General features: G+C 44.1%; 1 protein-coding gene across 1 annotated transcript; it reads left to right on the forward strand.

The window, feature by feature from the left end:
* The first annotated feature begins 11,787 nt into the window (after positions 1-11,787).
* Positions 11,788-58,214, forward strand: e2f4 (E2F transcription factor 4). Its single transcript, XM_072279319.1, has 10 exons — positions 11,788-11,932; positions 29,573-29,682; positions 36,080-36,241; positions 37,144-37,187; positions 37,535-37,599; positions 37,725-38,007; positions 39,178-39,381; positions 40,730-40,777; positions 53,254-53,298; positions 53,523-58,214. Exons 1-10 carry the CDS (start codon positions 11,816-11,818, stop codon positions 53,636-53,638), a joined length of 1,194 nt encoding a protein of 397 aa, XP_072135420.1. The 5' UTR covers positions 11,788-11,815; the 3' UTR covers positions 53,639-58,214.
* Positions 58,215-60,948: the final 2,734 nt, after the last annotated feature.

Below are 60,948 nucleotides of genomic sequence, written 5' to 3' on the forward strand. Positions count from 1 at the left end.
CCATCATGGGAAACAACTTTGCCACATCCACTCTGTCCATGCCTTTTAACATTCGAAATGTTTCTATGAGGTCTCCCCTCATTCTTCTAAACTCCAAGGAATACAGTCCAAGAGCGGACAAATGTTCCTCATATGTTAACCCTCTCATTCCCGGAATCATTCTAGTGAATCTTCTCTGTACCCTCTCCAACGTCAGCACATCCTTTCTTAAATAAGGAGACCAAAACTGCCCACAGTACTCCAAGTGAGGTCTAACCAGCGCCTTATAGAGCCTCAACATCACATCCCTGCTCCTATACTCTATTCCTCTAGAAATGAATGCCAACATTGCATTCGCCTTCTTCACTACTGCCTCAACCTGGAGGTTAACTTTAAGGGTATACTGTACGAGGACTCCCAAGTCCCGTTGCACCTCAGAACTTTGAATTCTTTCCCCATTTAAATAATAGTCTGCCCGTTTATTTTTTCTGCCAAAGTGCATAACCATACACTTTCCAACATTGTACTTCATTTGCCACTTCTCTGCCCATTCTTCCAATCTATCCAAGTCTCTCTACAGACTCTCCGTTTCCTCAGCACTACCGGCCCCTCCACCTATCTTCGTATCGTCAGCAAACTTAGCCACAAAGCCAGCTATTCCATAATCCAAATCGTTGATGTACAATGTAAAAAGAAGCGGCCCCAACACTGATCCCTGTGGAACACCACTGGTAACCGGCAGCCAACCAGAGTAGGATCCCTTTATTCCCACTCTCTGTTTCCTGCCAATCAGCCAACGCTCTATCCACGTATGTAACTTCCCCGTAATTCCATGGGCTCTTATCTTGTTAAGTAGCCTCATGTGTGGCACCTTGTCAAAGGCTTTCTGAAGATCCAAATATACAACATCCACTGCATCTCCCTTGTCTAGCCTACTGGTAATTTCCTCAAAAAATTGTAATAGGTTTGTCAGGCAGGATTTTTCTTTAAGGAATCCATGCTGAGTTCTGCCTATCTTGTCATATGCCTCCAGGTACTCTGTAACTTCATCCTTGACAATCGACTCCAACAACTTCCCAACCACCGATGTCAAGTTATCAGGTCTATAATTTCCTTTTTGCTTCCTTGCCCCCTTCTTAAATAGCGGAGTGACATTTGCAATCTTCCAGTCTTCTGGAACCATGCCAGAATCTATCGACTTTTGAAAGATCATCGCTAATGCCTCCGCAATCTCCACAGCTACTTCCTTCAGAACACGAGGGTGCATTCCATCTGGTCCAGGAGATTTATCTACCTTTAACCTATTCATCTTCCTGAGTACTTTCTCTGTCGTAATTGTGACTGCGCACACTTCTCTTCCCTGCCACCCCTGAGTGTCCGGTATACTGCTGATGTCTTCCTCAGTGAAGACTGATGCAAAATACTCGTTCAGTTCCTCTGCCATCTCCTTATCTCCCATTACAATTTCTCCAGCATCATTTTCTATTGGTCCTATGTCTACTCTCACCTGTCTTTTACTCTTTATATACTTGAAAAAGCTTTTAGTATCCTCTTTGATATTATTTGCTAGCTTCCTTTCATAGTTAATCTTTTCTCTCTTAATGACCTTCTTGGTTTCCTTTTGTAAGGTTTTAAAAGCTTCCCAATCCTCTGTCTTCCCACTAATTTTTGGTTCCTTGCATGCCCTCTCCTTTGCTTTAACTTTGACTTTGACTTCTCTTGTCAACCATGGTTGCATCCTTTTTCCACTCGAAAATTTCTTCTTTTTTGGAATATATCTGTCTTGCACATTCCTCATTTCTCGCATAAACTCCAGCCACTGCTGTTCTGCTGTCTTTCCCGCCAGTGTCTCTTTCCAGTCAACTTTGGCCAGTTCCTCTCTCATGCCACTGTAATTTCCTTTACTCCACTGAAATACTGACACATCAGATTTTGGCTTCTCTTTTTCAAATTTCACAGTGAACTCAATCATGTTATGATCACTGCCTCCTAGTGGTTCCTTCACCTCAATCTCTCTAATCACCTCCAGTTCATTACACAATACCCAATCCATCTGCCACTTCTCAGCCCACTTCTGCATCCTATCAATATGTCTCTGCAATCTTCGACAATCCTCTACACTATCTACAACACCACCAACCTTTGTGTCATCTGCAAACTTGTCAACCCACCCTTCTACCCCCACATCCAGGTCGTTAATAAAAATCACGAAAAGTAGAGGTCCACACTCTTTTGAGAACCACACTCAATATTTTAGGAACAGATTTTACTACAATCAATACTATATTGATTGGCCTTATCTCAAATAATAATGAGGCAGCCGACAGAGAATAAGCCATCATCCTGACACAGTGGTGTCAAGAAATCAACCTTTCCTTCAATGTTGCTAAAACAAAGGAGCTGGTTGTGGACTACAGGAGGAATGGAGACAGGCTAACTCCTATTGACATCAATGGCTCTGGGATTGAGAGGGTGAGCAGCTTTAAGTTCCTCGGCATCCACATCACTAAGGGTCTCACGTGGTCTGAACATGCCAGCTGTGTGGTGAAAAAAGCACAACAGTGCCTCTTTTATCTCAGATAGTTGAAGAAGTTTGGCATCAGTATCCAAATCCTAAGGACTTCCTGCAGAGGACAATTGAGAGCATCCTAACTGGCTGCATCACTGCCTGATATGGAAACTGTACTTTCTTCAGTTACCGGACTCTGCAGAGAGTTGTGTGGACAGCCCAGCATATCAGTAGATGTGTACTTCCTGCTATTCAGGACATTTACAGAGACAGGTGTGTAAAAAGTGACTGAAGGATCATTGGGGACTCGAGTCACCCGCTCCTATCAGATTTCAGAATGGTCCGTGAACCTATGAACATGGCCTTGTTATCCCTTTATCTGCATTTATTTAATTTTGTAACTGATTGGAATTTTATATCTTTGCATGTACTGCTGCTGCAAAACAACAAACTTTGTGTCACTTATGTTAGTGAAATAGATCTGATTCTGATTCTGGTGAAAGAAAAAAACTTTACCCTGAAAATGGTGATTCTCTGGAGGGCTGTGAAGAGTCAGTCATTGAGAACATTTTTTAAAAAAGGATCTATAGATTTCTAGCTACTAGAGATATGTATATATCAAGGGATATGTGGATAGAACAGGCAAATGCATTTGAGGTGGATCTTGTTGAGTGGTAGAGCAAGTTCATAGGGTTGAACACTCTACTTATCACATTGTTATATTGTTTTTCCTAACATACCGGTGTTCACGTCTGGTTCAAGATAGCATTTAATAGATTGATGTTGTGTATGTGAGTGAAGGGATAAGAGACTAAGGTGAGAAAATGGAGTTAATCTAAATTCAAACATCTGGTACGGGTATGCTCCTCATTGCTGGGGTGTGACACAATCTGAGCACCCAGCCACTCTCTGCTGAAAATACGATAAACCCACAGGGCTAGGGAGTGGAAAGTACAGCCACCAAGTGTGCAAAGATTAAAGCCAGCTTTGGGTTAGAAGCTTTCATTAACGTCCACCATTGTTTCATATACGGTATAGGTTATGAAGTTTGAGATAAGACGGGGGTGGAAGGAAAAACATTGGCAGTGGATTTGTTTGGAATTTGGTGTATTTGTCATCCATGATGAAAAATAAACTGATTTAAATCCTATGATCCACTGTTTAGAGAGGGCTCTCATGAACCACTGTCAAAGCATGGGGTTTGTTCCTAGGCAGTTTCTCAAAGCCTACTCAATTCACACAATCTATGCCTGGGCAAACTAGTTTTTCTGCATTTTACACCTCTGCTTCAACTCACCCCGTAATGACATCCCTCAGATTGTAGTAATCATTCCTGTAAAGCGAAAATATATTGCACAGGTTCTCATTGAAACTAGTTCCCACAATCTGCCCACAATTCACAGTTTGATTTGCACTAAACAGATAATCTAACAAATACGCTTGTTGGGGGAAGTGGAGAAAGATCGTGAGGTCTCAATACGGTTCCCTCTCTTGAGGCTGCAGTCTTTTGTGACGAAGTGTAAGTTGCTCTCAGATTAACTGTACAACAGTACATTGGCAGGTGTTTTACAGCTAGTACCTAGAACTAAAGAGATGAAGGAGGGAATCAAAACAGGAAATGTTGGGAAAAGTAAGCAGCAGGCTCAGGTCAGGCAGCATCTGTGGAGACACAAACAGGTGTAATGTTTCATGTCAATGACCGTTCATCAGAACTAGGAAAGGTGTGTGTGAAGGAGAAAGGAAATGTTCAGAATCAGCTTTATTATCACTGACATGTCATAAAATTTGTTTTTATGTGGCAGCACTACAGTGCAATACATTAAATGTATTAGAAATGACAATAAGAGTTATACATAGAGAGAGAGAAAATCATAATAGTAATAACTTATTTATAGAGCACTTTCCCTACAGACAATGTAGTTCAAAGTGCTTTACAATGGAATAAAGAGTGAACATTAAAATAAGAAATAAACAAGAGTATATAAGAAATATTGTAAGTAGTGCCAAAAAGAGCTAATGGTGAGGTAGTGTTCATGGGTTCATGGTCAGTTCAGAAATCTGATGGCCCGGGGGAAGACATTGTTCCCAAACAAGGCTTCAGGCCCCTGTACTTCCTCCCTGACAGCATTGAGAAGAGGGCATGTCCTGGTGATGAGATCCATGACAATCGAAGCCATCCTTTTACTTTATACTTTATACTTTATTGTCGCCAAACGATTGAAGACATCCTTGATAGTGGGGAGACTAATGTCCATGATGGAGCTGGCTGAATTTGCAGCTCTCTGTGCAGAGGCCTCTCCATACCAGACAGTGATACAACCAGACAGTTTACTCTCCGTGGTCTATCTGTAGAAATTTGCTAGTCTTTGGTGACAGTCTCCTCAAGCTCCTAATGAAATATAGCCTCTGGTGTGCCTTCTTTGTAACTGCATCAACATATTGGACCCAGGGTAGATCCTCTGAGATGTTGAAACTGCTCACCCTTTCCACTGCTAACCCCTTGATGAGGACTGGTACGCGCTCCTGTGTCTGCCCCTACCTGAAGTCCGCAATCAGTTCCTTGGTCTAGCTGATGCTGAGTGTGTTCTTGTCCCGACACCACTCAACCAGCATTCTTTGTAATTGAATCAATATGTTGGGCCCAGAATAGATCTTCAGAGAAGTCGGCACCCAGGACCTTGAGGGTGAGCAGAGAAAGGAAAAATTTGAGATAAAGGCTAGGTTCCGTCCCAACTCTGGGCACTGGCTGTGTGCAGCTTGCATACTTCCCCTGTAACTGGATGGGATTTTCCCAGGAGCTCTTGTTTACCTCCCACATCTGAAAGATTGTAGATTAACTGACTTCTGTAACTTACCCCTCGTACTGGTTGGGGGCAAAAGAAGCAAAAACAACCACTGGCAGAATCGTGGTGGGAGAATGGGGCACAGGCATACAGGGAAGACACAGTACAAGCTCTGCCAAGCAAAAACAACCATTGGCAGAATCGTGTGGGAGAATGGGGCACAGGCATATAGGGAACACACAGTACAAGCTCTGCCAAGCATTGTGGACATGCTAAGTAGGCACTGGAATGTGCGACGACACTTGTGGGATGCCCCCAGCCCAGTCTTGGGTGTGTTGGTTGTTAATGAAACTAATGCATTTCACTTTATGTTTTGATGTACACGATACTTGAATTGTGATCTTGAAGAAAGGAGAGAGGACATGAGACTGATGTGATTGCTCTTTTGGGAACTAGCATTAACTCATCGGGCTATGGGCTTACTTACCTGTCTTAATAGGTCAATAGGTGAAAAATATGAGAGATGAATTAACAAGAAAGATGAAAGAGTTGGAATAAGGGATGTACAGTATATAGTCATCTCATGAATGACAAGAGAGAACCCTATCAATTGGAAAAGATAAATTAATCGGGAAATTGCCAGCAAAAGAAAAAAAAAAAAGAGGGGTATCTTCCGATGTAACACAAACAAAAAGCTGGAGGAAATCAGCAAGTCAGGTAGTATCAATGGAGAGGAATAAACCTTCAATGTTTTGAATTGTAACTCTTCATCAGGACTGGAAAAGAAGGGGAGAAAGGATGGTGATAGCTGAAGCTGTGTGAAGGGGAAGGTCAGTGAGTGGGGGAGTGGAGATGAAGTAAGAAGCTGGGAGATGACAGGTGGAAAATGTAAAATGCCGAAGAAGAAGAAATCTGGTAGGAAAGGAGAGCGGACCATGGGAGATACGGAAGGACGAGGTGATGAACAAGCAAGGCGAAGAGAAAGGATAAGAAGGGAGCCTGAACAAGGAAGAAAAGGGAGACAGGGAGGAGGGAGAAGTTACCAGAAGTTAGAGAAGTTGATGTTCATGCCATTTTGGTTAAGGCTATCTGGATGGAATATGAAGAATGGGAGAAAGCTGAGGATTGGATTGAATTGTGGGGATCAATGACTTGAACTCAGTGATAAGTTCATAAACCTTCAATAGTTCAGACAAAATAAGAAGTGTTGATCCTCGAGCTTGCTAGAGGAGGGAACCTGGAAAAGGGGCTGAAACCAATTATGAACAGTTACCCTTAAAGAAGATTTTGAAGATCAGGAGGAGATTCCGAGGAACAAAAATGATAAAGGAAAGGGGATATTTCAGACTCCTGCATTTGGACTGGGAGAGCCAGGCTCACAGTATGTATCATATTAGTCAGAGATGGAACTGTCTGAGGGTGAAGTAACAAGACTGGGACAGGATTGGAAACGAGTGATCTGAAGGATGGGAAACCAAAAGAAGTGGGAGAGTTTGCTGGCGCTGTGCATAAAGGCATGAATGAATATTTGAGCAACACACATACAAAATGCTGGTGAACACAGCAGGCCAGGCAGCAGCTATAGGAAGAGATACAGTCAATGTTTCAGGCCAAGACACTTCGTCAGGACTAACTGAAAGAAGAGATAGTAAGAGATTTGAAAGTGGGAGGGGGAGGAAGAGGGGGAGATCCAAAATGACAGGAGAAGACAGGAGGGGGAGGGATGGAGCCAAGAGCTGGAAAGTTGATAAGCAAAAGGGATACAAGGCTGGAGAAGGGAGAGGATCATGGGACGGGAGGCCCAGGGAGAAAGAAAGGGGGAGGGGAGCCTAGAGGGTGGGCAAGGAGTTATAGTGAGAGGGACAGAGGGAGGAAAAAAGGGGAAAAAAAATTAATAATAAATAAATAAGGGATGGGGTACGAAAGGGAAGTGGGGCATTAACAGAAGTTAGAGAAGTCAATGTTCATGCCATTAGGTTGGAGGCTACCGAGACGAAATATAAGGTGTTGTTCCTCCAAACTGAGTGTGGCTTCATCTTTACAGTAGAGGAGGCCGTGGATAGACATATCAGAATGGGAATGGGATGTGGAATTAAAATGTGTGGCCACTGGGAGATCCTGCTTTCTCTGGCGGACAGAGCGTAGGTGTTCAGCAAAGCGGACTCCCAGTCTGCGTCGGGTTTCGCCAATATATAGAAGGCCGCATCGGGAGCACCGGACGCAGTATATCACCCCAGCCGACTCACAGGTGAAGTGTCGCCTCACCGGGAAGGACTGTCTGGGGCCCTGAATGATGGTGAGGGAGGAGGTGTAAGGGCATGTGTAGCACTTGTTCTGCTTACAAGGATAAGTGCCAGGAGGGAGATCCATTCGTTTCCCCCCCCCCCCCCGCAATCCCTTCCTACCGATCTCCCTCCCAGCACTTATCCTTGTAAGCAGAACAAGTGCTACACAGGCACTCTAAAATCAGCAAACACAGCCTCAGAATAGAGAGACGCCCATTTAGAATGGAAATGAGGAGTAATTTCTTTAGCTAGAGAGTGGTGAATCTGTGGAATTTGTTGCCACAAGCAGCTGCAGAGGCCAAGTCGTGGGGTATATTTAAGGCAGAGGTTGATATATTCTTGATTAGTCAGGGCATGATGGGAGACAGGGAGAAGGCAGGAGATCGGGGCTGAGAGGGAAATGGATCAGCCATGATGAAATGGCAGAGCAGATGCGATGGGCCAAATGGCCTAATTCTTCTCCTACATCTTATGGTCTTATGTGAAGAAGGTATGCACACTGCATAGAATCATACAATACAGAAGCAGGTCCTTTGGTCCATTGAGTCTGTGGCAACCATTAAGAACCCATTAATGTTAATTCTATTTTATTCTCCCTATGTTCTGATCAACTCCCCGCAGACTCTCACACTCATCTACATACCAAGGGCAACTTCTCTATGAAAGAACAGAAGCATTGACAGTAAAAGGCATTCCAGATAAAATAAATAAAAAACAACTGTTTCTATTGGCAAAAGGACAGTGAACAGGAGACAGAAATTCAAAATACTGACAAAGAACCAGAGAGGAACTTTAATTTGGAATTCATTATAGGGTGAACATAGCACAGCACAGGCTTTCTGACCCATGATGTTGTGCCAGCCTTTTAACCTGCTCTAAGATCAAACTAATCCTTCCCTCTTTCATAGCCGTCCACTTTTCTGGCATCCATGTGTCTATCTAATAGTTTCTTAAATGTTGCTAATGTGCCTGTCTCTACCACCACCCATGACAGAGTATTCCACGCATTCACCACCCTCTCTGACTTATCTCTGACATTTCCCTATATTTTCCTCCAATCATTTTAAAATCGTGCTCTTCTGTCTATACTTACGCCTTTTAGTTTTTATTCTGCAGTCATGAAGCACCTGGGAGTTTTGAACTACATTATGGATGCCATGCATGTGGAAGTGCTGTTATGCATCATCTTCCTCTGAAACAAATGCATTTACCAACTTCCTTTAAACCCTTCAGTCTTTGTGCCTGCCGACACTTTGTATGGGCTTATCATGGCCAACGTTCCCTCTAAGGTGTGCGTGCATGCCTTTGCACGCATCTTTTGCTATTAGCTGTTGCTTGAAATTCCAGCATCTGCAGATTTCCTCGTGTTTGTGTTAAACTGTGCACAAAAGGTTGTCACCTTCTACCTTGTTGGCATGCTAAGTATATTTCACAATCATACACAATCACATTTCCTTCTCCAGTTTCTCATGGAGTTTGCAATGATTTGTCTGCAGATTTTAGAACTGGCTTATTTATGTTGTTTTTAATTAAAGAATTTATTGATTCACAACATTGATTTACAAAGAAGCAAAAGGCGTGAAGCACAAAAGTACTGCTCATTCATTTAAAGTAGAATGGCTTAATGAAACAGTAGAAACTGCTACACCGAAAACTCATGAGGTCAGGAATGTGCAGCTACAAGAAATATTTATGTTCAATATATGAAGCTGCGTGCATTGTTGCGATGCAAAAGTTGCTGGAGAATTTGCACGTGCCAAGAGGTGGAGTGGTATTTGGAAACTTGACTTTTTGAAGCGTCATTTAGCAAGTAAGTCACATACGGACCGTGAGAAAATCCTTCATTACCTGCTACAGGCCTGCCATGTATGTTTTGTGAGAGTGCAGATGAGCGAGAGTGAAAACTATCAAACCCAGAGGAGGTCAAGGTTCTTATTGACAAGCGTTTTGCTAGCTGTTAAAATGAATACTTCTACGTACACACACAAAATGCTGGAGGAACTCAGCAGGACAGTCAGCATCTATGGAAAGGAATAGAGTTGATGTTCAGGCCAAGACCTTTCATCTTCAGAAACAGAATCAAGTCTAATGTCATTGGCATATGCCATGAAATTTGTTCTTTTGTGGGAGCAGTACATTGCATTACATAATAATAAAAAGAACTATAAATTACGATAAAAATATATATGAAAAATTAAATTAAGTAAGTAGTGCAAAAAAGAGACCAAAATAAGAAAAAAATTAGTGAGGTGATGGCAGAGGGGAAGAAGCTGTTCCTGAAATGTTGAGTGTGTGTCTTCAGGCTCCTGTATCTCCTTCTTGATGGTAGCAGTGAGAAGAGAGCATGTCTTGGGTAATGAGTGTCTTTAATGATGGATGATGCCTTTTTGAGGCAACATCTTTGAAGGTGTACTCGATGCTGGGGAGGCTAGTGCCCATGATGAAGCTGGCTGAGTTTACAACTTACTGCATCTTTTTCTGATCTGGTTCAGTCTTGCCTGGAATGTTAACTCTTTATTCCCCTCCATAGATGCTGTCTGATCTGCTCAGTCCCTCAGCATTGTGTGGGGCACTTTGGATTTCCAGCACCTGCCGAATCTCTTGTGTTCATGATTTTGGTGAGCGTTATTTCTCAAAGCTTTCAAATCTGATCTCTTTGAATGATAACTTTATGTATGCAATTTAGAGTTCTGTATTTCTTACTCTGTTCCAATTTGTTCATTGAAAATGAAAAAGTATCTATAAATGTTGGAAATCTGAAGTCAAAACATAAAAAGAGGGAAACACTCAGTAGATCAGGCTGCGTCCGTGGCAAGAGAGGGAGAAATTAATGCTTCAATTTTTTTATTACGTTTCTGGATATTCTCAAATATAGAATTAATGTGGAAGCTAAACTGGCATTGCTGAAAAGACACAGCAAAGTCCACAAAATTGACATTGCTGCTGCAAAATAATTTTAGGTTTGTATATCAAACTTCCAACATGTGTCTTTATTAGTTCTTGTGCTTTTTATAGTAGAATCATAATAATTGACAAGCTAAAAAAAAGTTTCAGATAAATTCGTATTGCACTACATCAATCCTACGACAGACATCCCACCTCTCCCGGAAGTTCCAGGAGTCTCCCTGATGCCTGCAAGTTATATACAATATCCCAGAAATCGATTTTTTTTAGAGGGGGAGCAGGAGCGGGAGTAGAAGCGAGAGCAAGAGTGGGAGCGAGAGCGAGCATCCTGATTGGTCTCTCTTTGTGCTAAGTAGACCTATCAGTTTTCTCTGTGGGTGGGCTTTACAGTCGACTGCTGTCTCTCTTTCATTGTCCATCAGTTCAGTTTAGTGTCCTGCACCGCCATGGCAGAGTGTTTCAAAAAAAGAAAATATAAAACGCACTTCACCACAGACTTCACTAAAGTGTACCCCTGCCTAATAGGGGTCAAAATAATGACAGTGTGCTCGCTGCACTGTTTGCAACAGTGACTTTTCTATTGCCCATGGTGGGTTAAATGACTGTTAAAGACATGTTGAGGTGAGTTCTGGATTATGTCTCAACTAACCTTGAAGGACTGGTGTCAAACTACAAAAGTTTGCCAGTTGATGAGTTCTGGAGGAAGCTGTCAGAAGTAAAATCTGTGAGCACAGGGCAGTTGAGATTCAAAGAGCTCTGCCAGTTGATGAAGCTGCTTTTGGTGCTGCCAAATTCTAATTGTGATGCAGAAAGGGCATTCAGCTTGGTGCGTCACATTAAGACAGAATTCAGAAGTCAGCTGTCTCACAACACACTGGTGAATCTGATGTCTTGTAAGATTAACAAATTCATTGACACAGGAGGTTGAGACCTCCCTGAAATGAGTTTTTGCAGGGTGGGATGTCTGCTATTACCCTATTTTAATTTTCCCCATATTCCCGTGGGCTGCAAAAAAACCCAGAAAATACTGGTCGCAGCTAGCAGGTGAGGTAACTGTTGAGAATGTGAAAGTCAAAAACAAACTATTGTGTTGGAAATCGAAAATAAAAACAGAAAATGTACTTCCATTAAGTTTACTTTATCTTAATATTTCATCTGGCGGAGATATGCACCAAGTTATGTTTTTGTATTGGATGTTGTTTGAGAGCGCCGCGAGCGCGGGGTGGCAATGGGAGACGCTCCCTTACTCCGTAGTGGTTTGCGGACGCTCCCTGGCCGGAGCGGCTGCCTGCCTTTGCTCGGTGTTCAAACCAGTCCCGGCGTGCCGCGCGCTGCTAACGGCTGCGGCCGACAAGATGGCCGAGTCGCTGCCGCAGACGCCGAGCAGGCACGAGAAGAGCCTGGGGCTGCTCACCACCAAGTTCGTGTCTCTGCTGCAGGAAGCCAAGGACGGCGTGCTCGATCTCAAAGTGGTGAGAAGGGAGTCGTGCCGGCGACTGGTGTGCTGGTGGAGGGGGGGGACACAGAGGCCCGGCGCTGTGGGACAACACGAGGCCGGCCGTGGAACGTGGAGACGGCGGGAGGCGACAGCCGGGACTCCGGGACTGGTGGTGGGGACGCCTGGCCACGACCTCGTCCCTCCCTACCCGGTAGAGGAGGAGCACCCCAATTTCTTCTCATGGCCAAATTCATTGCCCTTGCCTCAGAACTGGGGCTGCTGCTTAGCACCCATTACTGCTTGTCCCCTCGCCGACCAAACCCCACTACCCCATCCCATTCCTCACGATTAACCAGCGCTATTCCCCCCACACAAACCCCGTACTGCTTCCAAACCCTCCCCCAGTACTCCTTCCCCCCGTTGCACCTCTCTTCCCCCACCATCCCCCGTTGCTTCGCTCTCCCCCCCACCCCCCCGGTTGCTTCTCTCCCCCCCCCCCCGGTTGCTTCTCTCCCCCCCACCCCCCCGGTTGCTTCTCTCCCCCCCACCCCCCCGGTTGCTTCTCTCTCCCCCACCCCCCCGGTTGCTTCTCTCTCCCCCACCCCACCATCCCCCGTTGCTTCGCTCTCCCCCCCACCCCCCCCCCGGTTGCTTCTCTCCCCCCCCCCCCCGGTTGCTTCTCTCCCCCCCCCCCCCGGTTGCTTCTCTCCCCCCCACCCCCCCCCGGTTGCTTCTCTCTCCCCCACCCCACCATCCCCCGTTGCTTCGCTCTCCCCCCCACCCCCCCCGGTTGCTTCTCTCCCCCCCCCCCCCCCGGTTGCTTCTCTCCCCCCCACCCCCCTCCCCCGGTTGCTTCACTCCCCCCCCACCCCCCCCCGGTTGCTTCTCTCTCCCCCCCCCCACCATCCCCCGTTGCTTCGCTCTCCCCCCCACCCCCCCCCGGTTGCTTCTCTCTCCCCCCCCACCCTCCCCCGTTGCTTCCCTCTTCCCCCACCTTCAAACTCCCCTGGTACCTCTCTTCCCCTGCCACTCATCGTACTACTTACTTCCTTTCCTTCTCTTCCCCCCCCCCACACCACCTTCCTCTTCCCCCCTCCTCCCCCCCCCCCCAGTTGGGAGATGCTTTGGCTGTGCGTCCACTGGACTTTTGCAGTTTTGTTACTCACTTGGTACCCCCTGCCCCATGTTAATGATGCAGCTTTGTGTCAACTCGGTGCCGGGGTTAAGCAAGGATGCAAGAAGCAATCCATCAACTGGACCCTTCGCCCATGGCCCCATCCAAACATGCCATACCGTTAAAAGTCCACACATTTTTAAAGTCAAAGTCACAAGGTTAGGAGTTGCTCACTTGCCATTCACCTTCATCTGCCAAATGGGAATTAAATGTGAATACATTCTCTTGCGTATTGAATATTTGTAAAGGCACTGCAAATATAGGGAGGGTAATTCCAAAGCCAAATATCAAGTCTTCATCACAGCAGAAATGAATGTGCACTTTACCTTGGAATAACACTTAGAGCTGCTTTCAGTAAGAGTAATGAAATATTTTACATTTCTGGGGAGAGGAGCTTGAATTATTCTCTGCTGCTGGGCCCAGTGCTGTGCTGAATGCACTCATTCAAACCCAGATTCTTCATGACTGTTCCTGGGTAGGATAGGTGGTCTCTATGCTTGCTGCAGGATTGAGAAAGGCCTGAACAATGCTGGATATTGTTTTTTTAAAAAAAGGAAGCACATACAAATGCACAGCCGTCAATGATTCAGCGGGTTGCTGCATTGATCATACCACATACATCTTACGAAGGGTCAGAAACTTGATCCTTGAGTTTTTTCTCTTATCATCTAAGGAGGTGGTTGGGGTCTGTGCTTTTTAACTGTTCATGTTGGCCTAGGACACAGACAACATAGCAAGCTCCACCAGTTATGATCAAAGCTGATGTGCATTTTGTGTGTATGTTTCTGTTCCAGTGGGTGAAGGTTGTTGGGAATTGCGTACTGGAGGGTGGCTGCTTCTGTGAAGCTGCATCTCCCCCACCCCATGTTCAGTTTAAAGTGGTGAGCAATTGCAGCCCATGGGGTCAGATTGTAAGCCTGGCTTGAGGGGGTGTAAATTGATTGATTGAAAGTGAAGGGTGGCAAAATGTTGCCCTTGATTTTGATAGGTTTAGCACAAGGGCAAAGCAGAGCCTTGGCTCGATAGATAAGAGGGAGCAGTTGTGTTGGGCTAAGCCAGGCTGTGGAGTTTTCGTCCCATGGAAACAGAAATTATATGTCATGGGATGGTGAGTATGTTAGCTGTGTTTTGAATATTGGATAGGGTGCAGTCATAGTGGTTCAGGTTGTAAGGCATGGAATGATCATTTGTTGGTCTGGGTAATGAAACTGTGTCTCTGTGTTGGGAAGGTGGGTGCTGAATTGTTGCAGACAGGAATTACTGGCATCCATAATATACTTACTATTATTGGGCCTGGATTGTTCTAAAGGTTAGAAATATTGGTAGCTTAGCTATTTGGAATCGCCGAACTTGACAAAAAGTTCACCTCACCATTTGAAGAATTCAATTCCAGATCTGAACAGAGGCATGCATTATCCTTAATACTCTGGGATTGGAAGTCGGGTGAGGAAAGGCATAATCACTCTTGTCTAAATAACAAAAATCAGCTGTGCTATGATTCTCGTTGTGGTTGAATAGCTGCCTGGCATTCCATTCTATTCAGAATAGCTTGCTGTGCTTGTAAGCTGGAACATAAGGGTAGTAATAGAAAGGGTGTCTGCTGCATGTAAGTGAGTGGTAAAGCTGGGGTGTCAACAATCACATTGCAACAAACGTGACTGATTTTGGTATATTCATGTGTATGTTCCTGCTTTCAGTCTTTCAGTGTGTTAGACTAGGAACTGTCAAAATGTCTTTTATTGAGTGGGATTCCACCTTGACACTTTAGGATTTTCTTGGCATGGAGTCTGTCCATGCATTGTACAATGTGCAGCATTATAGTGGTGTGTCCTTAGCATTCACATTGCCTTGCCTCTCCTGCCATCAGCACAGAAGCTTTGATCTATTCATGGTACCCCAACAGGAAGTTGAAATGGCCTAGAGGGTGAAAGGTGAAGAGTTGTTAAGGGGATGTCATGGGTTCCAGTGGAGTGGAATAGCCAGTTCTATTCATGACATCCTGATCATTCCTTCACCTTTGACCCTTAGAAGCCATTGTAACTTGTGTTAATGTTGTGAACATGCATAATTAAAGTTGAATTATTTATAGTTAGAATTTCCATAATTGCTTCAACACAACATTTTTCTCCTCAAGAATGTGGAATTTATTTGAATAAACTATTTGCTGGCGGCTAAACCTCTTGAAGCATTGACCTCCATTGCTTTTGTCCTCAGACCTTTCTATAAATGACAGTGAGGGCAAGTCAGGTTATCATTGCAGGCCTGCTGCTCAGAAGTACACCTGTGGGTTTATACTTGAAGATTCCCCTAGTGTATGTTTTGCCGTTGCCTGCTCCTTATTACCCTTGCCCTCTAATGGATACCTTCAAGGATAGCAGTAGCTCACTAATATATCAGCATTGATCTTTATGTTGTGGATCCAGTGGAGCTGATTCTTTGACCTCAAACCTCACTTCCCTGTGTCTCTTGCTTGTTCTTGCTGGTGTCAACTTCCTTGCATATTGCATGCTAAGGCTGAAATTTCCAAGTCACAGATATGTGTACAGGACAGAGACAGGCCCTTTGACCCATTGAGTCCATGCTGGCCATCACCAAATTTCATTGATCCTCCTTAACTTCCTTTTTTCATTCTCCTCATCAACGCACACACATACCTTGCCTACACACTAGAGGCAATGGCAGTTTGCTTCCAACCTGCACTGCTTATGGATGCTAGAGGATGTGATTCAACATCAATGCTTTGCATCAATGTTTGGTGGGATTCTGACTCGGGCAGTCAGTCCTAATGATGAATCATGGATGGTAGCTTTACATATCCAAAAACGAGATTAAAATGCCATGGGACCCTATGGTAGCGTAGCAGTTAGCATGGCACTTTTACAGCTCAGGGCATCAGAGTTTGGATTTCAATTCTGGCATTCTCTGTAAGAAAGTTGGTGTGTTCTTCCTGTGTGCATGTGGGTTTCCTCCTACAATTCAAAGACATACCAAATTGTCCTGTGAGTAGGCTAGGATTAAATTGGTGGTTTGATGGATGTCGCAGCTCAGTGGGCTGGAAGAACCTGTTCCGTGCTGTTCCCAATAAATAATGCCCGGGACTGGGCAGTTACAGTTTGAAAATTAGAGACTGTAGCCTAGTTGTGTCATTTCCCTTTTCATTTTGTTAATGTTGGCAGCAAGTCCATGGATGAAGCAACATTTAAATACTTGACGTGGAGGAAGGATACAGGTCTTGGGATATGGTAGGTGCTGTTGCCCTGATAACTTTCTGTTTGTCTTGTTCCCCCACCCAAGTAGTCAATGGCAGCAGCTAGTCAACTTTGGAGAGTCAGTACCATTATGTGAGGGAGGGAACGTCGACTCAGACCTTGAGAGGCCAGCGTTGGGCATTTTCATGCCTTACAAGGCACAGATTGGAAGTTTGTGTGGGGAGCCTCACACAGACACTACAGCAATGTGTGGTTAAATGCCTTGCTCAAGGGCACAAACATGCTGCCACAGCTGAGGCTCGAACTAGCGACCTTCAGATCACTAGACGAATGCCTTAATCATATGGCCACGTGCCATTATGTGAGAGTCTCTTCAATGATGTCACAGTGCAATCCTGGCTCCATGGCAAATATGTGCCTGGGAGCAGAGTAGAGGCCAGGCATTTTGTACCAGCCCACACTGAACGGTGTGTCTATCCTTGGCCCTTCATTGAAAATAGCGTATGGTCATCCAACCAAAAAGAAATGATAGGTTATTGAATGGACGGATGGAAAATCTGGCAAGGCTGCAGCATTTTTTTTAATGGCTTCTACTTTGTGCTCCTGCTCCTGTCTGTTTTCAGCTAAGGATTCTTATGCCATTAGGGATATAGTTTATTTATATAAATGAGAGGCTCTTTAGCACATCTGGTCCATTCTGACTCCCAGGAAATAATTCCATTAGTCCCACTCTCCCTTATTTCCCTGCACCTCTGTAACTTGTTCTCTTTCACATGCCCATCAACTCAACCTGTGTTTCTTCATGTATCTGCCTGACCTGAGAAGCAATTCATTTTCGGTCAGCTCCCATGCCAGTGTTGCTAAGAATATTCTCAAGGGGTTGGGTGATCAGCCAAAGGTCAATTGGCACCGGTGATATGTTGAATAAGGGATAGCGGCCAAAGAGCAGGACCTTCAATAAGTAGTAATCTCTGATTCCTCCCAGTGCCACCTGCAAGTCAGGACAGGAATAGAGTGATAGTACAGATGAATGAGTGGCAGAGGAATGTGCAGGGGGAGGGGTTTGAGGTTCTTGGATCACTGGAACCTCTTCTAGGGCAGGGGTGACCAGGTCAGGTGCAATACATCCTTGTGCTGGAGGGCACCAATATCCTGGCCAGGAGTTTTGCTAGTGCTACTCTAGAAGGTTTAAACTAATTTAGCAGGTATATGGGAACCAGAGCAACAGGTCAGAAAGTGGAGGGAGGAGAGGAAAGTGGATGTCAGGATAAGTAAAAACGGACTTGAGCAAAGTAATAGGTAAGTACGATGGGGCGGATAGTGTAAAGTGTGTGAATTCTATTCTAGGATAAAATATTATAAGCAAAAGTCATTTACTTGAAGAATGATCAATACGTGGGATTATGAAGTGCTCTTGACAGAGATGGACAGGACTGAGTGCTTAACGTCCCAGGGTTTTGATTTATGAGCATTTGTAAAACCATGTCCTAATTAATGAGAGCGAGCATAGCTTTGTGCAGGGTAAGTCTTGTCTTGCTAACTTGATCGAGTTTTTTGACAAGGTGACAAGGGTGATTGAAATTAGAGCTGTGGGTGTTGAAGGTCCCTCATGGAAGACTCATCCAGAGGGTAATGATGTATAGGATCCATGGTCCTGGCATTTGGATTCAGAACTGGCTTACTCATAGAAGCCAGAGGATAGTGGTTGAAGGGACTTATTCTATGGAAGTCTGTGATTAGTGATGTTCCACAGGGATCTGTACTGGAACCTCTGCTGTTTGGGGTGTGTACCTAAATGACCTGGATGAAAATGTAAGTGGTTGGGTTAATATGTTTACAGGTGACACCAAGATTGGTGCTGTTGTAGAAAGCATAGAAGACTGGCAAAGAATACAGCAGGATATAGATCAGTTGCAGATATGGGTGAGGAAATGGTAGATGGAGTTTAACCTGGCCAAATGTGAAGCGTTGCACCTTGGTTGGTCAAATGTAAAGAAAAAATACATTGCTAAGGGCAAGACCCGTAACAGTATTGATGAGTGGAGGGATCTTGTGACCCAAATTCATAGCTCTCTGAAAGTGACTACATGGGTTGATGGGGTGGTTAACAAACATATGGTGTTTGCTTTTTTAAAAAAAAAATTTAGATATACAGCATGAAATGGGCCCTTCCTGCCCAAGAGTCACCCTAACATAATCACAGGACAATTTACAATGACCAATTAACCTACAAACCTGTCTTTGGACAGTGGGAGGAAACCAAAGCACACAGAAGAGATGCATGTGGTATCAAGGAGAATGTACAAAATCCTTTCAGATGGTGCCAGAATTGAACTCCAGCCTGAGCTCTAATGGTATCATGCTAACCATAATGCTGCCTTGGCACTCCTTAGTCGAGGCATTGAGTTCAAATGTCAGGAAGTTACTTTGCAGCTTTATAAGACTAGTTAGGCCGCCTCTGGAGTATTGCATACAGTTCTGGTCATCATAGGAAGGGTGTTGAGGCTTTGGAGGGTTTGCAGAAGATGTTCACCAGTGTGCTACCTGGATTAGAGGGCATGTGCTAAAACGAGGTGAACAAATTTGGGTTGTTTTCTGTACAGTGGTGGAGGCTGAGGGGAGGTCTGATAAAAGTTTATAAGATTATGAAAGGCATAGATAAAAGTAAACAATATCTTTTTTCCCAAAATTGTTATGTCTAGTACCAGGGGGCATGCATGCATTTAAGGTGAGGGGAGTGTGAAGAGCAAGTTTTTTTTACACAGGGTGATGGGTGTGTGGAATGCGCTGCCTGGGGAGGTGGTAGAGGTGAATATATTAGGGACTGTTAAGAGGTGTTTAGATAGGCATGTGAATGTGAGGGAAATGAAAGGAAATACAGTGTAGGCAGAAGGGATTGGTTTAGTTGGCCATTTGATTATTAATTGGTTCAGTGCAGCATTGTGGGCTGAAGGACCTGTTACTGTGCTATTCTATTACTATTCTGTTACTGTTCCATGTTCTGAAAGGTCATATCCCAGTAGGAGATGCTTCTTCATCAAAAGCTGTCCTTTATGCGAGTCATCAAATCAAGACCATGTTGTTATTCCAGAAGCCATGGTGGCTAGATCTTGTCTCCACAGCCGTGTCAGTATTTTTAGCCATCATTGCCTTCCATTTCCAAAAAGCATCTCCACTACTTTGCCTGCTTTAAAATGAAAAATGGTGGCCATACATTGCCCTAACCAAGAGTTATCCTTTGTGTGCAACTACAGTGGTTTTTGGTGGAAATGCTAGGGTGTACAAGATGCTGTTTGAAACAAGGAGTCTCTTAAATGCAGTCCAGTCAAAAAAACTGCTCCTCTGCCAATGTTTAATTCTAGGCACACTGGTTAAGGTTTTGCCAGTTGGTGTGGCTGTTAGCCAGATTAAGATCTGCAGTGCCAGCTGCTTGTGGCCTTCTGGGTGAATTGGGGCAAATCATGAGTGCACAATTTTAAAATGTACTAGAATCAGGTATGGAGAGGTGCCACTGGTGACTAGAGAAATGTGGTCAAGTGCCACTGCAGTAGGTATGACGATCTTCAGTCTTAGCAGATGGCTCAGGGAAAATGCAGAACAACATGGAATCTTAACAGGAAAAACCCTCAACCTGTAACATGTTCCTGGACTGATCTCCAGGGCAACATGTGGAGTGATTTGTTGCTTATGTTCTCTTTTAACTTAAAAACAAATTGAAAATAAAAATCTCAAAAATTATAACCATTCCCCTTTGGGACTTCTGTTTGGATGTAGTTGGTACCTCTCAGATCATAAAACATAGAATAGTACAGCACATTACAGGCCGTTCGGCCCACAGTGTTGTGTCGACCCTCAAACTCTGCCTCCCATGTAACCCCCCCCCCACCTTAAATTCCTCCGTATACCTGTCTAGTAGTCTCTTAAACTTCTCTAGTGTACCTGCCTCCACCACTGACTCAGGCAGTGCATTCCACGCACCAACCACTCTCTGAGTAAAAGACCTTACTCTAATATCCCCCTTGAACTTTCCACCCCTTACCTTAAAGCCATGTCTTCTTGTATTGAGCAGTGGTGCCCTTGGGAAGAGGCGCTGGCTGTCCACTCTATCTATTCCTCTTATTATCTTGTACACCTCTATCATGTCTCCTCTCATCCTCCTCCTCTCCAAAGAGTAAAGCCCTAGCTCCCTTAATCACTGATCATAATGCATACTCTCTAAACTAGGAAGCACCCTGGTAAATCTCCTCTGTACCCTTTCCAATGCTTCCACATCCTTCCTATAGTGAGGTGACCAGAACTGGACACAGTACTCCCAATTGTGGCCTAACCAGAGTTTTATAGAGCTGCATCATTACATCATGACTCTTAAACTCTATCCCTCGACTTATGAAAGCTAACACCCCAGAAGCTTTTTTAACTACCCTATCTACCTCTGAGGCAACTTTCAGGGATCTGTGGACATGTACCCCCAGATCCCTCTGCTCCTCCACACTACCAAGTATCCTGCCATTTACTTTGTACTCTGCCTTGGAGTTTGTCCTTCCAAAGTGTACCACCTCACACTTCTCCTGGTTGAACTCCATCTTCCACTTCTCAGTCCACTTCTGCATCCTATCAATGTCTCTCTGCAATCTTCAACAATCCTCTACACTATCTGCAACACCACCAACCTTTGTGTCGTCTGCATACTTGCCAACCCACCCCTCTACTCCCACATCCAGGTTGTTAATAAAAATCGTGAAAAATAGAGGTCCCAGAACCGATCCTTGTGGGACACCACTAGTCACAACCCTCCAATCTGAATGTACTCCCTCCACCACGACCCTCTGCTTTCTGCAGGCAAGCCAATTCTGAATCCACCTGACCAAACTTCCCTGGATCCCATGCCTTCTGACTTTCTGAATAAGCCTACCGTGTGGAACCTTGTCAAATGCTTTACTAAAATCCATATAGATCACATCCACTGCACTGCCCTCATCTATATGCCTGGTCACCTCCTCAAAGAACTCTATCAGGCTTGTTAGACACGATCTGCCCATGCTTGACTGTCCCTGATCAGACCATGATTCTCTAAATGCCCATAGATCCTATCTCTAAGAATCTTTTCCAACAGCTTTCCCACCACAGATGTAAGGCTCACTGGTCTATAATGACCCGGACTATCCCTACTACCTTTTTTGAACAAAGGGACAACATTCGCCTCCTTCCAATCCTCCAGTACCATTCCCGTGGACAACGAGGACATAAAGATCCTAGCCAGAGGCTCAGCAATCTCTTCCCTCGCCTCGTGGAGCAGCCTGGGGAATATTCCTTCCGGCCCCGGGGACTTATCTGTCCTAATCATCTTTTAATAGAGGTCAGGCAGCTCTTGTCCAGTTGCAGGTTGGCACGTAGTAAACCTGTCATGTAGGACAGGGGTCCCCAATCTTTTTTGCACCGCAGACCGGTTTAATATTGACAATATTCTTGCGGACCGGCCGACCGGGGGTCGGGGGGGTGGTGTTCAAGTAGGGTTAAACTCACCTCAACATGTCTTTTACAGTTAGGGTTGCCAACTTTCTCACTCCCAAATAAGGGACAAAAGTAGCAGTCAAATCCCAGGACACTTGTGTTTACCCTAGGAGAGACTACCATGACCATGAAGCCTTACGTGGGCACCTGTGTGCGCATGCACGTATATGACAATTTTTTTTTCCACAAATCGGTTTTGGCTTAATCTTCCCGACTATACTGCACGTACATTATTTCTACTTTATATAGACTGTGTATTTATCATATCGTTCCTGCTTTTACTATATTTTAGTGTTTTTTTAGGTTTTATGTGTTATTTGGTATGATTTGGGTTATTTTTTGGGTCTGGGAATGCTCAAAAAATTTTCCCATATAAATTAACAGTAATTGCTTGTGTGCTTTATGCCATTTCGGCACGAAAGGTTTCATAGGAACACTCTACCTTAGTGGGGGAAATACGGAACAGTTGGCAACCTTATGTTCAAGTTCAACGGTGCGTGACAGGGAATGAGGAAAGGTGCAGCTGACTCATATCGTTTCCTCACGGCCCGGTAGCACATCCTTTGCGGCCCGGTGGTTGGGGATTGCTACTGTGGGAAGACGAATACCGGGCTTGGGTAGAACCTACCGAATCTCCCATGTTACTCTTAAATGTCATACTATTTTGCCTTGGGAACATATTCTTGGTTGAGTGAACTCAGCCTTTTTTCCTTGGGGTGACAGAGTATGAGAGGTGACCTGATAGAGGTGTTTAAGATGATGAGAGGCATTGATCGTGTGGAAAGTCAGAGGCTTTCTCCCAGGACTGAAATGGCTAGCACAAGAGGGCACAGTTTTAAGGTGCTTGGAAGTAGGTACAGAGGAGATGTTGGGTAAGTTTTTTAAGAAGAGTGGTGAATGCGTGGAATGAGCTGCCGGCGACGGTGGTGGAGGTGGATACAATCGGGTCTTTTAAGAGACTCTTGGATGAGTACATGAGCTTAGAAAAATAGAGGACTATGGATAACCCTAGATAATTTCTAAAGTAAGTACGTGTTTGGCACAGCATTGTGGGCTGAAGGGCCTATATTGTGCTGTAGGTTTTCTATGTTTCTATTTTGCTACTCTTCATTGCTTGGATCAATATCCTGGAAGCAATCACCCAGCACTCTTCAGGCAGCAGAGATTTAAATGTGTGGTTCACCCAGACCAATTCAAGGGTAGCCATGATAAAGCTGGGATTGAAGACAAAACTAGTGCTTTTGTCCAACTGGAGCCTGTTTGGTTTAATGAGGTCTGACAGTGCGGGTTCCGATGTTTTGCCCCCTAACTTCACTATAGGATGGCCCCTTCTATTTGGTGCGTGTTTTGGGGCTGGTTGCCCAATTGTAAAGTGTGGAGATACAAAAGCTAGAATTTCTCCCTTGATGGCAGTTGGAAACTACTGGAGCAGGAAATGCCACTTCGTGGTTCTGGAGCAGCGGGTTTGATTGAAGTGCTTGAATCTAAGTCATTGGCTACGTGTGGTTGATCTTGGCATGTAAAGCCTGCTGGTAAAAAACCAGAAGGCATAAGCCCTTGGGTCTTTTAGATAATTGCATTTCAAATCTGAACACCATTTGCCCAGACAACATTGGTGACATTGTTCTGTTGATCCCTAGTTGCATCCAAATATTCACCCCAGAAGTCCATGGTCCAACCCTTATCAGTATTGCATTAGATTAGATTAGATTCGATTCAACTTTATTGTCATTGTGCCGAGTACAGATACAAAGCCAGTGAAATGCAGTTAGCATCTAACCAGAAATGCAAAGAATAGTGTTATTTACAAAATAACTGCGAATGAAAAGTGCTACAGCACACAAATATAAAAGTATTGAGACGGTACATTATGGTTACAATACTGCTTAGCGCTGTGATGAGAGGTTCAGCAGGGTCACAGCCTCAGAGAAGAAGCTCTTCCTGTGCCTGCTGGTGCAGGAGCAGAGGCTCCTGTAGTGCCTACCGGATGGGAGGAGAGTAAAAAGTCCATGGTTAGAGTGAGATGCATCCTTGATAATGCTTTTCGCCCTGCCCAGACAGCGTTTATGGTAGATGTTCTCAGTGGTGGACAATTTGATGCCGATAATCAGCTGCAAAGTTTTCACCACACGCTGAAGTGCTTTGCAGTCCGATACGGGACAATTGCCATACTACACTGAGATACAGTTAGTGAGTATGCTCTCAATGGTACAGCGGTAAAAGTCCATCAGTATCCTGGGACAGAGGTGAGCTTTCTTGATGCTCCACAGGAAATAAAGGCGCTGTTGCACCTTTTTGATCAGGATGGAGGAGTTCAGGGACCAGGTGAGATCCTTGGAAATGTGGACACCAAGGAATTTGAAGCTTGATTTACGCTCCACTACAGCTCCGTTGATGTAGATGGGGACGAGAGTGTGGTTCCTAGCATGCCTGAAGTCCACAATGATCTCCTTGGTCTTCTGGGTGTTAAGGACCAGGTTGTTGTCGGCACACCACGCAGCCAGGTGCTGGACCTCGCTCCTGTAGGCCGTCTCGTCATCCCCTCTGATCAGGCCAACCACCGTGGTGTCGTCTGCGAACTTGATTATGGAGTTAGAACCATGTACAGGAACGCAGTCATCGGTGAAAAGGGAGTACAGAAGAGGGCTCAGCACACAGCCTTGAGGCATGTCGGTGTTCAGGGTGAGAGTGGAGGAGGAGAGGTTTTCTAACTTAACTGATTGAGGTCTGTTAGTCAGAAAGTCCAAGGTCCAGTTGCAGAGGGATGAGCTGATACCAAGCTGGCGAAGTTTGGCGATTAGCTTGGATGGGATCACAGTATTGAATGCCGAACTAAAGTCAATGAACAGCATTCTGACGTAAGAGTTGGGGCTGTCCAGGTGGGTCAGGGCAGAGTGAAGTGCTGTGGGGATGGTGTCCTCTGTTGACCTGTTGGTGCGATAGGCAAATTGGGGGTCCAGGGTAGTGAGCAGACAGGATTTCAGTGATAGAACCAGTCTCTCAAAGCACTTTGCAATGATGGGGGTGAGTGCAACTGGGCGGAAGTCATTCAGGCCCGTGGCAGTGGAATGCTTTGGCACTGGCACGATGGTAGCAATCTTGAAGCTTGTGGGGACAACTGCCTGGGCCAGGAACTGATTAAAAATGTCCGTGAAGACCCCGGCCAACTGCCCTGCACAGACTCTGAGCACGCGGCCAGGTATTCCATCTGCACCAGCTGCCTTCCGTACATTCACCCTGCTCAGGGTGGCGCAAGCATCGGAGGTGGAAAGTGAGCGAGGCAGTTCACCAGGTGGGAGATCCGCTTTGACGGTGACCTCCTTGTTTTCTCAGTCAAAGTGAGCGTAGAAGTAATTGACTCAACGGGGAGGGAAGCAGAGCTGGAAGGAGGCACATTACTTGGTGCTGGCGCTAGACTACATGGGAAGGGGTAACTGTGGCTGGCCTGCCTGCCTGCCTGGTGGCAGTAGACTACATGTGACCCTCACCCCATCTTCCCGCCACCACGATAGGGGCAGAGTTCCCCTTGTCCTCACCTGCCACCCCACCAGCCTCCGGATCCAGCACATTATCTTCCGCAACTTCCACCACCTTCAACAGGACCCCACCACTAAGCACATCTTTCCCTCTCCGCTTTCCGCTGGTATTGGTCCCTCCTTGACTCCCTGATCCACACGTCTCTCCCCACGGATCGCCCACCTGGCACTTATCCCTGTAAGCATAAGTGCTACACCTCCTCTCTTGTCACCATTCCGGGCACCAAACAGTCCTTCCAGGTGAGGCAACATTTCACTTGTGAGTCTGTTGGGGTCATCTATTGCATCTGGTGCAGCCTCCTCTACATCGGTGAAACCTGACGCAGATTGGGGGACCGCTTTGTTGAGCACCTCTGCTCCGTCTGCCACAACAGACAGGATCTCCCGGTTGCTACCCGCTTCAACTCTGCTTCCCATTCCCATTCGGATATGTCCATACATGGCCTCCTCTACTGCCATGATGAGGCAAAACTCAGGTTGGAGGAGCGACACCTCATATACCGTCTAGGTAGTCTCCAGTCCCTTGGTATGATCATAGAATTCTCCAATTTCTGGTAATTCCCTCCCCCTCCCTTCCCCTATCCCTGTTTCACTCTGCCCCCTCCCCCAGCTGCCTATCACCTCCCTCATGGTTCCACCTCCTTCTACTACCCATTGTGCTTTCCCCTATTCCTTCTTCACCTTTCCTGCCTATCACCTCCCTGCCTCCCCTCCCCCACCCCTTTATCTTTCCCCTTACTGGTTTTTCACCTGGCACCTACCAGCCTTCTCCTTCCCACCCTCCACCCACCTTCTTTATAGGGTCTCTGCCCCTTCCCTCTTCAGTCCTGATGAAGGGTTCCAGCCCGAAACGTTGACTGATCATTTCCACGGATGCTGCCCGACCTGCTGAGTTCCTCCAGCGTTTTGTGAGACTACATGTGGCTGTCTTTTTATTGACCTTGGCTTGCAGTGCCCTTCTGCTTAGCTGTTTACAGATCAGGGTGTCCAGCTTTTCCCCACATCAAGGTTACCTAGTACTAATTGTTTGGTGACTATAAAGTACCTGTGTGATGTGGCTGCCTTTTGCAGTGATGGGTGTGGCACTGAGTTGCAGGGCTTGTTGGCTTGCAATCATCTTACTGGTCCATTACAGGTCTGAGTTTGTAGTGCTGTTAATGATCTTGGGCTGGGAAAGATGAGTGAGAATCTGTTCCTATTCAATAATGAGATTTGAGATTGAAGTTACCAGTGACCAATGTCTTGGTGGCTAAATGTGCTGGTTGGGTGAGATAATCAGTACAAGAGGTGATTGATAAGTTCGTGGCGTCAGGTAGAAGGAGTCAATTTTAGAAAACCTAGCACATTTATTTCTCAAAATAGTCCCCTCCTACATTTACACACTCAGTCCAGTGGTCGTGGAGCATACAGATCTTGGACCTCCAGAAAATGTCCACAGCAGGGGTGATTGATAAGTTCATGGCCTAAGGTAGAAGGAGATAAGTTATACAGCTCTCGTTACATGCACATGCAGTTCAACTCTTTGAGTGATTATGCAGAAAGTCTGAAGTTGATAACTTATCGGGGTGATTGATAAGTTTGTGGCCTGGGGTATAAGGAGATGAGAAAAAGATTTGAAAGGGGGAGGGGGAGATCTGAAATGATAGAAGACAGGAGGGGGAAGGGATGGAGCTAAGAACTGGAAAGTTGATTGGCAAAAGGGATATGAGAGGATCATGGGACGGACGGGAGGCCTAGGGAGAGGGGGGAAGCCCAGAGGATGGGTAAGGAGTATAGTGAGAGGGACAGAGAGAGAAAGATATATATAATCAAAGATAAATAACGGATGGGGTATGAAGGGGAGGTGGAGCATTAATAGAAGTTAGAGAAGTCAATGTTCATGGCATCAGGTTGGAGGCCACCCAGACGGAATATAAGGTGTCGTTCCTCCAACCTGAGTGTGGCTTCATCTTGACGGTAGAGGAGGCCGTGGATAGATATATCAGAATGGGAATGGGACGTGGACTACTGGGAGATCCTGCTTTCTCTGGTGGACAGAGCGTGGGTGTTCAGTGAAACGGTCTCCCAGCCTGCGTGGGGTCTTGCCAATATATAGAAGGCCGCATCGGGAGCACCGGATGCAGTATATCACACCAGCCAACTCATAGGTGAAGTGATGCCTCACCTGGAAGGACTGTCTGGGGCCCTGAATGGTGGTGAGGGAGGCATATGTAGCACTTGTTCCGTTTACAAGGATAAGTGCCGGGAGGGAGATCGGTGGGGAGGGATGGTGGTGATGAATGGATAAGGGAGTCACATAGGGAGCGATCTCTGCAGAAAGCAGAGAGGGAAGGGAGGGAAAGGTGTGCTGCTTAGTGGTAGGATCCCGTTGGAAGTGGCAACGGGATCCCACCACTGTAGGAGGGGACTATGTTGAAAAATAAATGTGCTAGGTTTTCTAAAATTGACTCCTACCGTAGGCCACAAACTTATCAATCACTCATATATAGGTGGGTGAGGGAGAACCAGAATTGTGAGGGATTCATTTGGTCAGCAGGTGAGAATGCCAGTGGGAAATGGTTACTCTACAAGTCAAAAGGGAATTGTCTATAAATTTAAGTAGAGGTTTGTGAAGTGTTTGGATTGACCCTTTTCAATGGTGGCACAGGCTGTAAGGGCTGAACAGCCACCTCCTTTGCTATTTGTTCAGGTTGGCCAGCACTTTGAGTTTCTATGGAGTGGATGCTCAGGTGACAATTTAGCACGGGCCTGAAGGGAATTGGAGGGTGGGTTGAGCAGATTATGCCTAATGGGGGAGGAGTTCTTTGGTAAACCTGGACCTTGATGAGTTTTGTCTGTGATGAGTGAAGCAGGAAGCACTACTGGCCTTTAGAAGCATGCTGCTTGGGCAGATAGTGACCCCGACATTTTAGGGAAGAAAGTTGCCTTCATATAGGTAGTTTTCATATCCTCAGGGTACAGAGTAATTTTTTCAAGTATGGTCACAATTCTAATGATTGAATAGCTCTCAATAAACAAAGAAGTGGCAAAGCTGGTAGAGCCTTGAAGCCCCAGTGACCAGCCTGGGTTTGATTCTGACCTCCGGTACTGTTAGCATATTCTGGGATCATCTGATTATGCCTTGATGCTCTGATTACTTCTCACATGGCAAAGACATGCTGGTTGGTAAAGTAATTGGCCTTGGAATTTGCCTTAGCTTGGAGGTCAGTAGTAGAATCTTGGTGGGGGGGGCGGGTTTAAAGGGGATGGTGGTAGATGTTACACGTTTTAGAGATGTCAAGAGTGCCTTGAAAGTTGCTACAGGTGGCATGCAGTAATTGTTAAAACTGCTGTTAATTTTGTAACTGGTATGTTCATTCTCAGAATATTGCTGGGGGACTTAGTGTTGAATATCAGAGGCAGATGTTTCACTTTTCTTTTGGGATCTAATTGAATGGTACTTGTGGTGCAAATGTTACTTGCCATCTACCAGCTCAGGCTAAAAATTGCTAGATTTTGTAGTATGTTGGTATGCACACAATTGTAGGTAATTATTTCTCGCTGTGGACCTATAAAGAGAGGGTCATTGAGGAAGCAACTTTGTTCTGCCTGTTCCCTGAGGGACTGTTGCAGTGAGTTTTGAGTCTGGGATGTTTGACCACCAACAATTCCTGCCATTGATGTCTTGGGTAGTTTTACATGCTTGAACATTGAAATTAAGCTTGTTTTTAAGATGATTTCTAGAGTCTTTTCCATTAAGCACAGTGATAATCCCAGCATGAAGGGTGCCCTGGGTATGAGGGAATCAATTTACTGCAATTTGTGGCAATTTCTCAGAAATCCAAAGATTCATCTGAAGGAGCCAGTGGCCTGTTGAACAGTAATAACAAGTGGAATCTATATCCCATCAATCCAAGACAGGAGTTTTCCTCACTTGCATGAGAGGTGGGTTATCTATTTTATGGCACCAAAGTCGCCATCAGTTTCATACCATCAACCAGCAGAACAATCTCATTGGTCCCATTCTCCTTCCCTCTGTAACTTATGCTCCTGATGTGTATCACTCCCCTCTGTTCCGTATGTGGGAAATAATGGAATACCAAGGGAATAGTCATATGCATGAACTGTAAGGCAGCAGCACCAATCTTAACTTTCTGCTTTTACACTTGCTTTTGTCAGTTTCCCATGTTGTACTTGAGGGCTTTTTGGCCTGTGCTTTTTCTGTCCACATGCATGATAAGTTCCACCATTTTGTTTCTTTCCAGGCGGCAGACACACTGGCTGTGCGGCAGAAGCGTCGAATTTATGATATCACCAATGTTTTGGAGGGAATCGGGTTGATTGAGAAGAAATCAAAGAATAGCATTCAGTGGAAGTGAGTGTGTCTGTTTGCTGGGTGGATTCTGGGGCAGCATCTCCATGTGGTATTTGTGTTGGTCTCCTCTTTACCTCCAGTTTACCCACTTGTATTGTTCTTTCATAGAAACATAGAAAACCTACAGCACCATACAGGCCCTTCAGCCCACAGTGCTGTGCCGAACATGTCCTTGAGAAATTATCTCGGGTTACCCATAGCCCTCTATTTTTCTAAGCTCCATGTACCTATCCAGGAGTCTCTTAAAAGACTCTATCGTATCAGCCTCCACCACCACCGCCGGCTGCCTATTCCACGTACTCACCACTCTGCGTAAAAAAAAAAACTTACCCCTGACACCTCCTCTGTACCTATTTCCAAGCACCTTAAAACTGTGCCCCCTCGTGTTAGCCACTTCAGCCCTCGGAAAAAGCTTCTGGCTATCCACACAATCAATGCCTCTCTTCATCTCTATCAGGTCACCTCTCATCCTCCGACACTCCAAGAAGAAAAGACCGAGTTCACTCATCCTATTCTCTGCGTGCCTCATTTCCTCTGTTTTCCCCACCCTAGCTTTCCCTTGTTCCTCTGTATGAGTTGGCTTACAAATGCATTTCACATGATTTGCAACTGAAATGCAGGTGCCAGCACTAAATGGCAAATAACACAAATTAGAAGTGGTGTTAAATCACCTGCTCTTGCTGGAGTTCTTTTTGAACCCTACAAATTTTATCAACCTGCCATAAGAACTACAATAGTGTGGGATTGCTGGGTCATCAACCCCAAAGACAGGTTGTGGAAGTCAGTCAGGATCTGATTTAACTGAGGTGCAAGATAATGGAATCCTTTCAGTTCAGGATCACTGTACTCTACTTTCAGAATTGGTAACAGGGTATATTCATAAAACTTAATCCATTATGCATGGTGCTGCCTGCCACAGTTGCAAACCACTTGTAGGAATTGCTAATGGGTAGTTGCTGGAGGGGGAAAGGAGGGTGTGAGGGTGCTGGAGAACTGACTGATAACCTATTGCACAGTATCCTTATTTGTGTAAAACAGTGAGTTTCTGTTTAATTTCACACCTTTCAAGGTGAGAGCTATGCAAAGAACCACTGTTAAAATCACCACACACAAAATGCTGGAGGAACTCAGCAGGCCAGGCAGTATCTATGGAAAAGAGTAGTCGATGTTTCAGGCTGAGACCCTTCAGAACTGGAGGGAAAAAAAGGTGAAAAGTCAGAGTAAAGGCTGATTATACTTTTGTGTCAACTCTACGCCATAAGTACGGTGTCGCCACGAACCCTATGCAGAGCCGTACGCCGTAGCCTGATGCGCACCTCTCCCAAAATGTAACTACGTGTTGCGGCAACACAGACCGAACAACTGTGATTGGTCTGCTTGGTAGCATCGCGTTTCCTCATACGCTGCAATAGCTTCCATTTGGGCGACTGAAGGGCAGGGAAGGAACTCTGGCTGTAATGCTTGCCATAAAGCTTTACAGACCTCCGAAATTATGGAGGACACATTTCGCTTTTATGAGAAAAGACGCTGGCTTTAAACTTTTTTAACCTGAGAAAGACTACCATGACCATGAAGCTTTGCATGGGTAAGTATGTGCGCAGGCGCGACGTGCCTGAGTTGCAGAGTGATGCAGACACACCAACGCACAAGTATAAATGCTCACAATGCACGTAGGCCACTTGCATAGGCTATGGCGTCCATTTGACTCAAGTATAAATCAGCCTTGAGAAGGTGGAGGGAGGAGAGGAAGAAATACAAGATAGTAGGTGAAACTGGGGGTGAAGTAAAAAGAGCTGGGAAGTTGATTGGTGAAAGAGAATTGAGTTGGAGAAGGGGAAATCTGATAGGACAGAAGGCTATGGAAAGAAAAGGGGGAGGAGCACCAGAGGGAAGTGATGGGTGGGTAAGGAGATGGTGGGGGGCGGGGGGACGACACATTACTGTAAGTTTGAGAAATCAATGTTCATGCCATCAACTTGGAGGTTACCCAGACAGAATATAAGGTGTTACTCCAACTGGAGTGTGGCCTCATCACAGCAGTAGAGGAGTCTGTGGACTGGCATGTCAGAATGGGCACGTCCTTACCTGCCCATCACCTCCCTTTTGTGCTCCTCTCCCTGTCCTTTCAGATTCCCCTTCTCCAGCCCTTTATCTTTTTCCCTAATCAGCTTTCCAGCTCTTTACCTCACCTCTATTCCTTGTATTTCTTCCTCCCCTCCTCCACCTTCTTAATCTGACCTCATCTTTTTTTTCCTCCAGTCCTGGTGAAGAGTCTCAGCACGAAACGTTGATAATTTTGTGTGTGTTTCCAGCACTTGCAAATTTTTTCTTAATTATTAAAATCGCTATGGATTTAGAAGTATTTCATGATTCCTAGAAACATGGGAGTGGGTTTCCTGAGATTCCTGAGGGGGTTAATTCCTGAGATGGTTGGGAGAGCTTGATGTGTTTGACTCCGCCAACAGTAAAACACATTATTGAACTCATCACTAGATTATAAAGTAACAGGCAGAGGGTGAATTGACCTCAACACTGATGGAGTCAAGTGGACAGCAGTGCTAGCAGAGGATGCAGTTACTGCCATGCACTCTTAAACTAAAGCATTATTGAGAAATCCTTTGATTGACAAGAGTTCAACCAATCAGCGGCTTCTGAGTTGTTCAGCATCACTTATTAACCCTTTTTTAATCGATTATGGTCTGGTTGAAATTTGAAGACAATCTACATCCTAATAACAGATTATTTTTATTCACATGTTCACAAAAAATGTTCGAAAATCGATTATTTTATAGTTGATTTCCAATTTTTGTCCAGAAATGTGAATATGATGCTATCGTTGTTTTGGATCATGCGCCTTTAAGCTTAGCTTTTGAATTGAATGGTGTCAGTATTGCAAGCTCGCCTTGGCGTTTTCCAGAAAATTTATTACAAAGTTCGGACTTTGTCAAATTTATTGAGACTCAGATAAAAGATATTTTTCTTTTTAACAATACGGGAGATGCGTCGAAATTGATTATGTGGGATATATTTAAAGCATATTTGCGTGGTCAGCTAAGCTTAAGAAACAGACAAAAATAGAGTTCGATAAGATTTCAAAACAAATTAAAGACTTGGATAATATTTATGCAATTTCTCCTAACATTGTTTTATTTAAACAAAGGGTTGAACTCCAATCACAATATAATTTACTATTAACTTATCCTATTGAAAGAAATTTGCTTAAATTGAAAAGTCAATTTTATGTGTTTGGAGATAAAAATAATAAGCTATTAGCATCTCAATTAAAAGCAGCTAGAGCTAAAAGACAAATTTTAAAAATTCGTAAGGGAGACGGTAGTTTAGCTTGTAATTATGAAGACATTAATAAAAAGTTTCAAGACTTTTACATTGAACTTTATAAATCTCAGTTTCCAGCTGATCCTTCTAAAATGAATGCCTTTTTACAGAAGATGATTTTCCTAGGATTTCTGTTGAAGATCAACAAACTCTTGATACTCCTATTACTGAAAATGAAATTCAGAAAGATATTCTTTCAATGCAATCTGGTAAAGCTCCTGGATTGGATGGTTATTCTGTAGGATTTTATAAAAAATTTGAAAAATTGCTTTCTCCATATATGTTGGAAACGCTTAAAGATTCTTTTTTGATAGGAGAGTTACCTCCCACATTTTATGAAGCTTCCACTTCTTTAATTCTTAAGAAAGAGAAAAGGATATGGGGATGTGATGGCTTGCTGTGACGACTGCATAAGGATATTTTGAGAGTCATTACTTTGAATAGAAACATTTCTATAATTACTGAGGGGAGGCATAGAGGATTGTGTTTTCTTGAGATAGTTGAGGCATTGAGTGGTGAGTTCTTGCCATTGCTGGTAAGGGATACTGATTAGCCAGAAGGGCTCCAACCAGGAAGTCAGTGACATCACTTATCCTGTGTTAGGTGCTTTACTGCTGTGTTCTCTGTTAAATGGAATATGTCACATTAATCATGGCTTTCTGACTGCACTGAGAGATTCTGGACACATTCCATCCTCTTGTGCCTACGTTAAGCTAGAAATTGATTCCCAGTTAATCTCCTGATTTGTGAAAGAGTTGCAGAGAGCACAAACTGGCCATCATTTCAGTGGGTCCACATCAGCCACCCATTTGCAGTTAAACCTATATTAATCCATTCTGTAATTTTTCCTGCTTTCCTATCAACTCCCCCAAGTTTACATAGCATTGACTCCTACCGACTTCTAGTTTGCAAAGTAAAATGAGTTAGGGGAGATCTTGGGGCTTTCCTTAAGGCTTGCTTCCAGAATGCTTTTATTTTTAAAATGTTTCCCCTTCACCCCTGCAGTCCTTGGATCATCTCCATACAGTGAACCCCTCAGGGTTCAAGTACTGTTCAAGTAAATCATTCTTTGTTATACAATATTCTCTATCAATCCTCTCTAATTATGAGGAGTTAACTGTCTCTTAGTTGGCCTGAAATGGTGTGAGCCTGACAATTGGATGGAAATTCTGCCATAATTTTTAAATCTGTTCATTTTTTCACTGTTGGTTTCCTCTTCCATTTCTATTCTTGTAGTTCTAGGCAACAATTTTACTTTTAAGGCAGTCTGTTCTTTTTCTTCCTCTTTCCTTGAAGGATGACCGGGGTTATTAGCCTATATAGTCCTGGCAAGAAGCTAGGTTGCATTGGAGTGTGGATGCTTCAAGGAAGATCCAGAATGTATTGTCCTCTCTGAGTTCATTGGTGCTGGACTGGCTGATCTCTGCCTTTCCAGAGGGGTTTTCCACTGGTCACTGTGCTGACTTGGAACCATTCATATTGACAGGCAATATGTGATTAAATAACATTTTGGATACAAAACCCTAACTTGCCCCCTGCACTTCTACATCATTTACAGAGGAGATTTACAAGGATTAGGGAGCATTTATGAGAATAGGTTGAGTAAACTTGGCCTTTTCTCCTTGGAGCGACGGAGGATGAGAGATGACCTGATGGAGGTGTATAAGATGATAAGATGCATTGATCGTGTGGTTAGTCAGAGGCTTTTTCCCAGGGCTGAAATGGCTAACACAAAAGGGCACAGTTTTAAGGTGCTTGGAAGTAGGTACAGAGGAGATGTGGGGGGTAAGTTTTTTTTTACGCAGAGAGTGGTGAGTGCATGGAATGGGCTGCCAGCAACGGTTGTGTAAGGTCAATAAGGTCTTTTAAGAGACTCCTGGATAGGTGCATGGAGCTTAGAAAAATAGGTGCTATGGGTAACCCTCGGTAATTTCTAAAGTAAGGACATGTTCAGCACAGCATTGTGGGCAGAAGGGTCTGTATTGTGCTGTAGGTTTTCTATATTTCTATTTGCACCCCAATGATAGTTAACAGAACAAAAAAAAAGCAACACACATCAAAGTTGCTGGTGAACGCAGCAGGCCAGGCAGCATCTCTAGGAAGAGGACCTGACGAAGGGTCTCGGCCTGAAACGTCGACTGTACCTCTTCCTAGAGATGCTGCCTGGCCTGCTGCGTTCACCAGCAACTTTGATGTGTGTTGCTTGAATTTCCAGCATCTGCAGAATTCCTGTTGTTTGCGAGAACAAAAAAAAAACTTTTTCCTCATGAAACTGTCCAGAAATGTTTGATTTAATGTCTAAAATCCCATGGTTCACCAATTGGCTCTAGGAATGGTGGCTTAGCAATTAGTGGGATACTGTTATAGTTTGGAGTGTCTGAGATCAGAGTTCAATTCTGGCATCCTCGTAAGGAGTTTGTAAGTTCTCCCCATGAATGTGTGTGTTTCCTCCAGGTGCTCTGGTTTCCTCCCACAGTTCAAAGATGTACCAATTAGTGGGTTAATTGATCATTGTAAATTGTCCCATGATTAAGTTAGGGTTAAATTGGGGATTTGCTGGGCAGTGCAGCTCGAAAGGTTGAAAGGTCCTATTCCACACTGTATCTAAATAAACAAAGTAAATAAAAGAATAAGGCAACTAGATAGGTCTGCTTGCTAAACTGATACATTTTAGAATACAGCATTAATTACCTTTGATTCAACAGATATTTCCTGTGCTCCCTTTAAAGCTGAGCTTCACCAAAATTTATTACTCTACTGTGTAAATTTTAAGGAAAGTAAAGTAAGTAAATGTTGGGACACTGATATAATAACTATAGTGTAGAAAATCTTCTACTCCAACAATGCTAGATGAAAAGAGTTTTGATGTAGTAGTGTTGCTATCAAGTGTACACACCAGATTAACTGCTTAAAGGTTCAGGTTAGGTGCTAGAAGTAGTTGGAGTTTGGTGGGGGGGGGGTCATGAGGGGGAAGCCCTTGTGAAGCTGTGCTGAACACAGACCTCTTTAGCATCCTGCACCAGCTGTAATTTACACCTTGTGTCTTTGTCCTCTATGACAGAGGGGTGGGCCCAGGCTGTAACACACGAGAGATCGCGGACAAACTCATTGACCTGAAAGCGGAGATAGAGGACCTGGATCGGCGGGAGCAGGAGCTGGACCAGCAGCGAGTCTGGGTTCAGCAGAGCATTCAGAATGTGACAGATGACATCGAGAACAGCAGATATCCTTTGATGGAGCTCCCTTCCACTCCTTTGAACCCTGCACAAATTTCAGGTCGTGTACAGCCGCACATTGCTGCCTGTGGACCCAGTTTATTCTGAGTAGATCTGTTTAGAGTGAAGCCAAGCTCCAGTAATAAACCTGAACACTGCCCTTCTTCCCTCCATCTTCAGTTTATAAACAGGAGAATTAGGAGCAGGTGCAGGACTCTCACTGCTTCACACTTCTCCATCATTGAATGAGATCATAGCTGGTCTAGTTGGAACCCCAATTTCATGTTTTCATGTACTCCTTTTGCCCACCCCACCCCCACCCCTCCAGGGCCTATCAGTAATCTGCAATCTCCCTCTGCCTTTTAAAAATACTCAGAGGCTCTGTTACCACTGCCTTTTGACAAGATGGTTTTAAGGACTTCATATCCTCTAAAGGAGAGTTTTACATCATCACTGCCTTAAATATGCTGACCTATAATTTCTAGATGCTCCAGCATGAGGCAACCCATCTACCTTATCAAAACCACCTCTCTCAAAAGAACCCCCAAAGATACAAGCCTAGCCTGCATGGTCTTTCAGCATAAGACAACCCAGTTTCACTTCTCATGCAGGATGATTCCATCAGGAGCCTGAGTGCAAGTCCTTCATTCAGGCCTAGTTGATATTGTTTTGTCAGCTGCTCACTTAGGGCTGTTGGTTGGCCCTCTGTGACTCTGGTAGTCTTCTCTCCCTACCTGAAATTAATAACGAGCTTCCTTTTCCCTCCCATTGATGTGCCCTGCCTATCCATAGATAGCTGCCCTGGAAGTCTGAGTTAGTGCTTGTCCATTAGGAGATAAACAGCAGGAGGCTCAGCTGCTCTGAGGTGATGTCACCGTTCCCTTGTATGTCCTTAACTGTGTTGCTTCACATTAGCATACGTGACACATGAAGATATGTGCCGATGTTTCAAAGGTAAGCAATCGTCAGACGTGGCCCCAGAGCCTAGATACATTGTCCTGGGACAGGAGGGTGGGGAAGGGGTATGTCGGTGTCTGGGGAGGAGGTTGATGCAGGGCCTGCACTTTGTGCTAAGTCCTCAAATGTAAACTTGTTCTTGATACATTGGATCCCTCAGGATTGAGTTTCTGGAGGAGTTGCTGATGGTGTACATGCCCTTTGTTAGCATTCCTTGTTCGCTACTTTTGGGCTGTTGCCTCTCCCTTGTTCTGCTCCCAATGCCTATTCTCGTGTGGTGTTGAGACAGTGAACTTGGTGGTTTGCAAGGTATACATTAATGCCTGTCTCTTTTTAACATGCAGGTGATACACTGTTAGCGATCCAGGCACCCTCAGGCACACAGCTGGAAGTGCCGATTCCTGAGGGGGTGAGTACTTTAGGATGTCAAAATCTCTCTGCTGTCTCTCCTTCCCCTCTTCCCCCAGTTGAGCTGTGGCCTTCTGTTTGCCACCTTTCCTTGCCTGGTTATTGAGCCCCTTGCTTGTTTTGCAGGTTCCAAACGGAGTGAAGAAATACCAGATCCACCTGAAAAGCACAACTGGTCCCATTAATGTGTTGTTGGTGAACAAAGACACTTCCTCCTCCAGTCCAGTTGTTGTGCCTGTGCCCCCACCTGAAGATCTCATTCAGTGCCCTCCCACAGTGCACACCACCCCACAAAGGCCTATCCTAGCCAGCAACCAAGAGGCAGAAACTAGATCCCCAGCCCGACCTGCCTCTCCGTCCCCTGCCCCTCAGATACCTCCCCACCCGCCCAGAGCAGCGACACCCACAGGTAGGTCTCTCCTGCAACGATGTGCTTTTTAACCTCTTGAGACCAGTGGTTAAACAGCAGATGGAATGGTCGAGTGGCGTTGCTGTTTGTATGGTTGAGTGGATCCATTGCAAATGGTGGTTAGTTTTTCTGTCAAAGGTGCATTCCCACTGGATAACTCCCCACGTGTGTCGGGTCGCCAAACACATTGTAGTTGCTGACAGTCGGCTGCTGATACAGTGGATGGAAGACCTACCTTGTGTGTTGAGCTACTGGAAGTTTTATTTGCTTTGAGTTAAGTGAAAAGAGCGTATGATCAAACTGGGCTTAATAACTGTGGAGAGGAAATATGGGGTGCCTTGTTCCATTTTTATAAGTTCCTTCCTGCAGTCACCAGCACCCTCATGGCACCTAAGTCCCTGCCTTTCCTCTCTGCTCCTGCTGGTTGTTCCTTCTTTCCCTCAACCTTTTGCCTTCCTTCCCCTTCAGCTGGTTATGTAGAAGAAAGTCTGAACTCCACAAAGACATAACAAGTGCACAAGGGAAAGGAAGCAGGTTACAATCTCCATGTAGTGAGTGGCGATTAACAGGCTCAGTGGAATATTTTCAATAACCACCTATTCTGAGTTCCAACTTCTTGCTCCACTTAGGTTGCACATTGTCCTCTTCACTCATAGCTCTGTATTTATCCTTCTTAGCTCTGTTCCTCCAAGCCGCTGCTCAGCAGCTGAGTTCTGCATCTCCCACTGCGTTGCTTGTCTGTGTTTTTTTCCCCTCTCCCAAGTCTCCCCTCCATGATACTCTGTGCTATTTACATTCATTCTTATTGCAAGTAGAAAGTAGTTGTTTAGCGGAATCATTACAATATATATAACCATATAACAATTACAGCACGGAAACAGGCAATCTCGGCCCTTCTAGTCCGTGCCGAACTCTTACTCTCACCTAGTCCTACCGACCTGCAAATAATCTGTTATTAGTGGTATTTGTAGAATGACAGCTGGGTTGTCCCTTGACCTTGCGATCTGATCTGTAGTTGATTTGTAATGACTTCAGGTATTGACTTATTCACTGTGCACAAAATTCCTTGAGCAAGAGCCTGCTGCCTGTTACTCAGTTGGACTTTGACACCTTTAATACTGTGACCTCTGACATCTTATTTCCTCCCTTAACCTCTTACCTCCTTCTCAGTACCTACTGCGTCACCTCAAGAGCCCCAAAACAGCACCAGCGGTGTCTTAAGCCTCGAGCCCCTCAACCTGCTCCCGACGTCTGCCTGTCAGGCTGCAACCATGGAGACGCAGCCTCTAGAATCTTCCGCTTCGTTGGACAGCAGCACGTCTTTGTCCAATCCCAATACTTCCTTCGTTCCAATCAAATCTGAAACTTCAGTGGGTGAGTTGTGTTTTACTGCTGTCAGCTTAGATCTGTTCTGAGGGCTGATAAGAGTGGAGACCCTTGCCTTGCTTTGCAAAGTCGAGGAAGGTTATGGAAAAACAAAAACATGAGATTCTACAGGTGTTGTAAATCTAGAGTAACACACTAAATGCTGGAGTAACTCAGCAGATCAGGCAGCAGGCAGGTGTTGTCTTTATTCTTTTCTTTGATGCTGCTTGACCTGCTGAGTTCCTCTGGCATTTGGTGTATGGACAAACAAAGGTCCCTACAGAGCCACAGTAGCACAGCTGGTAGAACCACTGCTCTACATCTCCAACAACTTAAATTAGGTTTTCTTTGGTACAGTTTGCACATTCTCCCTGTGAATGACTAAGTTTCCCCTCGCGTCTCAAAGATGTCCCAAGCTGATAGGTTAGTTGGCTGCTGTAAATTGCCACCAGTGTATGGGTGAATGGCAGAATCTGATAGGAATTAATAGGAATGCGGGCTGAATAAAATAGGGTAAGGAGAGTGTAAATGGGATACTGTTGATTGGTGTAGATTAAATAGGCTGAAGGTGTTGATTCCCTGTTTCTTTATCACTCCATGCCTTTAGGAGTACACACATTTTGATCACGGAGACACTAGGCTATCTTTGTTGCTGGTGAACTTTACCACAGCTTGGAGCCCTGGCTTGCATTGCATGTGCCTGGGTGCTGCCCTTGTATGAAATCCCAACCCACAGCCAGCAGCATGGACTAACCTCCAGTTATAGCTCAGAGCCACTATTGTTACTGTCTATATTCTACCCAAGCTGCCCTTCGGAAACATCAATGCTGAGGTAACTGAAGCAAGATGGAGTAGCTGTGACAGAGCTCCATCTGTACTGGGGAACCGTTACACCCAGCATACCAAGGACAGACCCCACGAGGCTAATGTTTAACCACTTCCTGATTTGAATAAAGACACGGCAGCAAAGGCAGCAGGTGTTTCTGGATCAAAAGAGAAGCCAGAATCTCCTCCCACCCATTGACAGCTGGCCACAAGGCTTCAGCCTGTAGCTCAGTGACCACAATCCAGAGGCTCCGATTCTTTGACCATAATCCTAATTCCAGAAGAGCAGGGAGTAACTCCTTCACTTCAGGCTTTCTGAATGTGGCAAGCTGAACCATCCCTAATTCCATTCAGTCTTTCCCACTTTAGCTTAAGTACTCTACTGGAAGCGAGTGCACTTTACCCTACCCTTCACTTGTACTGCCCCAGTGGTGGGGGCTCTGCTTGTCTGTTTAATCCTTCAATTTGATTCTGCCCTTCACCCCTTAACTCTTCTCTTTTGTAGTGACATGGTTGTGATTTTCTTTCACAGAACTGGAATTTCCTAAAGAATTAACGGAGATGTTTGACCCCACTAAAGGTAGGTGTGATAATCATTTGCTTTACTAATTCAGCATAGTGCAGCCCTGGACACTGGCCATAAGCTTCTCTTCCTCTGAAGTTGTTTATTCTTGTTTAGGGAGCCCTACAGCAAGCATTGACCCTGGACTCCCGTAACTTACTGATTTTCAGTTGATCTCTCACTGGACAAAAGGGAATGATGGAGTTGTCTGTGACCAGAACTGGTTGTTTGGGGAGTGGGGGGTGGGGGGGGGGGGTTGGAATAGTTCCCAGCTCCAATCTTTCTGGGGTTGTCTCCTCTCTTTCTCTCGCTATGGGACCCTGGTACATTTCCACAGTTTGGTTGATGGCTGCAGTGAGCATGTCTTTACATAGACTAGACACCAAAGTTCTGGGCTCGTATCTCATACCCTCTTGCCACATGATCATTTTGGTGTATTGTCACCCTCCACTGTTTAGTCATGTAATAGCAGTTTGGTTAGCTTAACCTCGTGAAGTTTTCTTCTGGTGAACAAGCATCCTTGGCCATTCAGAGATGATAACTGAATCTTATCCACGGAAGTTATGCACCCTTTTCTCTCAGCAACCTCTTCCAGCTCTTGAAAGAGTTTCGTGTTTTTTCCAGTGACGTTCAGTGATTTCCTGTCCATTTACACTCTGTGTTGGTGTTCACCCTAAAGCAATGCTGGGCCTTTCTCCTTGCCTGGATGAGAGAAGCACCAACGGTATAAAGCTCAAATATCATCCAGGACAAAAGAATCCACTTTATTGTCACCTAGTCCACCCTCCTAAACAATAATTCCCTCTTCTGCCAGAATCAGAATCGGGTTTATTATGTGTCGTGAAATTTGTTAACTTAGCAGCAGCAGTTCAATTTAATACATAATATAAAAGAAGAATATAATAATAAATAAACCAATTACAGTATACTGTCACGTACCCCGTGACGGGTTAAAGAACCAGCAGAAATGGAAAACACTTTGGAGTCCAGTATTGCTATTAACTAATATTATTAGTAACTACGCAATACAGTAATATAACATCAGATATATTAAACAGGTTAGCAATGAATATATATATATATATATATATATATATATATATATGTGTGTGTGTGGAAATATATGAAAAATCAAGCTTCAAGTCTAGGGGTAAATAGATACAGTCTTATGATGATGAGTAAAGTTCAGTTCGTGGTATTGAGTTGATTGAGTAGTGATGGGGAGAGAGAGGGAGAGATTTGAGTCTTCAAGTGAGCTGACGCTGTCGATCTTCCCGTTGTCCTCCGACCACAACAGAGGGGACCGTTCTTCTGTGGTGGAGTTATCAACCCCGACGAGGGTTGGACACACAAATAACTCCTCACCGGTCAATCCCTTTTCACACTGCGAGAGCCACCGATCAATCCTTCAAAACCCACTTTTTATCTGTGGGCACAACAAAGCAAATTCAGTGTCCAAAACCATGTGTCTGTCCGTTTATCATCTGACCTTCTATTTATCTCACCGTGCCGAATACTAGCTGTCCACCAACCAGCCCCTCCCCTCTCTCTCTAAGAATACAGAAGCTGAAACCAGTGTCCTTGTAAAACTGTAAACATGCTGCAGAAAACCCATAACATCATCTTCGTCTCTCTCTCTCTCTCTCTCTCTCAAAAACAAGATGTCGGTGTTTAATCTCAATCTCCCCCTCTCTCCCCCCCTCTCCCCCCCTCCCTCTCTGTATTTTGGTACTATGAACAAAATACTCTACATTACCTACCTAGGCTGTTCCAACATTGTCTTCCAAACCCACAAGCTTGACAGCAAATGATGGCTGTGGATTCCCGTTAATTGGACACATTGGGATCAATACATTTTGGCCCAATTAAGCACCTGCTCCAATTAGCCAAAATTTTATAAAAATAGTTAAAAAGGTATAAAAGACAAACTGAGTAACAAATTAAGCATTTAAAGGAAATACACAACAAATTAGAACACTACCAGTATTACTGCAGTAATATAAAACTATACCTAATAATTATCAGTGGAGGAATTCATCCAGTGTATGATGCTATGTTTTTGACTGTAAGTGAGCAAAATTGGTGCAGACACCTAGTGTAGATAATGAACTGCCGTAATACAATGCTTTCAACAATTGCATCCTCTGAATCAAGATGATTGTCAATACTTTCAAATTCTTGATGGTTCCCAAGTTGAAGTAGTGAAATCGTTTCATTTTCACTTCCGTTTGTTTCTGACATCTCTAAGCCTGAGTGTTTGAATTAGCCATGAGCAAAACAATTCTGAATTGTCTTACTGCTTATTTCTCACCAACTATCAACAAAAATTACTGCTTTTTGAACACAAAGAACTTTCAAATGATGCTATTTAAAAGCTGTTGCTCTAAGCATGATGTAGCATCTTAACGGCCACACAAGTGCACGCAAATGACACTATTTAGAAACTATTCGGCACCAGTCTTTTGTTCCAATTGACTGTCATAGTGTCCCAAATAAAAGAAGGGAATCCTGGCAATTCTCTCGATTTAGTTTTTGTTCTTGAAGTTGCTGCAAATAAGCGACTGCCCCGATAAACTGATGGCCCAATTAACCAGAATCCACTGCACGTGGGAATACTGCCCCCTTCAGGTTTTGTTCCAGGTTGCACTGTACTGATCTGGAAATATTCTGGCATTCCTAAATGATTGGTCTAAATCCTGGAACTCCTTCTACAGCAATATCCCAAGAGCACCTTCACCAGAAAGACTGTGGCAGTTTAAAGTTCAAAGTAAATTTTATTATCAATGTACATATATGTCACCATATACAACCCTGAAATTCATTTTTTAGCAGGCATACTCAATAAATCTGTAGAACAATAACCATAACAGAATCAGTGAAATACTGTCCAACTAGAGCATTCAACCAGAATGCGGAAGACAAACTGAGCAAATACAATAGATAATAGATGCAGGAGTAGGCCGTTCAGCCCTTCGAGCCAGCACCGCCATTCACTGTGATCGTTGGTGATCATTCACAATCAGTATCCAGTTCCTGCCTTATCCCCATAACCTTTGATTCCACTATCTTTAAGAGCTCTAGCCTTCTTTCTTGAAAGCATCCAGAGACTTGGCCTCCACTGCCTTCTGGGCAGAGCATTCCACATATCCACCACTCTCTGGGTGAAAAAGTTTTTCCTCAACTCCCTTCTAAATGGCCTACCCCTTATTCTTAAACTGTGGCCTCTGGTTCTGGACTCCCCCAACATCGGGAACATGGTTCCTGCCTCTAGCGTGTCCAATCCCTTAATAATTTTATATATTTCAATCAGATCTCCTCTCAGCCTTCTAAATTCCAGAGTATACAAGCCCAGTCGCTCTAATCTTTCGACATATGACAGTCCCGTCATCCCGGGAATTAACCTTGTGAACCTACGCTGCACTCCCTCAATAGCAAGAATGTCCTTCCTCAAATTTGGAGACCAAAACTGCACACAATACTCCAGGTGTTGTCTCACCAGGGCCATGTACAGCTGCAGAAGGACCTCTTTGCTCCTATACTCAATTCCCCTTGTTATGAAGGCCAGCATGCCATTAGCTTTCTTCACTGCCTGCTGTACTTGCATGCTTGCTTTCAGTGACTGATGTACAAGAACACCTAGATCTCGTTGTATTTCCCCTTTTCCTAACTTGATTCCATTTAATTAATAATCCGCCTTCCTGTTCTTACAACCAAAGTGGATAACCTCATTTATCCACAGTAAACTGCATCTGCCATGCATCCACCCACTCACCCAGCCTGTCCAAGTCACCCTGCATTCTCATAACATACTCCTCAAATTTCACACTGCCGCCCAGCTTTGTGTCATCTGTAAATTTGCTAATGCTACTGTTAATCCCTTCATCTAATGTATATTGTAAACAGCTGCGGTCCCAGCACTGGACCCCGTGGTACCCCACTGGTCACCGCCTGCTATTCCGAAAGGGACCCATTAATCGATACTCTTTGTTTCCTGTCAGCCAGCCAATTTTCAATCCATGTCAGTACTCTGTCCCCAATACCATGTGCCCAAATTTTGCACACTAATCTCCTATGTGAGACTTTATCAAATGCTTTCTGAAAGTCCAGGTACACTACATCCACTGACTCTCTCTTGTCCATTTTCATAGTTACATCCTCAAAAAATTCCAGAAGATTAGTCAAAAGAAATAATAGTAAATAAGCAATAAATATCGAAAACATGAGGTGTAGAGTCCTTAAAAGTGAGTCCATTGTTTGTGAGAGCATTCAACAGCATGATGTTAATACTTGAGGGATAATAACTGTTCCTGAATCTAGTGATGTTAGTCCTGAGGCTCCTTACCACCTTCCTTATGGCAGCAGCAAGTGGGGGGGTCTCTGGATGCTGCTTTCCTGCAATAGTGTTTCAAGTAGGTACCTCACCACCAAGGACAGATCGGAATGAACCAGTAAATGTGGGTTTTGGCACTAGTGCCCAAATTATGAAAAGTAAATTTTACAGAATGGGGCTTTGTTTTCCAGCTCTTGCCCTGTGCCCCAGTTCTGTCTGTGCTGGGTTTAATTCTGTCCTAACCAACCCCAGCCCCATACCCGACAGGTTGCTGACAGAGTTGAGTTCAATGCACAGTGCTGCCTGCTGCCGTTGTGCTGCAGTGTGACTGGGCCTAAATGAAATTCATCATGACCTGATCGTTATCTGTTGCTTACTGCTGTACATCTTCCTACTGGATGCCCCCCTGAGGTCCCACTGGAAGTGAAACCCCAATGAACTGTGGTCTGCTGGGGCTGTGTGGTCTTTTGAGTTTCAACATTTTTAGACAGGTTTATTACAGCTTGGATACAAGGAGTTTGTTTTCCCTAACTGAGGAGACTCAGTGGGGGGAGGGGATGTTGGAGTCACAAAATTAAGGGTTGGTCATTCAGGATGGAGATGAAATGAAATGTCTTCACCCAAAGGGTGGTAATTTTTTTTGAATTCGTCTCCAAATAGAGCTCTGGAGGCTCTAAGTCAAGATTTAAAGCTTTTTAAATATTAAGACAACCAAAGGGTATGGAGTTAATGGATGAAAATGATGCTGAGGTAGAAGATCCGCTCGAACTTTATTAGAGCAGGAATGAGTGGCCAGTTTGGTCCCTCGTTTTTTTGTTGATTGTGAAGTCTTGCATCTTCCTTGTATAACCTCGGTAGATTATGCTACTGATTTATGAATTCTCTTTCCAGTAGTGATCAGCATCTGACCTCATCAATTTCAATGCAGACAGTGTTATGAAAACAATTCAACTATTAAACATGAGGTTTAATAGTTTTTCCATCTAGGTAGTTATGGAAGATTTTATGCTACCAGGTGGTCATAGGCTTGTGCGTTTGGGACAAAGCAAAAAATAGCTCCTACTCAGACTGCCTTAATGGTGGGGGTTTTCCATATCAGATATGCAAGTTAACATGTTTTTGGCTGGAGCGTTTAATATCATACTAAGAAAACTGGAATGTTGGAGAGTGCCATGTTTCCATGGTGAGGTAGAGTTATGCACCAGTGAAAGATGTCCCTGATCCTCCTTACACACAATGTGCCAGCCTGGATCACTGGGAACTATTATTTGTGTAGGATGGCTGGGTGCTTAGTGAGAAATCTATACTGGCTCCAGCAGAGCTGAAAGAAGACTAGAAGAAACCGGCCCTGCTTTCAGAAGTAGTTCAAACATCCCTTTCTGCCTCAGTCCAGCTGTTGCTTAAGTCAGAGAAACAGGCTTTCCGCCTGTTCTGTTTTGCCTCACAGGTTCTGCTTATTTTCTTGGTGTGATATGTTGCCTGCATTAGTGTAACCTGGAAAGTCCCTGTTGTTAAGATTATGCTTTATTTTTCTTGTCCCCACCTGCATACTCGATTGCTCCTCAAAAGTCTCCTAGTTAAGCCTTTGGCTGGCCAGTTAACTGCTGCATTTCAAGTAGGCCATTGTCCCTATCCAAGAAGAGTCTGGCCTTTGCTGTAGATACACATTTCTAGCTCCACGCTTAAGCTTTTGGTCTTCCAAAGTAAGAAATGCAGAGGGTGAGAATTCAGAGGTGTGACCCCCTAGGATGCACTACTCTGCATATACATAGCTTCATGACATGCCAGAGCACCTACCACCAGTTAAATGTAAGCAATGTGAGGTAACTATGATAGATAATGTAGTGCTAGTTCCTAAATAACCTGTGTGAATATGGGTTAAGGGATAAGTATCCAGTCATTGGGAGAAATCCCTACCGCTCATCCAAAAGTTGAGTTGTTCCAAGGGCGTGCTGCTACCTCCACTGCAGTAATCTGTCAGCCTGGGCCATGTACTTGTCTTTAGGACTTCAACCCACATCATTGTCCTGCAAAGCTGAGTTGTCTTTAAAGAAAGACTGGGTAGTGAGCATGGGTTATTGGCTGGCGAATGTGTAAAGTGGCAGTGAGCTGCAGTCTCATCCTTAGTGATCTGGATTCAGTCCTCGCCTCCAGTGCTCTGTGTTTGTGGAGTTTTGTGTTCTCCCTGTGACCATGTGGGTTTTCCCTGGGTTCCCTGGTTTCCTCCCGCATCCCAGAGACCTGCATTTTAATTCATTGCTGTAAATTCACTCTAGTGTGAAGGTGAGGAGTGGAATCTGGGTGGAAGGAGGGTTGACGGACAAAGTGTCATATAATGGGATCAGCATAGGATTGGTGTGAATGGGTACGTGATGGTCAGTGCTAATTTGCTGGGCCAAAGGGCCTGTTTAAAAGTTGATTGACTTAAGGGGAAGAGAAGTTTTTAATAAAGAGAGAGGAGTAGGGGTGGTGAAGATTCAAAGTTGTAGTCTTCAATTAGGCCTGCTCAAGGCTCCATCTTATGCTCACCTGCAAATGAAGGAACACTTTCTTCACACACTGAGTAAAAGCTGAGCTGGGATGTGCTGGACTGCAGGCCACTGCTTATTGTGGAGCAGTGATGAACCAAAGTAGGGAGTCAAGATAGTGAAGGTTATGCAATCCAATAAATCAAACCTGTTATACTTATATGGTTTATATGTTCTTGTTATTGTTATGATATGCTTTCAGGTTTTTCACCATTTAATTTTAGTCATTTTCGTTTGACATTGAAAGAGTCCTTAAATGCCTCTGTCTATTAGAGACATTTATGAACTATTAGGCTTTGCAGACTTCAGAGGGCATTCTAAGGCCATGACTCAGGAGACAGCCTGTGGTCCACTTTACCTCTTCCCACAGAGGTAGGCTTGGATGGGTAACTGTAGACCTAGCCCAGTGAAGATTCTGGGCGTTTAAGACGACTTGATCACAGAACATTTTAAAGATGCACATTCTTAGATTTTTGGATATTTAGAGAAGCAAAGAATTGTCATAGAACACTACAGTACACATATAGGCCCTTCGGTCCATCTACTTCTTGTTGAACTATTAATCTACTTAGTCCTATTGACTTGCATCTGAACCAGATGCTTTAACTTTGTCTTTGACTTCTCTTGTCAGCCACGGTTGCATCCCTTTTCCATTCGAAAATTTCTTCATTTTTGGAATATACCTGTCTTGCACCTTCCTCACTTCTCGCATAAACTCCAGCCACTGCTGCTCTGCTGTCTTTCCCGCCAGTGTCTCCTTCCAGTCAACTTTGGCCAGATCCTCTCTCATGCCACTGTAATCTCCTTTACTCCACTGAAATACCGACACATCAGATTTCGGCTTCTGTTTTTCAAATTTCACAGTGAACTCAATCATGTTATAATCACTGCTTCCTAGGGGTTCCTTCACCTCAATCTCTCTAATGACCTCTGGTTCATTACACAATACCCAGTCTAGTACAGCCGATCCCCTAGTGGGCTCAACAACAAGCTGTTCTAAAAAGCCATCTCGCAGACATTCTGCAAATTCTCTCTCTTGAGATCCAGTGCCAACCTGATTTTCCCAATCCACTGGCGTGTTAAAATCCCCCACAATTATCATAACATTGCCCTTCTGACAAGCCTTTTCTATTTCCAGTTGTAAATTGTAGTCCACATCCCTGCAGCTGTTTGGAGGCCTATAAATAACTGCCGTCAGGGTCCTTTTACCCCTGCTATTTCTTAGCTCAACCCATAAAGATTCTGCACCTTCCGATCCTATATCACCTTTTTCTAATGATTTAATATCTTTTCTTACCAATAAAGCCACGCCTCCCCCTCTGCCTACCTTCCTATCCTTCCGATACACCGTGTATCCTTGGACGTTCAGCTCCCGGAGACCTGCATCCTTTAGCCAGGTCTCAGTGATAGCCATAATATCATACCTGCCAATCTGTAGCTATACGACAAGATCATCCACCTTATTCCTTATGCTGTGTGCATTTAAGTGTAACACCTTAAGACCAGTATTTGATACTTTTGGCTTTGATTTCACTTCAACTTTATTGCACTGCAACTCATCCCAATGGCTACAAATTTGCCCCATCACCTGCCTGTCTTTCCTGACATCTTTACTGCTCACTATCTTAGATTTATTTCTGTTTTCCCCTTCCTCCGCTCTGTCATTCCGGTTCGCATCCCCCTGTCAAATTAGTTTAAACCCTCCCTAACAGCTCTATTAAGCTTTCCCGCCAGGATACTGGTCCCCCTCGGGTTCAGGTGTAACCTGTCCATTTTGAACAGGTCATACTTCCCCCAGAAGAGATCCCAATGATCCAAGAATCTGAAGCCCTGCCCCCTGCACCAGTCTCTCAGCCACACATTCATCTGCCTGATCTTCCTATTCTTGCCCTCGCTAGCACGTGGCACAGGTAGCAATCCTGAGATTACTACCCTGGAGGTCCTGCTTCTCAGCTTCCTTCCTAACTGCTGGAAATCTCTCTTCAGGACCTCCTCCTTTGCCCTATCTATGTCATTGGTACCAACATGTACCAAGACAACTGGCTGCTCACTCTCCCCCTTCAGAATATTCTGGACCCGATCCAAGACATCCCATACCTTGGCACCTGGGAGGCAACACACCATGTGGATATCTCTATCAGGCTCACAGAATCTCCTGTCTGTTCCCTGACTATGGAATCCCCTACGACTACCACATTCCTCTTCCCCCTCCTTCCCTCCTGCACAACAGCGCCAGGCTCAGTGCCAGAGACCCGGTCACCATGGGTGTCCCCTGTCAGGTCATCCCCCTCAACAGCATCCAGAACAAGATATTTGTTGCTGAGGGGTACAGCCATAAGTGTGCTCTCCACTATCCGGGCATTTCCCTTCCTTCTCTTGACAGTGACCCAGTTTTCTGACCCCTGTAGCCTAGGGATGACTACCTCCCTGTAGCTCCTGTCTATCACCTCTTCATGTCTATGACCTCCCTGCTATGTTGCCTCACTTCTGTAGACTGTCTGTCTCCTGAGGAAGTCCATTTAAGATCTCCCCAAGTCTGGTTCCATGCATAGCTGACCACTCTGATCTTCAAGAAGACCAGTCTTGTCCCTTGCTATCCTTTTGTCCTTAATATATCTGTAGAAGCCCTCGGGATTCTCTTTCACCTTATCTGCCAGAGCAACTTCATACCTTCTTTTAGCCCTTCTGATTTCCTCCTTAAGTGTACGCTTGCATTTCCTGTACTCAAGTATCTCATTTGCTCCTGCCTACCTATACCAGCTATGCACCAACAACTTCTTATTAACCAGGGCCTCATTATCTCAGGTTCCTTAAACATGTTAACCTTACCTTTTATTCTGAGAGGAACATTCAAGCTGTATTCTCAAAATTTCACCTTTGAAGGCATCCCAATTACCAAGCACACCTTTGCCAGAAAATAACCTGTTCCATTCCATACTTGACATATCCTTTCTGATACCATCAAAGTTGGCCTTTCTCCAGCAGAACATCTCAACCCAAGGGCCAGACTTATCCTTCTCCATAATTACCTTGAAGCTAATGCTATTATAAATATGGAGTTAATGCAGGAAAGTAGTACTGAGGTAAAAGACCCACCTGTATTTTAATATCAACAGAGCAAGTCTAAGGGGCTGAATGGCCTACTTCTGTTTCTTATGTTCATAAGAGCCTAGTGAAAAGCCCCACCGACTCTTCCTGTGCAATTTATTGGATGTGAAGTGGATGGGAACATAAAAGTGAGGATGCAAAGAAGCTCTGTGATTCAGTTAGGTTGGATGAATAGGCATTTAAAGGCGGATGAAAAGCTGACACCAGAATGGAGAGAGGAGGAAAAAAAAGGCACAATGAGATCTTGTACCCAGGATGCTGAAAGTAAGTGTTCAAGCACAGCAAGTGGTTTTGAAGCCAAGTGGCTTTATTAGTCTTTATTGTAGAGGATTTGTCTCGCTAAAGGTGTATGGGGCCTTGTTGAGACCCCCACAGGTCAGTGTGCAGTTTGATCTCTATCTGAAGAGGAATGTTCTTGCAGTCAGTTTTTCTAGGTGCATGAGGAGAGATTGGATTGGTTATACTTTTATTTACTGGTGCTTAGGAGAGAGATCTCATTGAGAGTTCTGCAGGATTAGATTAGATCAGAGGCAGAGGGAATATTCCCAACAGTTGAAAAATCTAGAATGAAGGTTGGTAATCTTGGGATAGAGAATTTGTCATTTAGAACAGATGAGAAGTGTCTTCACCGGGAGAGTGGTGAACCTTGGGAAGGCACTGGTGCTATACCCAACTAGGATACAGGTGTACTTACTAGCAGTAATGCCAGTGGAGCATGGGAAATGAGGATTCAGAGTCAGGTTTAATATCACCAGCATGTCATGAGGTTTGTTAACTTTACAGCAGCAGTACATGTGAGAGAGAGATATATATATATATATATTAAAAAAATCTGAGTTACATTAAGTCTATTAAATAGTTAAAATAAGTGCAAAAAATAGAAATTTTTCAAAAACGAGGTAATGTTCATGGGTGCAATGTCCATTTAGAAATTGGATAGCAGAGGGGAAAAGCGGTTCCTGAATCACTGAGTGTGTGCCTTCAGGCTTCTATACCTCCTTCCTGGTGGTAACAGTGTGAAGAGCGCACATCTTGGGTGGTGGGGACCCTTTATGATGGGCACTGTCTTTCTAAGGCACCGCTTCTTGAAGATGTCTTGGATACTGTGGAGGCTAGTACCCATGATGGAGCTGGCTAATTTTTCAAGTTTCTGCAACAGACTTCAGTCTTGTACAGCAACCCACCACGTGGTTATGCAGCTAGCCAGAGTGCTCTCCACAGTAGATCTGTAGATTTTTTCGAGTGTTTTAGTTGACAAACCAAATATCCTCAAACTCTTAATAAAATAGAGCCGCTGTCTTCCCTTTTTTTTAATCTGCATCAATATGTTGCACCCATCCAGGTTTGGTTTTTAGAGACACCAAGGAACTTGAAATTGCTCACTCTTCCACTTCTGATCTCTCTGAGGATTGTTTTGTGCCCCTTCGTCTTACCTTTCCTGAAGTCCAGAATCAACTATGGTCTTGCTGACCTTGAGTGCGAGGTGGTTGTGACATCACTCAACCAAATGGAATACCTCGCTCCTGTATGCCTTTTTGTCACCATCTGAAATTCTGCCAACAAGGGTTGTATCGTCAGCAAATTTATAGATGCTACCTAGCCATGCATTCATGGGTATAGAGGGAGTAAGGCAGTGGGCAAAACACACATCCTGTGGTGCGCCAGTGTTGATTGTCAGAGAGGTGGAAATGTTATTTCCTTTTTTTTTGGCGTGTGTCTGCGTGCGTCCGTCCGTGATGCCTTTTTCATGGCTTTTACGAGGCACGGAGCGAGAGAGAGAGAGAGAGAAAGACTGTGTGGCACGCCACTCCTCACGCAGACATTTTTGCAGTATTTCCCCTTTATTTTACGAGGTCGAGTTGCAGTCTTGACACTCAACCCAGCACGGATAGAAAGCGTACTCGGAAGTGGACCCGACTAGTTTCGAACCCGGGAACCTCCGCTCCCGGGTCCGGCACAGATGTTGTTGCACCACCAGCTGGCCTGGAAATGTTATTTCCAATCTGCACAGATTAGAAATTGAGGTTGAGGATCCAGTTGCAGAGGGAGGTACAGAGGCCCATGTTATGTAGCTTTTCGATCAGAATTGTAGGAATGATGGTGTTAAATGCTGAGCTAGTCTATATACAACATCCTGACATGGGTATTTACATTGTCCAGGTAATCCAGGGCTGCGGAGGGAGCCATTGAGATCACGTCTGTTATAGACCTATTGCAGGGATCAGCAAATTTAGTGGGTCCAGGTCCTTCCTGAGACGTGTTAATTCTAGCCATGACCAACCTCACAAAGCATTTGATCACCGTAGATGTGAGTGCTGCTGGGTGATAGTCGTTGACACAGCTCACACTGCTCCTTTTGGGTACTGGGTTAATTGTTGCTGTTATGAAGTGGGGGATGATTGACTATGACCGCACTGAATGGTGGAGCAGTCCTGTAGGTTCAATTGACTAACTCCTGCTTCTATTTCCTAAGTAATAAACAAGTTTTTATCTTGCTATATGTTGAAACCCATACGTTTGTTTTGCAGAATGTATGGATTCCGACCTCATAGATGAGCTCATGTCTTCAGAAGGTGAGAATACTGTGTCTGAAACTTGGGGTGAGGGTGCAGTGGATCCCTTGGGAATGGAGATGAGTGTTACTGATTTGTGCTGGTGGGCTGCTTTAATTGCACTTCTGTGGGAAGCACATCTTTCGTTGTGGCTGTACGAATGTGTGCTGACACTGGGTCTGGCAGCAAGGATTAGACCCAGCAATTAATCGTATACCCATCATTGCCGCTTGTTTTCTTTGCAGTTTTCGCTCCTCTGTTGAGGCTTTCTCCACCCCCTGGAGACCATGACTATTACTTTAACCTCGATGACAGCGAAGGCGTTTGCGACCTCTTTGACGTACCCATTCTGAACCTTTGACCTTTCTCTGGTCTTGGTCACCTGGCAGCTATGTATAAAACTTTTAAAGGAACGTCTTTTTAACAAAAAGGAAAAAAAATGTACAAACAAAAGAAATGGCATCTTTTGCAATTCTACGTGGATCTCCAAGAGTGCATGAACACTTGAAGCGATAATGAAAAGGGCAAGTTGTCGATGAGTGTTTCTGGAATGTTTGGCGTTTTGTTTCTGTTTCTGTGCTTAACCTTTGAAGAGAATGTTGAGGATTGTTCTTCAGCCCAGGGCCAAGTACAATCTAATTTTTGTTATATTTGTGGCTGGCAGCTCAGGTGCTGCTTCAGTTACCCAGGGAGTGGACACATGGGCTTGTGCAAGATACCAGTGTGGTTCCAGGTGCAAGATGCCATTCCAAGTCACCAGCTCAGATTAATATGTTCACCATATTGTCAGGATTTGAGCCCTCCTTCCTCGACTCAGTGGATGGTGCTACTGACGTTATCAGTCTCCTTCCATCGGCTTTGAACAAGTGACATCTTCAAGTAGAATTGTCCATTTTGAGTCAGTTATAAGGATGTCAGTTTTATGTTAACGGGGTCGTTTCAAACCTCCAGATTTCAGGGTCAGGGTCATCAGCTGAAAATTCGACACTGTCCCAAGATCTCCAAATTTTCCACTTCTTTTCTTTCTACCTGATGCATCTCTTCTCATGTGGTATGTGGTTTTAGCTCACCAAACACACCACGCATGTATTAAACAAAACAAATCATGCTTGTCTTATCTGAGTGGGACCTGCAAATCTGGAATGGTCTGAATGAGGGAGGAGTGGGAAGCAGTTCCAAACGCTATGAGCATTGTCTTCCTGTGTTTTGCTGTGTTAATTGACCCTCCAAGGTTGTTGTGTCTGAATTAGCCCAGAGAAAATTGCACTACTCTCAGATGCAAAGGGCTCAAGTTGTTAGTATTGGGGGTCCTTTTAACACTGCAGAGCTCGGTATTGGGCTGCTTCTTGGAAATCTGCTACTTGCCATGAGGACAATTCTTCTCGTGTGAGACGTTTTCAAAATGGATGTGTGCCTGTGGCAATTTTGTTTAATGTTCACTCACTCAAGGCATTTTGACCTGATAGATATCTCCTCTGATTGAGGCACCTCCAGTTGGCTGCCGAAGCTGCACAAAGTGGCCTCTTACAGCTAAACCCTCGCAAACCGACTTTTATTGCCGCCATCCAACTTCCACTTTATGGAGGGAGGAATGTGGATTGTTGTCACTGTATCTTCTGCTATTGCTCATAAGGTTAAAGCAGCTCCTGTCAACCAGAGAAACATTCTACATCACGTCTAAAAGCCAAGTTTGCAGTTGCCAAAGTCCAGGCTTGAATCTTTTATATTAAAAAAAGAAACATTTTTAAATGTTAATCCATCAATGCATTGAGGTTGCCTTGTTGCAGCCTCAGTTAGTGGTAATTCTTTGAGATTTGTATACACAGATCAGGAGCATTGCTTTTTATAAAAGTGGAGAGGGTGTGTGGGGGCGGGGGGAGAGTGGGTGAGCAGCCCAACTTTATGACACTTAAAGTAGCAATTTAACGCAGACACTGATCCTCTTGTTTTTGCAGATGTAGGGAGGCATGGGGGGTGAGGTTTTGAAATGGAGTTTGTTTGTGTCCCTAATCATGCATTGAGTAAATTGCACAGTTTGGCTGCATATCACTGCCCTGCCTTAATTTTGATTGCAGATCCCAGTGGTGTGAATGGGATCATCTTCATTTTTTTCTGCTAATAATGAGGGTTTAACTGAGAAACAGATTAAATTAGAATGTTATTGACCTGGCTTCTTAATACTGTTCTTCAAAATGCAGCCTTTGCCTCAAGGGAGGTACGCTGTTGAAATCAAGTGTTAAATTTGAGTGTGTCTGTGAACAGAAATTGGTAGAAGCCTGGGTTACCTTCATGTTAGATTGATTGTACATTTACTGCTCCATGAGACTCGAAAGATGATGTTACTTCATACCATCAACAGCCAGCTGCAGTCTCGGGGACTTCGCACATTCTTTCAACAGTGTGTGTTTTTACTTCATTGCTCCAGCTTCCACCTGCAACCTAAAGATGTGTTGATGGGTTAATTGGTCACTGTAAATTGCTCCTGGTTTGTAGGTGAGTGATAGATTATTGGGGTATGGGAATGCAGAGAGAATATTTTTAGATATAGGGATTGTAAGAGCTTGATGGACAGTGTGGACTGATCCAAAGAACCTGTTTCTTTGCTGCATCCATCTGCCATTCTATGTCAACAACTCCCATCCACCTCAATTCTTCCCTATCAGTGGAAAATCAGTACCAATTTTCCAACACTACCCATGATCACTGCCTCGGAAGCTGCTTGTGTCCGCAGACCTTTGGTGGTAATTCAGAAATGTTCCTCTTTCCTTTGCTGAAGAACTGCCTCCGAGCAGGGCTTGCATTGTGTCTGGGATTGCTCCTAATTCAACAGTACCATACACTAGTTGTCATTATTCAAAGCAATCACAGAAAGGCTATAAAAGGGCTAAGAGTGGTGAGCGTGTTGGAAGATGTTGACAATTGTAGTTGGTGTTAGAGGCCCCCGCTGTTTTACTGGCCTCTTGTAGCCTCTTCTCAATTTCCAGATGTGAACCTTTTTACAGCAATTCATGCCTTGTCTGTGCTGAATGACCAAACCCTTATTCTGTGATTGTTATCCCTGGTTTTAACCCCCTCGGAGGAAGAAACTTTGATCTGTCCTACCTTTAATAATGTTGTATGCCTCAGTGCGATCACTTCTCATTCATCTAAATACTAAAGAAATACAGATCCAGTCTCCTTAGTCTCTCCTTGTACACCATGCCTCTTTTCCCAGGAATTTACATAGAAACATAGAAAACATACAGCACAATACAGGCCCTTCGGCCCACAAAGCTATGCCAAACATGTCCCTATCTTAGAAATTACTAGGCTTACCTATAGCCCTCTATTTTACTAAGCTCCATGTACCTATCTAAAAGTCTCTTAAAAATTTGTCTGAGCCTTTTGCAAGCACATTTTCTGTGGGAAGGGAGGCCAGATCTGTTTACTAGATTCCAGAAGTAATTGGAATTAGGATATGCAGGTCTTGTGATTAATGTATAGCTATTACTGCTTTGTTTTTTAAATCTAGTTCTTCTTGCGCGGACTTTATTTCAATGGTCTATTTTAACATTAGGCTAATATTTAAAGTCTGGCAAAATAACTATAAGGAAGTTGGACCGCTAGGAATCTGAATCAAATCAGTACAATAATGTGGTCCCTGTTGCTCTCGGCACAGATCCTTTGCTGTGATGTTCACATTCTTCTAGGATGGGTAACATTGAAAAAAGGTCTATGTGCACACCTAACTAATTGTTACTCTTAGCAAGAAAAGTTAAGTATCCAGGCTACTTTCCCTATTTGCAGATCTTCCTGGGAAAAAAAATAAACAGGCTAACAATCTCTTTATTTATTTGTTTTTAATATAATCAAATAATCCTACTTCCTTTGTTAGGTTGTCTAACATTGTTGGGGAAATGGAGATTATTCAATGAGCAGCTGGATTTCATTTGTCAGATCTCTCTTAAGTGAAGATGACTCATTTGCAGGCATTTTGTACTCGGATTGAGGCCTGCATTGGGTTCCTTATATTGGAAATGGAGACTTCATTGCCATGTGTTACAAACTATCCTAAACTTTAATGAAAAATACACTAGTAAACAATGTATGGGATTTACCATGTATTCAAAGATTAGATTGAATGTACAACAATAAATTACATATTCCTGAAAATAAGGGAGGAAGCCTCACTTGTTTCTTTCATGGAGAAATAAAAGGACTTATTGCCTAATTTGCTCTCCTTCCCAATCCCTCCCCAAGAAACTATGTTGCTTGCTGCCCACATCACACACTTGAATCTACTGCCACACTCTGAGTTCACACAGACTTCTCACCTCTGCTAAAGGCTTTTGGATTATTTTAATGGTTGCTTCAGTTAGGGTTTAATGTACGGCATTGGATGCTATGACGGGATGTAAGATAACACTTGTTTTTGGTTCTCAAATATAAAAATTATTTTTGTACTTTTTTGTGTGAGGGTGAATATTTGAAAATCATAACATGCCAGTTTTGGACAAATTACACAATGCCTTTTGTAAACTGAAATTCATCTCAACATAGCACTTTAGAGAAATCAGATGTTTATATTGTATCATACGACAACAGATGGTCATTCCATTGTAGGCTGGCTTTGCAAAGGAAGAATTTCTATATTTTCTTGTTTTAAGTGTCTAAATTAGTTGAGGAAAGCAACTTCATGTTCAAAATATTGCAACTTTATTGTCATGTTTGCAAACATTGTGTTCCTCAGCTTTTGAATTGTAATTTTTTTACTCATATTTGTCATATTTGTTTATAAAAAGATAGGTTAAACATTACTTTTTGTACCAGACAGCACATGTGCGTGTATCCTATCCAGTGTGTCTCCCATCACTGCTCTTGTTCTGTCCTGGTGTTAACTGCAGTAAATTTGCGATTGTATAGTACTGTACTTAATAAAATTTCTTTTTCCAAATGCAGTGTTTGTCTATACTATGTGGCTGTTTATAAGCTGGAAATAACTTGCTGTGTTGGTACAAAATGAAATCAAATTCTTAGAAAGAAGTGAAAATGTCAAATCCTTGTGGATAGAGTTAGGAAACGGCAAGGGTAAAAAAAAATCCTGATTAGAGTTGTATACAGTTGTAGAGTTGTGTGAGTGGTAGCCAGGATGTGGGGTACAAAGTACAATGGAAGGGGCAATTTTATGATGGTCATGGAGGATTTCAATCTGCAGGTAGATTGGAGAAATTGGGTTGGTGGGAATCCCAAGAGAAGGAATTTATTGAATGGCTTTTTAGAGCAGCTTGTAGTTGAGCCCACTAGGGAAAAGGCAATTCTGGATTGGGCATTGTGTAATAAACCAGCTTCGATTAGGGAACATGACACTTTGCAGATGCTAGGAATCGAGATCAACACACACAAAATGCTGGAGGAACTCGTGTCAGGCAGCATCTATGGAAATGAATAAACAATCAATGATTTGTGCTGAGACCCTTCATCAGGACTGATAAAGGAGCAGTTCGGAGGCAGTATTCATAATATTGTAGAATTCACCCTGCAGCATGAGAAGCTAAAATAGGATGTATCAGTATTACAATGGAGTAAAGAGAACTACACAGGCATGAGAGAGGAGCTGGCCAAAGGTGATTGGAAAGGGATGATATCAGAGCAGCAATGGCTGGAGTTTCTCAGTAATTTGGATGGTTCAAGATTGATTCATGCCAAAGAAGCATTCTAAAGGGAGGATGAGGCAACCTTAGCTAACAAGGAAATTCTGCATAAAAGGAAAAGAGAGGACATTTATTGTAGCAAAAATTAGTGGGAAGCTAGGGGATTAGGAAACTTAAAAACCAACAGAAGGCAACTAAAAAGCAAAAAGGAGAGAAAAGATGATATATGAAGCTAATAATATTGTAAAAGGACACCAAAAGGTTTTTTCAGAAGCATAAATAGTGAAAGAAAAGCAAAAGTGGTTATTGGATCCCTAGAAAATGACACTGGCAAGGTAGTATTGGGGGACAGAACTGGCTGATAAACTCTTAAGTAGTGTGTGTCAGTCTTCACTGTCACACCAGCAGCATGCCAGAAAGTGCTGGAGCAGCAGTGAGTGTAATCACTCTTACTATGGAGAAGGTTCTGGGGAAGCTGAAAGGTCTGAAGTTAGATAACTTACCTGAACTAGATGGACTACGCAGTGTTCTGAAAGAGGTAGTTGAAAAAAGGATTATAAGAGGCTTAGTTATAATTTTCAAGAATCAATAGATTCTGGAGTGGTTGGGGTTGGACTGGAAATTTTCTGGACCTTTTAGGAGGGAGGGAGAATACAGAAAATTATAGGTCTGCTAGCCTTTCAGTATTTGTCAAGATGTTAGTCCATTATTAAGGGTGAGGTTTCAGGGTACTTGGAGACATGATCAAATAGGCTGGTTAGCATAGTTTTCTTTAAGGGGAAATCTTGAAATTATCTGAGGAAATAACAGGCAGGATAGGCAAAGGAGAGTCTGGATGTTTCCTTGGATTTTCAGAAGGACTGACAAGGTGCCACACATGAGGCTACTATGGTATTGTAGGAAAGATACTAGCATGAACAGAAGATTGGCTGACTGGCAGGAGACAAAGAGTTGGGATTAGTAGGGTCTTTTTCTGTTTGGCTGTCAGTGTTGGGACTTTCTTTTCATGTCAGTGATTAGGATGACAGGCTTAATACCTTTATGATGAAGTTTGTGGATAATACAAAGAGGGGCGTGTGGTTTAGATGATGCAGGGAGTCTGCAGAAGGATTTGGACAGATTAGAGGGAATGAGTAAAGAGTGGCAGATGGAATATAGTTCATGATCATGCATTTCGGTAGAAAGAATAAAGGTATAGAGTATTTACTAAACGGAGAACAAATTCAGAAATTAGAGGTATAAAGATACATGTTGGGACCAATGACATAGGCAGGAAGAGGGATGAGGTCCTGAAGTGTGAGTTTCAGGAATTAGGCAGAAGGCTGAAGAACAGGACCTCAAGGGTGACATTCTCAGGATTGCTGCCAGTGCTACGTGACAATGATGGTAAGAATTGGAGGAGACGGCAGTTGAATGCGTGGCTGAGGAGTTGGTGCAGGGGACAGGGTTTTAGATTTTTAGATCATTGGGATCTCTTCTGGGGAAGGTGGGACCTGTACAGATTGGATGAGTTGCACCTGAACTCGAGGGGGAGCAATATCCTTGCAAGTAGGTTTGCTAGCATGGTTTGGGAGGGTTTAAACTAATTTGCGAAGGGGATGGGACCCAGAGCGGTAGAGCAGTGAAAGAAGTGCATGGCGTAGAGCCAGATCTAACATACAGAGAGGCTTTGAGGAAAGAGAAGCAGAATAAACAGTGTAAAGACAGTAAGGTAGAAGGGCAGAAATGTGTGTACCTCAATGCAAGAAGTATCAGAAATAAAGGTGATGAACTGAGAACTTGGATACATACATGGAATTATGATGTAGTGGCCATTACAGAGACTTGGCTGGCACCAGGGCAGGAATGGATTCTCAATATTCCTGGATTTCAGTGCTTTAAAAGGGATAGAGAGGGTGGGAAAAGGGGAGGAGGGGTGGCATTACTGGTCAGGGATACTATTACAGCTACAGAAAGGGTGGGTAATGTAGCAGGATCCTCTTTTGAGTCAGTATGGGTGGAAGTCAGGAACAGGAAGGGAGCAGTTACTCTACTGGGGGTA

Source organism: Mobula birostris, chromosome 15 (assembly GCF_030028105.1).
Source record: "Mobula birostris isolate sMobBir1 chromosome 15, sMobBir1.hap1, whole genome shotgun sequence".
NCBI lineage: Eukaryota > Metazoa > Chordata > Chondrichthyes > Myliobatiformes > Myliobatidae > Mobula > Mobula birostris.

What these genes read in the sequence shown, in the direction of transcription:
- e2f4 (XM_072279319.1), top strand. Translation starts at nt 11,816, where the DNA reads ATGGCCGAGTCGCTGCCGCAGACGCCGAGCAGGCACGAGAAGAGCCTG. An exon ending in AAGTGCCGATTCCTGAGGGG is followed by an intron (nt 37,600 to 37,724) that starts GTGAGTACTTTA and finishes CTTGTTTTGCAG; the next exon opens with GTTCCAAACGGAGTGAAGAA. An exon ending in GATGTTTGACCCCACTAAAG is followed by an intron (nt 40,778 to 53,253) that starts GTAGGTGTGATA and finishes TTTGTTTTGCAG; the next exon opens with AATGTATGGATTCCGACCTC.